This window comes from Lactuca serriola, chromosome 2 (assembly GCF_051521515.1).
Source record: "Lactuca serriola cultivar US96UC23 chromosome 2, Lser_US96UC23_V15, whole genome shotgun sequence".
In the NCBI taxonomy this organism is placed as follows: Eukaryota; Viridiplantae; Streptophyta; class Magnoliopsida; order Asterales; family Asteraceae; genus Lactuca; species Lactuca serriola.
In genome coordinates this window covers 188,243,272-188,315,360 of record NC_136409.1, presented here as the reverse complement: position 1 = coordinate 188,315,360, position 72,089 = coordinate 188,243,272, and the positions used below count along the sequence as shown (strand labels likewise).

The window sequence follows — 72,089 nt, the reverse complement described above, 5'->3', positions numbered from 1 at the left end:
TACTCTACTCAGCATAAGCGAAAAGGGGGAAAAACTCGGGGACTCGCGGCTCGACTCGCCGAGTCTACCACATGCAAATACTATACACTCGATCTTGCTCGAATCCAGTTCATGCCATTTACAAATCTGGGTTCTTAGGGCAGGATTTTCGCGTAAAGTTTCCAACTTTACGTGTAGAAATGCATAGAATGGGGATTAAAGGCGAAATAAGGGCTAAGAAGGTAGATCTAGGACATTTAAGCAATTTACTCCCATAAAGGTTATAGATCTGAGCTTCTGGAGCTCAAACATGACTAGATCTAGTGGATAATCAACCTATTACAAATTCTACTGCATGCACAAGCTTGGAAAAGGTTCAAGAAGAGCTCAAAAGGTGCTCTAATGGGGTTTTAAGCATACAAACATAATGGAGAAGAGGTATACCTTAAAGAACTCTGAAATAGCACCAAGATATCTGGTCTCCTTCTTCTCTTCTTGATCCACTCTCCTTCTTCTCCCAAAATCTTCAAGAAGCCACTCTAATCACTTCAATCTCACAAGAAACGAGTTAGGGTTTGATGTAGGGTGCTCTGAGGGTGAAAGGGGGCGAGCTTGGGCCGCACAAGCTAGCTTAAATAGGGGGCAAACCCTTGGGATTAGGGTTTCATCAGACAGTGGGGACTCGCCGAGTCGCCAACTTAAACATGCTCCGGATCCCGTCCCTACTCGGCGAGTCGGACCTACAACTCGCCGAGTCCAAGGCTAAAAATGAAAAAATGCTAAGATAAATTTTACGTACCAGGAACCAGGTGCTACAAATCTCCCCCACTTATTTTAGACTTCATCCTCGAAGTCTGCTGCTCGATCCTGAAACAGCTCGGGGTAATACTCCATCATTTCTTCCATCGGCTCCCAAGTCCACTGGGACCCCTTTCGGTGCTGCCACTGCACCTTCACTAACTCCACCCTCTTGTTCCTTAGATCCTTCGTCTTCCGGTCGAGGATTGTGACTGGGCGCTCAATGTAATTCAGGCTGTCATCAACCTGTATATCTCTAACAGCACCACCGCTGAATCATCCACAAGACACTTCCGCAGCTGGGAGACATGGAAGGTGTTGTGAATCTGGCTGAGGTCGGCTGGCAGATCCAGCCTATATGCCACCTTGCTCACCCGGGCTACAACCCTGAACGGTCCAATGTTCCTCGGGCCCAACTTGCCCCGCTTCCTGTATCAGATGACGCCTTTCCAAGGCGACACTTTCAGGAGAACCATATCCCCGACCTGGAACTCCAGGTCTGATCGACGCTTGTCAGCATAACTTTTCTGTCGACTCTGCGCAGTCTGAAGCCTGCTCTAAACCTGCTGGATTCTCTCGGTTGTCTTGAGCACCACCTCGGTGCTCCCCATGACCCTCTGGCCAACTTCACCCCAACATATCGGGGTCCTGCACCTCCGACCGTACAACATCTCGAATGGAGGACGGTCAATACTCGCGTGGTAGCTGTTGTTGTACGAGAACTCAGCCAAGGGAAGATAAGTATCCCAACTACCACCAAAGTCTAGCACGCAAACCCGCAACATATCCTCCAAAGTCTGGATGGTCCGCTCACTCTGACCATCCGTCTGCGGGTGAAAGGCGGTGCTAAAGTGCAGACGAGTGCCCAACTCATCATGAAACTTCTTCCAAAACTTGGAAGTGATCCGTACATCTCGATCTGATATCACTGACACTGGCACCCCGTGCCGCGCCACTATCTCCCTGATGTAGATATCGGCCAACTTTTCGGCCGAGATACTTTCCTGAATCGGAATAAAATGGGCGCTCTTGGTCAATCGATCCACGATGACCCAAATCAAATCCACTCCTCGCGCCGTCCGGGGAAGCTTTGTGATAAAATCCATCGTAATATCCTCCCATTTCCATAACGGGATGTCCAACGGTTGCATCTTGCCATGCGGTCTCTGATGGTCGGCCTTGACCTTCCTGCAGTTCAAACACCGCTCGACGTACCACGCCACATCCCGCTTCATACAGGGCCACCAATAGTCTATACGAAGATCCCTATACATCTTCGTCGCCCCTGGATGAATAGAGAATCAGGATTTGTGCGCCTCCTCCATCAAGATCTGGCGCACGCCTCCATGATACGGCACCCACACCCTACGGTGTAGTGTCAATAACCCCCGGCTATCATAATCGAAGGAGGTGACTTGATCCAATATTCGCTCACTCTTCCGATGTTCCTCCTTCATAGCCTCCTGTTGAGCCTCCCGAATCTGCTCCAACAGGGGAGTCACCACAGTCATCCTCATATAAATATCCCTGATCGGCGCCGCCTTGCGGCTAAGCACATCGGCCACTACATTGGCCTTCCCCGGGTGGTAAAGGATCTCGCAATCATAATCCTTCACCACTTCCAACCACCGACGCTGCCTCATGTTCAGATTCGGCTGATCCATGAGGTACCTCAAACTCTTGTGGTCCGTGTAAATGATACATCGAACCCCGTAGAGGTAATGCCGCTTGAGGGCGAAAACCACCGCCCCCAACTCCAAATCATGCATCGGGTAGTTCGCCTCGTATGGCTTCAGCTGCCTCGAAGCATAAGCAATGACATGCCCCCTCTGCATCAATACTGCGCCCAAACCTGAGATCGATGCATCACAGTATACCACCAAATCCTCTACGCCCTCGGGCAGGGCTAAGATCGGCGCCTCGCACAATCTCTACCTCAGAATCTCAAACACTGCCTACTGCTTAGGCCCCCATCGAAAGACCATGACTTTCCTATTCAACCGTATCAAGGGTACGGCTATCTTGGAGAAATCCCGAATGAATCTCCGATAGTAGCCTGCCAATCGTAGGAAACTCCAAATCTCGGATGGAGACTTAGGAACCTCCCACCTCATCACAGCCTCCACCTTGGCGGGGTCTACTGAAATCCCATTCTGGTTGACGAGGTGCCCAAGAAACTGCACCTCGTGCAACCAAAACTCACATTTGGAGAACTTGGCGTACAAGCTCTCCCTCCTCAGGGTCTCCGAAACCTCTCTTTGATGCTCCTCATGTTCCTCCTATGTCTTGGAATAAACCAAGATGTCATCAATGAAAACTATCACAGACCGATCCAACATCGGTCTACACACGCGGTTCATGAGGTCCATGAACACGGCAAGAGCATTGGTGAGCCCGAACGGTATCACCACGAACTTATAATGGCCATAGCGCGTCCGAAACACGGTCTTCTACACATCCTCTTCTCTGACCCTCATCTGATGATAACCTGAACGCAAATCGATCTTGGAGAACCAAGATGCTCCCTGCAGCTGATCAAAGAGGTCATCAATCCTCGGGAGTGGGTAATGGTTCTTCACCGTTACCTTACTCAGCTCCCGGTAATCTATATACATCCAATGTGACCCGTCCTTCTTCTTCACAAACAGGATCGGGGCTCCCCAAGTTGAACTGCTCGGTCTAATGAATCCCTTATCCAACAGCTCCTACAGCTGCGTAGACAACTCCTGCATCTCAGGAGGGGCCAACCGATACGGTGCCTTGGCTATCGGAGCCGCACCAGGGACGAGGTCAATCCTGAACTCCACCTGTCGCTCTAGAGGTATTCCAGGAAGCTCCTCCGGGAACACATCAGCGTAGTCTCGCACCACTGGAACCTCACTCACCGTCGCTTTACCCGTCTCCCGGGTATCCATAACATACGCAACATATCCCGCGCAACCCTACTGAAGGTAGCGCCTAGCTCTAGCTGCTGAACATACTGCAGGTCCACATTGTGGCCTCTCGCCATGAATCACCAACTCTCCTCCTCCTGGGGTCTTGACTCGCACTAGCTGCTGCGCGAAATCTATCACCGCCCCATTAGGGTTCAACCAATCTATGCCTATAATCACCTTGTTCCCCCGCAACGGGATGGGAACCAAATCCACCAAATAGTGCTCCTCAAACAACCTCAGAACACAATCCCTGAGCACTGTTGATGCTCGTACCGATCGATCATCGGCAATCTCTACCTCTAAAGGGCAGTCCAACATGCCCGAAGACTCAGTAAACCTCTTGCTAAGCGCAAGGGAAACAAATGATCGGGTGAGCACATATCAATATCATAACATCACAAAAATAAAGTAGAGGGAAAGAATCATACTAGTCACCACATCGGGTGCGGCGCGTGCCTCCTCTGCCGTCAGCTGGAACGCCCGGCTCCTCACCACTGGAGCCTCTGCCTTGCCCTGCCGGCCATCTGTAATCCGCAGGGTAGCTGGAGCCGGCGCCTTAACCGGCGCTGATGTTGTCAAGTGGGGGCAATTGGCCTTCTTGTGGCCCCTCTGGTTGCAGTGAAAACACAGCAACTCTGATGTCTGAATCACAGGTGCAGGGGCGGTACAATCCCTGCTGAAGTGCCCCAACTTGCCGCACTTGTAGCAGCCTGACGATCCTAACTTGCACGCTCCCTCGTGCGTCTTGCCGCATTTCCTGTAGCGGCCCCGCCCCTGTTGGCCTTTCGGCCCCGCATCTGATCCCTTGGGCTTCTTCCCCGAAGCCCCCATAACATGCCCCTCCTCAGCCTTCCTCTTCCGGATGTGCTCCAGATCTATCTCCCTCCCCCTTTCCCTGGAAATCATGGAGTCCAGGGTAGGGCAAGATGAAAAACTGACATGCTCCCGAATATCATCTCGTAGCATATCATGATAGCGGGTCCTCCTCATATCCTTGTCACCCGCGTACTGGGGCACCAACAACGCCTTCTCCCGGAACTTGGCAATGATCTCCGCCACAGTCTCTGTCGTCTGTCTCATATTTAGGAACTCCTTGGCCAGCTGCTGAAGCTCGACAGCCGGCGCTAACTCTGCCCTGACCCTGGTCATGAAGTCCGACCAGGTCATAGCCTCGACAGCCAAGGCCCCCAACGAGTCACCAACGGACTCCCACCAATCCCTAGCTCGATCTCCCAAACATCCTGCTGCATATTTCACCTTCGACCCCTCAGGACAGAAGCTAGTCAACTGCGGAGACTTAATGTCTGCAATCCATCGTCTAGCAGCTATGGGGTCCTTCACCCCGTGAAAATCCGGCGCACCACTGCCCTGAAAGTCCTTGAAGGACAGCGTGCGAGATCCTGACTGGCCAGATGCCATGTCGCTCCTTAATGCCCGGAGGCGATCCTCCATCATCTCCAATATCCCTTCCTTGATCGACCCGAAGATAATGGGGGTCGACTCAAGGATGCCTCTGGTGATCTCAAATGCGATGAACTCGCGTAGCCCCTCATCTACTAGCTTGGAACCTGATCCCGAAACTGATCCCTCTCCTATACTGCCAACTACGGGCCTCGAACGTAGTACCACCATTCTGAAATACAAAAGAAATAACAATAGTTAGTGATACTGATACCTCTAGAGGGATCACACCTACTACAAGTTCCCTGGTCTTATCTTGGCCTCCATCGATTCGGGTACAAATCCTCTGCTTTCAGTAGTACGGGCCCATACTACCTTCCACATTTATCTGTACCTTCTCCAAGGACTGCCTTGACTCCACCAGGTTCCTTTCACTACCACTGATCTCTGTTACTCTTATCCTAGGCTTACCCTAGGGAACCTCTGACTCCAACCAACCCAGTCCTCAGATGCTGAAGGTCTCTTGGTGATGCCAATTAGCTATTACCTGAATACAATCACATGCGACGAGGCTCGGATAATCCTTCGAGTAAGGGACTCATCCCTACAACGGTTAGGACTCAAACAAGAGCTACGCAATAGGGTCAAATCCAACACTTTGAGATTATTCAACCCTGATCACATGTGACCTTAACGTATTCACCTAACAGCTAACTCCCATCACTCAAAACCCACATAGCACAAAGCAAACAACATTTGGACGAAAAGGAAACAATCTCAAGCAACTCTATCCTTGTAGAGAAAAACTGAACTAGCATACAATGCTAAACTTGTACTATCAGGCATAACCTAAACAGGCCATCCTACTGTTGTCTACTCAGTTCTAGCATGCAACTTTTCATACACTGAAGCACATAAGCAGGTACATAAGGCATCACTCCTAGATCCTTAGTCCTATTCTAGCATGATGTTCTACTGAAACTGATAAACATAACATAAGCTTGTATGGGTACTTTGGGGAATACTTACATGAGCTCGGCCGGTCGCGCACATCACACACTTCGTTCTTTCTTAAAACCCTTTACTTAGTCTTTTAGAAAACATTTTCTTTTTCCATAATCTTTTAATCCCTCGATTTGAGTTCAAACACCCCCGAAGGTGTGTCCGAATCCCTCAAACCAGGGCTCTGATACCAACTTGTAACATCCCAAAAATACGAGCCAAAAATTTTATTTTTAAAACATGTACTTAGCAAGGAATTAGGTCCAAAACGTTCAACGATCATATCATTTCATAAAAGATACTGTATGTTCGGAAAACATTTTTATAAAATATAAAAGTGTCAGAGTACAAATCCCCAGGTGATATCATAATGCGAAATATAAAGCATTTGTGTGATGTACCGCTACCGCACCGGCTCCTTCCCCTTCGAAGAAGAGGTACCTGAAACCAAAACTGAAAACTTCAAGCATCAAGCTTAGTGAGTTCCCCCAACATACCACATACCATACAATCACATAACATACATATATTGTTAGGCATATCTGGGTGCCCGACCTACCCCTTCGGTCCTCTCGACCGGATACTGTCTAGTACGTCTGGGAGCTGTCCTCCCCTTCGGTCCTCTCGACCGGATACTGACCAGTATATCTAGGAGCCTGCCTCCCCTTCGGTCCTCTCGACCGGATACTGACTAGCATATCTGGGTGATGGACTCCCCTTTGGTCCTCTCGATCGGCTCTGGTGACTATTTCACCCCCTACTACTACCACATAACACGTATATCAGATAATCTATCTAGCATGGCTAGGCATGTCCGCCCCTTCGGCCCTATCGACCGGTAATCTGGGGCTATCTCCCCCCTACTATCACTAACACATAGCATCATATCATACTAGCACAATAACATATCATAGGTAGTAGCAACCCCAGATGAATATCACAGAGACAATCATCTATCATACAATTCCTACTGGTGGGCCGACATTGTGGCCGTAGGCCCACCGCTACTGGAAGGTAACTCACCTCAAAGTAGCTACTGATAGGTGTGGGAATTGACTGTCTGCTGCTGCTGCCGCTCCGGAACTCCTCCGGCTATAATTCCCACAAAAATACTCAGTCAAACACCGCTAATTGACCCTTGGGGTAAAATGACCATTTTACCCCTGATCAAATCAAAAGTCAAAGTGAGAGTCAACTTCCAGTTGACCCGACTCGCCGAGTTGGCTCGCCAACTCGTCGAGTCCAACCCATTCGATTGTCCTTAATCCCGTCTTTACTCGTCGAGCTAGGCATTGGCTCGACGAGTTTGCCTTCTAAACTGATATCCAAGTCCTTCATCCTACTCGCCGAATTGTATGAACAACTCGCCGAGTTCATCTTCATCCGATGAACACTTTATGTTGTGACTCGCCAAGTTGTATGAACAACTCGTCGAGTATGTTTTTGATCTAAGAAGGTTGCCTTGAACTTACTGAGTCAGGGAATTGACTCGTCGAGTTCCTTCATGGATGAGTTCAGCTTCCAACTCACCGAGTCCCCTCAGGACTCACTGCTCTACTCGGCATAAGCGAAAAGGGGGAAAAACTCGGGGACTCGCGGCTCGACTCGTCGAGTCCGATGAGCGACTCGCCGAGTCTGCCACATGCAAATACTATACACTCGATCCTTCTCGAATCCAGTTCATGCCATTTACATATTTGGGTTCTTACGGCATGATTTTCACGTAAAGTTTCCAACTTTACGTGTAGAAATGCATAGAATGGGGATTAAAGGCGAAATAAGGGCTAAGAAGGTAGATCTAGGACATTGAAGCAATTTACTCCCATAAAGGTTATAGATATGAGCTTCTGGAGCTCAAACATGACTAGATCTAGTGGATAATCAACCTATTACGAATTCTACCTCATGCACAAGCTTGGAAAAGGTTCAAAAAGAGCTCAAAAGGTGCTCTAATGGGGTTTTAAGGATACAAACATAATGGAGCAAAGATATACCTCAGAGAACTCTGAAATAGCACCAAGATATCTGGTCTCCTTCTTCTCTTCTTGATCCACTCTCCTTCTTCTCCCAAAATCTTCAAGAAGCCACTCTAATCACTTCAATCTCACAAGAAACGAGTTAGGGTTTGATGTAGGGTGCTCTGAGGGTGAAAGGGGGCGAGCTTGGGCCGCACAAGCTAGCTTAAATAGGGGGCAAACCCTTGGGATTAGGGTTTCATCAGACAACGGGGACTCGCCGAGTCCGGAATATGGACTCGCCGAGTCGCCAACTTAAACATGCTCCGGATCCCGTCCTACTCGGCGAGTCGGACCTACAACTCGCCGAGTCCAAGGCTAAAAATGAAAAACATGCTAAGATAAATTTTACGTACCAGGAACTAGGTGCTACAGGCACACCCGACAATTCCTCGGGAAAACATCCGGGAACTCGCACACTATCGGAACCTCATCAGTCGAACCTGGCCTCCCAGCGGCCACTCGCGTTTCCATCACATAGGCTACGAATCCACTGCAGCCCTGCTGCAAACTCTGTCTCGCCCTGCTGCAAACTCTGTCTCGCCCTGCTGCAAACTCTGTCTCGCCCTGGCAGCCGCAGCCACCTCATCGTGGATCATCTGACGAAGCTCCTCGTCACTCACACCGCTCGCGTCAGGTCTGTGGCGTGTCCCAACCATGATGTATCTGAAATATAACATAATAATATCAAAGACTCATTCGAGCATGCTCGCACTCGATAACTCGACCCTACTTGCTCCTTAGTATCCAAAGGATTCTTAGTTAGAGTGCGCACTGCTCCAGTGTCTCCGGTAGTACGGACCCTTATACTACCGCCTACACTGCATCAATATTCACCCTAAGTCCTCATCCTTGGATCCCAGATCCCAAGTACTCTATATCTCACTGGCATAGGCTACCTTTCGGTAGACCTCTTATCAACCCCTCACTACTACCTAGTCGCTCTCAAGCATCACATAGCAGCATAATCCTTCCTAGGCTAAGGCATCACAAAATCAGGCTACTCTAGTCCTAATATGAATACCTAGCCAGCTCTAGCATGCATAATATAACATATCATATCTCATAACACATAACGTAAGGGCATTTTGGGGATTCACCATTCAGGTGTTGGCTGACCGAATCAAGGATAACATACATATCGCATAAAAAACAGGCAACTCATAGCGTACAATGCATATATCTCATAGCATACCAGACCTTCCGATCACACATAGGTACCCTTCCAGGTACAGTATATTGAGAAGACTCACCTCGTATAATGTCTAGTATCTCACGTGCTCAATATCTCTGAATCTCGAAACAACGACCTAGCCTCGCCTAATCACAACAAGTAATCATTCCGAATCATTAACGGCTCTCAAGGCTATACTACATCCCTTTCTACAATTCCACAGAAGGGTAAAAGACCATTTTACCCCTCCCTGACTCAAAAGTCCACATGTTGACCAAAACCCTAAAAGTCAACAATATTCAACAACAAGCAGTACGCGGGGCGTACCAACTCCTGTACGCGGGGCGTACCAACTCCTGTACGCGGGGCATACCCTTGCACTCCAGAATCGGGGAACGCGGCCCCCTACGCGACGTGTACTAGGATTACGCCCAACGTAAATCCCAGTTTCTTACTTTCTTCATTTTAGGTCTTAAACAGTTAAGACATAATCTCACATTCCAAATCTGGCCATTCTAATACCTCTTAATCCATAAAGTCGAAACCTTTAAGCCTTTGCATGGCTATAAAGGTTCCCACACCTTCTAACACCTTTCCTTTCTCCTCCAAAAGTCTAGATCTCATGCATGGTTCAACATTTACGTCCAATATTGCATTTTTATGAACATGCAACTCATATAGTCCTGGAATATGATAGATCTAGGCCAATGGAGACTATTTGCTCCTAAAGTCTCCATATTGGGACCAAAAACCCTAGAATTTGGTCCAAGAAGCACACAACACAAATAACAAGACAAGTTCTGAACTTTATACCTCAGGGAGAAGCTCCAACCTCTGTAGACCTCATATCTACTCTTGTCCACCAACTTCTAGCTCCTACAATGGCCTCCTCTTCTCTTTCACCACCTTGAAATGGCACTTTGAAGCTTAGAACACTCACACACAAGCTAAGGACGAAGGGAATACTCTCTTAGGGTTTCTTTCTGTGAGATGGTGGCTGAGAGACAAGACCATCTCATTACTTTTATAGCCCTCAAGTCATATTAGGGTTTTGCATCTGGGCTGGTTACGCCCGGCATAACCTTGGGTACGCCCATCGTACTCCTTAGTACGCCCAACGTACTCATAAGCCTAGCATTTACATAAAGGGACCTAACATGAAAACTTTGGAAAAGAAGAAGGGTTAAATGGTTGAACCTGAATTTCGGGATGTTACAGTTACCTAGTCCAATTTACAAAACAATTACGGGTTCTGCAATCAGATAACTTGAATGACCTAATCCTAATTAAAATGACCAATAAGAATCACAACTAAATCAAACATTCAATTGAAATAAAACCAAATTCACTAGATAGAAATCAAAACAAACATCAAGTCACATGATTGAAATCACTCCCAAATATCAAGCCATAAAGTTGGAGAGTCTAGGGTTCTAGCCACACATGACTAGAACAAGAATACAAATCTAGAAAATGGAGTTAAAGTTCTTACAAGATGAAATCCAAATAAAATCCAAGTGTTAATTGAATCCAAATCCTCCAGAAAATTGCCCACAAATCTCCCAAAATAGACAGAACCCAGTGTGAAATCGGTTACACCTTTTAAAAGAGAAGAAAAATTGCTTTTTAACTCACAACCACGTTTACACGACCCGTGTAAATTAACACTACCGTTTACACGACCCTTGTAATTGCAAAAGTAGACTTCTTAGTTTGGCTAGGCCTTCAAAGTGTGTTGCTGAAGAATCTTTGTTTACACGACCCGTGTAAACTCAAGGTTATAGATTACACAGCCATGTAGTTTCCTGCATTGCCCAAATCTTCAATTCTTCAATATCTTCATCCCCGGTGCTCCACAAGTTTTGAAATTTTGTTTACATCTCTTATTTATCTCCCCAAACAAGATCCTACCCCCAAAAGTCCCTGAAATATCACAAAAGTGTGTGAGTGAAATAATGTCGTGGAAAATCCCGAAAAACATGTAAAAATGCATGAGTTTAGCTTAATGCAATGCACTTTTTATGAAGTAAAACTACAAAATTGGTGCAAGAAATGCACCTAACACCCCGCGTACAAGGCTATATGCCCCACATACGCATTCAGAACCCCGACCAAGCCTTCGCATGAGTACGCTAAACGTACCACTTGGTACGCCCCGCGTACTCGCTTTACAGTTTGTACACTAAGCGTACCTTGTGGTACGCCCCGCATACAACATAAGGACCAAATTGCAAATTAATAAATACACAAGGGCCATAAATAACATACTAGGAATTCCAATGTTACAATTTGCCCATAAAACATGTACACAGTATAAATATATTTTATATAATTTATAAATTCTTAAAACGTCTAGTACAAATTCACGGATGTTACAGTGACTTAGAATGAAGAGAAAAAAAAAAAAAACTTTAGTAACCAAATAAAATAAACTTAAAAATCGATTGGACTATAATGACATTAACCTTTTTAAATTTATGTGATTGATAGCTATTAATATTTTTGGTAACTAACCAAAAACCATCAAACATACTTTTATTGGTCAAAAAAATTATTATTATAAAAAACAACTTAGGTTAGTTTTTTTATTTAGCATTTTCATTTAGGTTTTATAATTAATATTATATATTGATAAATTCACGTTAATTTGACAATTTTAAAATTATATTTCATTAACAAAGTAAATATATTATATTTTAGCATTAAAAATATAATTCTTTACATCTAGTTCAAATAAATAAATTAAGTATTATACTTTTAATATTTAAGCTTTAATATGGAAAGTAGAATAATAAATGAGAATGTATTAATGAAAAAATAACTTGAAAGGTTTTGCAGAGTTTCCGATATATAAATGTATATCGTTAAAGCAAAATGATATGAATAACCCTTTAGACTATGTTTGGTGTCAAAATAATTGATAATTTAACTTAGTTCTTTTAAGTTTCTATGTTTGGAAAGACAAATATATTTATAATCTAGCTACTTAAACTAGTTTCTTAGAACATTTTTAACGGTTTTCAAAATGTATCCCTAATTTATTATAAAAAAACATATTCTTTTGGATGCCATTTATGTCATTTTATATTTTAGTTAGCTTATCAGCTAGTTTTACTAAACATCATTTTTCATCAGATAGTATGTCAAACGAAACGAATATTCGTGCATTACGCATAATTAGACCTGATAATCCGTGTCTGTGTGTCGTTTATTCATGTCAGACACGAATTTACACTACACGAATTTGGTAAACACGAACATGAGACGAATTATAAAACGTGTTTAGGGTATCAAACACGAACACGACACGTAAAAAATTCGTGTGACACTTGACATGATACGAATAGACACGTTTTTTAGCTGTGTTACACGAAAACATGAAAAAACACGAATAGACACGTTTTTAATGGTTTTTTTAAGCTAGGGCTATAAACTATTTATTGACTTTTATGAAATTGGTCCCTAATATATTATAAATACAAAATTTAACCCTAAAGTATATATGTGTATATATGTGTTTGTACGTGTCACGTGTCAACACGAATTTGTATCGTGTCTTATACATGTCTAAACAAGTAAATTCGTGTTTGACACATGTAAAACATGAACAAGAATTTAAAATACGTGCAAACACGAATAAACACGAAACACGAATTTCTAAAACACATACACGGAAAACTTGTATCATGTTTGTGTCGTATTAATTGTGTCGTGTATCAAATTGTCAGGTTTATGCATAATAAAATAATATGGTTAAATCATTTGTATATACATATTGAAAATAATAAAACATTAACTATAAAACAAGATCTAATACAGTAATTAGATATATAACTTTGTAATCATTTTGAACCATATTATAAAATATACATTTATCAAAATTATATCATTGAATAGCATTTACCTTAAATATGTGTTTAAATTAAACTAACTATGGTTTTCCATTTAGTATTATAATTTATCATTATGTTTGATTAGTTTAGAATTTAGTTATTTGTTGATTTTTCTTTTTAATTTCGATCATAATTATAAAGTGATATATGAACAATTGTTTGGAAACTATAGCAATGTAATTTTTTCAATTAGTTAATTAAAAATTATTTATTTGAAAAAAAATGTATTATAATAAAAAAAATAGGCGTTTGTTATATATATATATATATATATATATATATATATATATATATATATATATATATATATATATATATATATATATATATATATATAATTTGACTTGTTTTTCTATATTTACATTATTTAAATCTTTTTAACTATTTTGAAAAATAGTATTTGTATATATTTTTCAAGTTTATTTAATATTTTGATTTATGTTTCGGATTTTACAAAATATTTAAATTAAAAAATAAATGTATTATAATAATCATTTTAAAACATTATCAATAATAAATATTTTACATTTAATAATAAGTTTTAAATTAACAAATTAATTATATTAAGTTGAAAATTGAAAAGTCATGGTGATTTCGAATACATAATATGATGAAAAACATCTCATAATATAGTATGATGATAAGATTGGTGTCGTTAGTCTTATTAATTATCACAAGTTAAAAAAGCTCTCAAGTAATTGTTGTTAATTAAAGAAAAATGAAGAGTCACGATGTGTTCTAAACTAGAGATAGAAAAAATAGACGAAAGGTAGGTTTAGCATTAGAAGGAGGAACCAAATCTTTTTTTTTTTTTTTGGATGTATGATCGAAGAAACAGAAAAAGACTCATGTATTGGTCAATGAGCACTCTTTAAAAAAAATAGGTATTCTGATATACCTGAAATCCAATACGTATACCTTATACTTGAACTAAAATAATATTGGTTACCCGAATACCTGGATTTTTAAACCCTAAACATATTAAACTCAACCCAATCTACCCAAAATCATATCGGGTCGGTCTGTTGATATTGATTAATTTCGATAGACCTAATGTACACAATCTAATCTCATATCATTCTTTCTAGATAATATCTCACTTAATAGGATACATACTCGTCATCTAAGAATATCAATAGCAGCATCAAAGTAATATATCATTTGAGATTTAAACACTTTAAATTGAAGTTGACTATGATTTGAATTTTACATGCTTCAAATTTAGAGTTGCCAACCGTTAAAAATACCTACACAAGTCAATTACACTGCACATTTCGAAGTGACTTTTTATTTTTACACTCTACCCTATAAAACTCTACTCTATTTTGACTTATATTAGTTAATTTTTATTATTCCCTTTTTAAGTTTTGGTAATTAGTTGTCGGTGAGTTAAATTATGGCATCTTCCCGATAAATATTATCTATTTTATTTATTTACTGTAGGCATCTTTTTGTTTTATTTATGATATATATATATATATATATATATATATATATATATATATATATATATATATATATATATATATATATATATATAAACATTCTTAGATTTTTTTTCATATTCTTTAGCAATAATGATTAAACTTATATGTTACTATTTTATTTTGTTTCTCTCTCTCTCTCTCTCTCTCTCTCTCTCTCTCTCTCTCTATATATATATATATATATATATATATATATATATATATATATATATATATATATTTTGTTATAAAATATTATATTTGCAATAAAATTATAATGTTTTTATTATATTAAAACGATATGTAGGCATATATTTTTTAAATCAGAATAAAGTTTTATATAATATAATAGAAATATAATTATTGTTTATGTAAAAGAATAGAAAAAGTTTATATGATTAATGAATATGAATAATTTATTTAATAATAACTTTATTATAAAATATTAATATTTTCTTTTGAAAACAATATATTCAGATTTTATTTTTATTTTTATTTTTATTTTTATTTTTATTTTTTTTTGCAAATATGTCTCATAAATTTGTTTTTATAAGATTTTTATTAATATATGCATTTATTAACATTATAATTTTGGGCTTCTAAAAATACAATAATTTTTTCTTAAAAACATTAAAAACAAACAATATGTTTTTTTTATTTAATATTGTGGTGATGTTCCTTATGAATCCTTTGCATGGTTTGTCATTAAAAAAATTACTTTTTGTTTAGTTTTAAAAAAAAACAAACTTTTTTCAAAACATACTTACTTTTTAATGTTTTTTTTTTCAAATTTTGGTATTTATAATCATTTATCTTGTAAAAACATTTAGGAGAAAATTTAGAAAATAATAAAGTAAGTAAAAATTTAATTGAATATAACAAATTAATAATAAAGTTTGAAAAAATTTAATAATCTGTAGAGTAAATTACATGAATGGTCCCTATGGTATGGGGTAATTTGCATGTTTGGTCCCTAACTTATTTTTTTTAATTCGGAAGGTCCTTACAATTTGTTTTTGTTGCACGCTTGGTCTATTTCTTACCTAAAAAGACTATTTTGCCATTGATTTTTTAATTTAGTTAAATAAAATGGTATATGTAAGGTAAGATAAGGTGAGGTGGAAGTGGGGTTAGAGGTGTGTTTATTTAAATAAATTAAAAAATAAATGGCCAGATAGTCTTTTTAGGTAGAACAGATACCAAAGTGTAACAAAAACAAATAGTAAGGACCTTCCAAATTAAAAAATAATAATAATAATAAGTTAGGGACCAAATGTGCAAATTATCACAAACCATTGGGACCATTCGTGTAATTTATTATAGTTTGTAATGATAAAATAATAAAATTAATAACGTTAGTATAATGATTGGAAAATGTAATGATGAAGTAATAAGGTTAGAAGAGAAAAAAAACTTTTCGGAAAACAATAACTAGTATATTAGAGTAGGTGTAGAATGAAGTGTCCATAACACCACCATTTCAAAGATGATAAGCCAAAGAATTTGAACCAACTTATTCACTTTATAATAAGCGAATATAAAAAGCATCGCTAAAAATGTATCTATTAAGTGTCTCAAGTTATTTAATCTGAATATGTGACTAATTACAAAATTCAAGTTATTCGATATATATTACAAACCACTAGCAATTAATTTCTTATCCACAAAAAATCAGATACCTTAGTAATCTGAGACTAAATCCTCGGATTCAGAAATATTTAAAGAGTTTTATGACCACCTTCACATTGTACTATTGATATATGTACTAGTACTTGTATCAAGGTGTTTTTTCGTGATTTCCTATGATAAATATATACAAATGAAAAAGCATAAAGTTTGTAGGTATTTGAGTCTTTTGATGCATGATTAGTTTAAGAAATCGTGTTCATCTCCAATAAGGAGGTAGTGCCTCAAAAGCTCTCCTTAAACTACTTAAAAGTGTCATTATGGTCTAAACCAAATCTGTGGGCTTATTCATGTGCCACTTGTTCAAACTTAATTCGTTAACGTGATGCGTAAAACAACAAACAATAAAAAGCTTTTAGTTATTACTTATTAGATCCATTTTCGCTACCAGAATGGAAGTTTAACAATTGTTTTAGAACAGATAGACACAAAATCTAATAATAAATTAACAACACTTGAGTACTATTTAGATATTCTTTGCTTATTAAATTGTTTTTTAGCGTTAAGGACACCCTTAGGTTTAAAGATTTATTTGGGTTCCTTGAACTCCCTCAAATATTTGGGACCCTTTAAAAACAAGTGTATCATGTTTAGATATTATTAACAATAATATGTATCACAAGTTAAATAAATGTTCGAACATAATGGACTATCAAAAGCAATTATAACCATTTTATCCTTGCTTTTTGTTATAGATGCCGATTATTTTGTTGTATTCGCTACTATCTATATGTTTACCTAAAAATGAATATATTTTTATTTAATAACAAAAATTTATTGCCACCAAAAACAAACAATGTTGGGAAGATGCTAGATGTCTATACCTGATTAACCCGGAAGTCAAAAAATAATAATCAAACAACACCCTTAGTGTACAACTGTACATAATAAAATATTATACATTGAAACTTTGATACCCAACTTCACTCCCCCCCCCCCCCCCTCACCACTACGGTAAGGGTGCGGTAGGAGGTGCCTTGCGGCCGTAGAAGAGAGCACTCATTGAGTGATTGTGATTGGATGACTTTCTTACCATTTGGAACACAACCATTTTTTTATTTATTATTAAAAAAAAGAAAAAAAAAACTCAAGTGTGGCACCACTCCTTGGGTGTGGTATGAAACCACACTTTTGTGGTAAAATGTGAGGTGGCGCTTACATGACAGTGAAGGAAGTGCAACTTTTGTGGCACCACTCCCTTTAGCTTTAGTATTTTAGACAACTAAAATACATGTATTTTTATAGCCCATATTTTATATTTAGTCCAATCTAAAATAAGTAGTCCAATACAACTTAAATTAAAAAAAAAATAATAATAGCCGTGTCCAAGCCCCAGAGTTACCGAGTGATCACCATTAGGCATCACTCATCAGCCCACCGACAATGTCAATTGCCAATCGACATCACTTGTAGGTGTGCCCGTGCCACAGTCGGCAGCCACCGTCCGCTCCGCCGTCATTACTAATGATACAATTGTAAAAATATATCAAGATATAAAATCTTGTCAGATACAGTTGTAAGAGTTTTAAATATTTTTTTGGCTTATAAGACTCGACCCGATTCGAACCCGCAACTAATATTGTTTGATTTTTTTAATTTTCCATCGGTTTCATTTAAATATTGAACCATGTGATTTTACGTTTTATACTCGCTACTGGTAGAGTGTACTAATTAACCCTCAAAAAGTTTGGCGTATTGAAATCATTTTGAGAAATTTTTCGACATAACGTAATTTTTCCGACTTACTATAAAATCATATGTACTACCCCTCACGACCTATGCTATGCTTGACTAGAGAAAAGTTTTAATCAATATATTTGGATTTTATTGAGTTATCGTCTATTTTATGCTCATGCGATGTATTACCAATTTATAAAGAATTAATCAACCATAATTAATGTATGCGGTACCATGTTAATTGTTACTATTTGTTTTTGTTAATGTATTTGGAAAAAGAAAGTAGTTTACTGTATAACTGAAAGAATCTTTTTGATTTTCAATCAAATGCAGTTAAATATCTGTTATACGCTAATTGAGTAAACAGCACAAAGACCAAGACACTTGACTTATGCTTCCACCTATGTGTCGCGAACATGCATATATAAAGTATTTCTACAACAATTTTTCTATGGTTTCACAATCTTTTTTAGATATGTTTTTTTCAATTAAACCACTGACTTATATATACTACAAAGGTCAACATTATCTTAAATAAGATTATTAGTGATTATATTTTGTATTTATATTGGTGTACAACTGTACATCTCTTGTTTATAAAAATTCATTATATTTATATTTGGCATGTGGAATGGAAAAGGGCAAATGATTATAACAATCTTAATGTTATAGAGTCCTAATATCGGCTCCTCATGTTATCATTTTAATTAGGGATGTCAACGGAAGCAAACGGGACGGGGAGTGCATTCCCCGCCCCTGTCCCCGAAATTTCCATGTTCCTCGGTTCCCGCCCCACCTCCGAAATATTCAGCCTTACTACCCCCGCCCCCACCCCCGAATCCCCTTTATTACCCCGCCCCCGCCCCCATTTCTCCATCCCGATTGATTTTGGGCTGTCTTTTTTTGGGCTAAAAGAAGTTATTATTTAGGCTAAAAAAATTATTTTTTGGATAACATATAATTATTTATAGCAGAATTTTATATTTTAAAAATAAAAAAATTATGGTATCTTAAAATCAATATACTAACAACTTAAAATCATTTTTTTAATGAATTTTGGAAGCTCAAAATCATGTTATTGTTTATTATATTTATATAATTAATATATGTAAATATATGTATAATTTATTAACAGGGTCCCATGAGGGTTTTGGAACGAGATTGGCTACCCCGCCCCCGCCCCGAAATTAAAACGGGGGTTAACCTTGCCCCCGCCCCCATCCCCACCCTCAATTTTTTTTTTTAAAAAAAATTCCCTAAATGGTACGGGCCCCCTACGGGACTTTTTGACATCTATAATCTTAACTTGCTCCTCCCCCTTCTTCGTTGTCTGCCTCCGATCATCTTCTCTTTCCACAGTCGATCACCACGCTATAGCACCTAACGAAAACCCAGACGCCAACAAGGCTTCTTTCCACCTTGCCTTGAGGTCAGCAACATAAAAAACATCATTCCCTTTCTCCTAAATCAACACAACAACCATTTTGCCTCATGGCTAGAACCTTTCCACATTCATGTTTGAAAATGTGTTTTACGTGTGCCTTAGTCAACATTTTCACGACATACAAGTTATGTGTACCTTAGTCAACATTTTCATGACAAACAAGTTATATTTGGGCCGTATCGTTCGATTATGGTTTTTCATGTTTTGAATTGTATCATTCGGGTTCAATTTACATTTTTTTTGGAAATGGCAAACGAATTAAGTGGAAGCCTACTCGTAATATTTCAGCGAACACCTCGAGTTTGAGCTCGTTTACACGGCAAACCAAGCTCCCATAGAGATTTTTAGGAAAAAATTATCCACATATGACACCACAAAAGATAGTTTAAGAGAATCAAACTCTCAATCGCACGCCTCACATATATATAAAACCCGATGCAACAACCCAACTAACTTATAGTATTATATTTTCTAACATTTGTTTTAGAATATGAGTATACTAAAAGGCAAAAGTAAAACTTATGGTGACGAGCATCTCAAATTGTGGTTTTTTACAAACTTTATTATCATTTAAATAAACTTTAATGTGATCCAAACCACTTAATAAACATTAAATTTTTCGTTTTTCTAGAAAAATATTATACATTTTTCGCCCTAAATTTAATTTTATATATATATATATATATATATATATATATATATATATATATATATATATATATATATATATATATATATACTAGTCGTTACCCGCGCAAAGCGGCGGCGGCGAATACTTTGTGCGTTCCTTATGGTCATTCAAAAACATGTTATATTTCAAGGAACCCAAATTTCTTTTCGACAAATCATTTGTGTTGGGTGTTTATTTGTCATTCGAAAATGTCCATTTAAAAGTATGTTGTTATTTTGGATTAAATTTGTTTCTTATAGCCTCAACCGAAAACCGGTCTTTAAAACACCGATTTACCTGGACGACCGGTTATGCTTTCCAATGCAAAGAAAACGGCCAAAACCGATCTAATATTATCTACTTTCTGCGTTAATGCTTAATAAGATTATTAATATTATCATGGCTAGATTTTACGAGACAAAATGATGACATGTTCTATACTTTTATTATAAAGTACATCAAAAGTCCATATATAATTTTCAAAATCTAGAGTTACCTCATATTAAATGAGGAAGTTTTAAGAACATTTTAAATAGATGAAGATCAATAAGTTAAATTCATAGAAAAAAAATTATTGAAAAAGCTTAACCATAGAAGACTCATTTAATTAGAATTTAAATGTATTAGATAATGAGTTGACAAATGTATTAAATGATATGGTAGTTACCATTGGGGATGCTTTTAGTGTGATAAAGTTGACGCGGTAAAAGAAAATTATAGATGCTTTTAAAGAATTATCGACATAATATTTGTATGAAAATTTTCTTTTAATGTGAGATTAACTTTATAAATTCTCTTTAAGTTCCATTTCCGATTACCGGGGGTATAAGTTAATCATAATAGACATTAACCTACAATCATAAATGTCACACACACACAACATACAAAAACAACACGCATATACAATATACAAACACAAAAAATTATAACAAATTCTTACTACTTTATGAGCTTCAAAATGGTCATAAAACATGTGACCTTTCAATCTTCCCACAAAAATAATAATTGCAAGTCTAGCTTCAAAATAGTCATAAAACGTGTGACCTTTCAATCTTCCCACAAAAGTAATAATTGCAAGTCTAGTATCTGAGATTTAGCAAACATCAAAGTTAAGTGATCTTTTTTTTTCTAAAGGCTAGAAAATTTTATACAAAAGAAACAACTTTAATGTATTGAAAAAATCACATGAAGGATAAAAACCAACATATTTTATAAATGTAAACAAACAACCATTAACATTTTTATTGCTTTGTTTGTTACCTTTTATTTTTATTAAATAAGTTTAAATTTATAGAATAGCAACACATTTTAATTTTTTCAAGAAGTTACATCCAAATCTACACCTTTTATCCACTGATTCCTTTGTTATTGTATTACATTTTATGTTTTTTTTTTAAAAACTTTTTATTATATTAATGTGTTAAAACAAATTAATATATTTTTTACAATATATCCAAAGAAAGTATCAAACACTCGTACTTACACGGAAATGACAAAAACATGAAAGCAAAATCATCATTTTTAATGGGTACTATCATTGCTCATTTATATTTGAATCATAAAATAACCTTTTTATGATTAATTTCTATGTCTATATAAATAGAAATTTTAGTATTTTTGAGTTTTAAAATCGTGGCATCTTCATACATATTTTGCATCAGTACACGCTTGCAAGAAAGAAAATATGTAAGTAACTAACTCCCATCTTATTCAAAGTATAAGAGTATTTCATTACAAAACACATAAAAGTAAATGGTAGCATTAGAATTAGGTAGCAAAAAAAATGCAAAACCCCAAATTTACTAAAGTTATCTCCAACCTAGATACAGGAAGAACAAAATCCATTAGTTTGACAAAATAAAACAAAACTTTGGCCTTTTGACATTAAACAAATTTGGCCTCTTGGCAGCTAATAGCCCAAAAAAATAAAAAATAAAGCAACATACTTCCATTTCTTTGTGCTTTATAGCATCCTACTATCATTTCTTTGTGCTTTATAGCAATAAAAAATAAACCTACATACATGTGACCTAAAACTATGATAACTAAATAATAGATTAAATAAATGCAATGATTACAATGGTTAAAACGGACTTGAGAATCAAAAGTTATTCATTTTATTATTTATAATTTAGAACTAAATAAAACAAAATTATAGTACCTGAATCCAAAACAAAATTATTGCTGCAAACAGTTCTGGAACCAATTTTGGTGGGTAATTAGCAGTTTGCTAATTCGGGTAATCAGCAATTTGCTAATTCGGCAAGGCCTACATCACAAAATCAGCAAAAGTAAAAAAACGTATGCACAATTTCCAACAAAGCCAACACAAATCCACTTTACCTACAATCAACAATGACACCAAAATGGATAATATTAGACAAATATAGCATGCTCTAGAAGTTGTAATTTCAAACTTCTCAAAGTACATAATAAGAAAAAACTTTACAGATTGGCTTATAGAAATAATATGAAATTACTATACCATAATTGGGTAAAATTTTCATATTATGGAAATTAAGAAGACAGCAAGTGATTAGACTTAGTTTTTGAAACTTGGAGCAGCCGGTGAAATTCATTTTCCTGTAACAACAAAAAAAAAACTATCCTTATAATTTGAAGAATGAACAATATATAGCAAATTAAAATTAAAATTAACAAAAACATCAAAAGATAGATAAATCAAGATCTCGACCATATCCTCTGAATTTTTTTTGACAATATCCATGGTTAACTAAACAAACGAAATTCAACATAATAAAACATGAAATTAAAGATATTTCATAAACATATTTGTTTGAAGAAATGAAATCGCCTAGGGTTTGCGATTGGCTCCCTTCCTGTAAATTTTTTTCACTGGAATATAACTGAACTCCAACATCGTATTATTGGGACTAAGACTCTACCACCATAGTAGAAAGGGAAAAAAATAGGAGCAAACCTCCATCAACTGAAACTCGATTTCGAGTTAGGAGGAGGCGTAACTGGATTTTCAAAAATAGAAAACAAAAAAAACAGAAGAGTGGTTCCTGATGGCATGGTGCGATGTGTGGTTGTTGATGGTGATGGCACGGGGAGTGGTAGCTTAAACGATTAAACCTTCAAGGGTACAGAGATTTCAACCTGTATTGAGCGAGAGTGGTGAGTGTGTGTAGAGATTTTCCGATCTTCAACACCTCTCTGTATATGGCAGTATAAAATGACAAGGTGGATGCGTGTTAGGGCTTCTTATGGGGAGAGAGGAAGGAAAGATTGAAGTAGGATATGTTTTCAGGGATTTCAAATTTTGAACGATGTGATAACAACTGTAAAATGTACGCCTAAGATTTCGCCATGAAACGTTTATCTCTTGAATACAGGGTCAACTTTTACCGAACTGGTTAGGTTTAGGTATTTAAGGTATAAAAATCAATTTACGTCCGCATATGTTTGATAATCGGATTTGGTACGTGGATAATTGTTTGTACATTCAGCTTAAAGGTTTGGACGTCTTAAATCTATTTCTAGAAACAATAAGGTTTGTATAATAATATAGTAAGATAATATATATATATATATATATATATATATATATATATATATATATATATATATATATATTATATGGCTAGGTTAATTTGCTTCTCATATTTATTGTAATTGGAATTTAATAAAATAAAATAATTATTTAATAAAATAAATATAAATATTAAATGATTTCCGTAATTATATGTATATTAAATGATATCCATAATTATAATTTTTTTTATGGAAACTAATTAAATTCGTCATTAATGTCAGCAGTAACATTTTTTCAAAATGAATTCGTATCTAGGTTTTATGTTAGCAATAACGTTTTTTCAATACTCACTCACTTAAAATACAACAAAGTTGTATGGAATATGAAGAATGAGAGTGTATTCTAGTAGAATATATGCTCGTTCTACTAGAATACACTCTTATTCTTCTACATACGAATTCATTATGAAAGAATATTATTGTTGATATTAATAACGAATTTAATTAGTTTCCATAAAAAAGAATTATAAGTATGGATATCATTTAATATACATTTAATGTTACTAAATTCTTATTGGTGCATTCTACCAGACAATAGATATGAGAAACATCTGAACCTACATCTCTCTCTCTCTCTCTCTCTCTCTCTCTCTCTCTCTATATATATATATATATATATATATATATATATATATATATATATATATATATATATATATATATATATATATATGAAACATTTATTATTTATTGGAAACTTATTAGTTAATACACTTAAATCAAAATTAAAAAAATAAAAATAAATACATTTTATAGAAATTTATTTCATTAAATAGTATTTATCAAGATTTTAATAATGACAAAAGTATCAGAGATAAAAAAAAAACATTGTTGTCATATAACATATATTCAATTATCAATGTCAAGATATGAAAGTGCATTTTGATATGACGGTTCGACAAAAAACAGTTTTTGAGTGTTTACAATAAACATATGTTCAAGATTTTTCTTCTAGCTATCCTTATAAATAGGTTTGGCTAACATATGTCTTTTGTGGAATATTGCACTATCCTTAAATATCGGATCATGATCCCAGTATTTCCAGTTAACGAGATATACCAGGTGTGTCGTAAGTCATGTTTGGACTCTTTTGGTGAGCATGTGGTTCATTGTAGAAAACTATTGGGGTTCAAATATCGACATGATATGGTATAAGATGTTTTGTTGGACATATTTAAGTGTGTCGGGGTTTCCGCCAAAAAAGAGATACATGTGAATTTCTTGATTGACCCGACAGAAAGAAGGTCAACCCTTAGATCGGTTGGCGTTTTGGTTTTTTGATGGGTTGGAAGGAAACACGCATGGGTGGACCTTACAGGGGTATTCCCTCTCGTGGGCTTGAGGGTTGGGGGTTTCAAAATAAGGCAGATGGCTTTAAAAGCTGTTACATGCAAAGTCACAAAACATGAGAAATCGTGGATGGAAAATCAACAAGTATTCATATCATTTGCATTTGATACGTTTGGTTTCCTCATGTTGGTTGCGGTGGAACTTCTTAATAGAATACAACATATCATGCATAACAATGTTATATCCCCTAGATCTATGGATGTAGTCTTTAAAAAATTGACTTTATTATTTAAAAAGGTTTAAAGACGCAGTTTATTGTTTGTTTGCCTTCTTACTCATTGTATTGTGACACTAATTAACTACGAATGAAGAAGAATTGATCAATTATTGATTTAGAAAAATAAATTGGTTTTACATTCCAAAAAAAAAGTGTCAATTAATGTTATTTTTTCGAAAATAAAATGTATACTTAAAAATAATGAGGTGGTGGAATGAGTTTGTAAAAATAGGTTTCGTTAAATAAATTCATTATACTATATATTAAAATTGTCAATCCTTAGCTACAGTAAACTGCTAAGGATTTGACAGTTTTGGTCCTTTGATTATGGATGGGATTGCAGTTGTGTGTGCTTTCTTTTATGGGGCATTTTTTGTCGTTTTTTATTTGCTTCTTCTAATTCATTTATTAATTTTTTTCCCTATTGTGTTTCTGGAAACTGTGTATTCCACCACCTCCAAGCTTCTGACACAACAGATACGTGGCTTCTTCCCTTTTCTTTTCTTCTGCATCTCCTTGCTTACTCACCCTCAATTGTATCTCTTCCCACCGTCATTGTTTCGTAGAGCTTCCACCGCTTCTTTTTCCTTCTGCATCCCTTCAATGCAATTCTTACCCTTTTCGTTTTAATTTTGTAAATCATCTGTCGATGTACTCCACCGCCTGGCTACATAACTAATTGTTTTGGGCCAACCCGCTATTATATGACCATTTTGTTAGTGAAGATCTTCATATTGCCCCCACGTATCTTCCGCCGCCTCAACCGCCACCTCTTCACCTCTTCTTGTATCTATTTCAGCTCCATCCTGCCACTTTTCTAAACCGATTGAATGATAATCTCCTTTCGCTCTAAGGTTTATTACCCCTCTATTGTTAACAATTGTCGTTCCAATCCACCTTCACTTATCGTCTTCTTCACCATCCTTCTTCACCTTCTACTCTGCCATCACAACATCCACAAGGACTCGACCAACAGGTAATTTTTTCCGAACCTTGCTCCACCATTTGGGTTTCATCCACCAACACAACACGCCCCTTTCTCATATTCTCTCATACATTGCAATCGGCAGGGTTTAACTCATCGGGCTTGGTTTATTCTACTACCTCGACGACTGAAGTATCAGAGTACAAAGCGAGAGGGCGATTCGTTGGAAAGGAAGGTCGACTAAGAGGAACTGATGCCTTTTTTGGGTGATGTAACGTGCTTCCGGACTTCACATTCATTTTCTATCGAGCTAAGTGTTCTTTGGATTACAAATCTACATTTTTATTTGATTTTAGGGCTTTTTTTAGTTCTACTACTAAAAGAAAAGAGGCGAAGCCATTCACTAAATCAATTCATCACATGTTTCTTTTCCAATCTGTATGAAGCTCTAATTGAAATACATGTGCTTTTGTAGGTGATTTATGTTTTGATTTCTAATTTCACAGTTAGTAATCCCATTTGATTCGTCTTTCATCCACATATACGCAATTTTCACCAATTCATTAATTGGTCAAACATGATACAGTTTCACTTCAAATTTGATCATTTTTCTGTATGTATCAGACACTAATAGTTAACCAAGTACCAAAATAGTTCAATTCATAATGGTTAGTGCCTTCAACTCATTTTAATTGCATTGTAGAAGCAGGTGTTCCTGTCATTCGTTTGGCTACTGGAGAATCTGATTTTCACACCCCGCCTATTATCGCTGACGTACCTGCTGATTTCAAGAGTTATTTCCTCAATTCAATCCATTCTTTTCATTGCTATAGATAATAGTTGTTCGAACCTTGATTAATATATATTTTTTTGTTAAAAATAGGCTACAAAAAATGCAATTCCTGAAGGTTACACAAGGTATACATCTAATGCAGGTACCCATGAACTACAAACAGCAATATGCAAGAAATTGAAGGGTAAGATCAAATGAAATTTTAATCCTTTTGAGTTTTCGGATATAAATGTTAATGATGATTTCTTAAATATTTTTCTTTTATTTCTTCTAGAGGAGAATCATATTCCTTATACACCTTATGAAATTGTGGTTAGTCATGGGGCAAGACAGAGTTTACTACAAGCATTTCTTGCTATTTGTTCCCTAGGAGACGAGGTCCGAGTATAGATGTGTTTCATTTTTTTATGATTTCTGTAAGAAAAAATTAATATTTATTGGTTTTTAGGTTATAATTCCAGCTCCATTTTTGGTAAGTTACCCTAAATTCCAAGCCAAATAAGGCTTAAATCTATTAGTGAAAGTCCATGAGTGACCAGACTCGCCTTTTTCTTACAAATGTCATGATTTTAGTTGTTGTTTGCACCAGGTGATCTACAAAAGACTTCTATTGCTATGAGAGATTATGCTCATTAAGCCAGCATGGTATCGTCTGCTTTTGAATCACATTCCTCTCACTTTTGAGTGTGGTTCCATGCTTGAAGAGGTATAATACATTCTGATATGATATAAATATAGGAATATAATAAAGCAAACATGAGTTTCATATGAATCAATAGTGAATTATGTAAGTTGCAAGCTTTTATGGGGCTAAAAAATTTTGGATTATCAAACTCATTTTTTGTCCCTAATATTAGTGATTGTATCCTTAAGATAAATTATTATAATATTGTTTTGGTAAGATATAAGGACATGCAAGATGCATGAAAGTGTATTGAGTTTATTAGAGGAAGATTGTAATTTTTTATTTTTATTTTGAATTCTATAAATAATGAATGTATTTGGTTTTGAGTTTGTTTATTACTTTCATTTCCTTTATAGGCATTATACTTTCAAAATGATTACTATTATAGCATTGTACTTTTATTTGGCATGCTTTGGTTAATTTATATAGCTTTAATGTTCACTTTATATGATTTTGCAGAAGTTGAAAAGTGAGAACAAAGCTATCAAGGATTTTGGTATTTTGATCATTTGGAATTTTAGATGTCGAGTGGGGGATAACAGGTGCTAATTAGGAGAAATGTACATGAGACTGTTGTCCATTAAAGGAGGACTATTGTTAGGAATAGTAAACTTGGGCTCTTTTTTTATAGGAATGGTCCATTGTTTTTGGGTGTATTTTTATGTTTTGGTTCTTTTTCTATTCTCGGTAGCATTTTTGTTTCTTTAAAACTTTTATTCCACGTGTTTGCCTGTTATTCTGCTCACCATCATGCTAGCCAATTTTCTTTAAATTAGTGTCCTTATTATTTTATATTTATTTTTTATACTTTTTAACCATTCCTTATCCTCTGCTCCCTACCCACTGTCTCCATTTACGTCTACACCACCGATTCCATATCAATAACTAGGAGAAGAAGCCGCCTCCACCACTTTCGGGACTTCTTTAGCTGTGTGTTCCCGATCCTTCCACCACCGATCAGTTTTTTTCTGTGTTCTCTTCTCAACTTAGTCGGAGCAAACCGACAAAACCCTCAGCCAATTTACCATCGGCGTCACCATCTTCTCTATTATCTACAACTGTATCATTAGGGCTTCCGCCCCTATCACTGTAATGTCCGTGTTTTTGGGCTAGGCATTAATGTTGATGTAATAGTACAGGTTAACCTGTGTAACTTATTTTGAAATAATAAGAATGTATTATTTGAGCATTATGTGTTTTATGCTTAATTGTGTGGCTTAAATGAATTAAGAATAAAAATAAGCATAAAAATAAAATGTTAGATAAAACCGATATCGATGCATGAAGACGTAGTGGTCGTGGCAAGGATTTCGAAAATATAAAGAATGCCGAAATCCGAGTTATAAGGAAGGAGTTATGACCTGTCGAAGTTTCGCGACAGAACCGACACGACATTGTGCGATGTAAATAGTAATTTACGATAGAGCGATATTTAGCCTTAGTGGTTTAAACGAAAGTCGTAGAATACGTTAAACCGAGAGCGTCCATATAAAGAACGTCTAAATCTGACTTCGTATGAGGAAGTTATTATTTTTCGAAGTTTCGACTTAGCAGTATGCAACCCAAAGTTCGAATATGAGATCAAGTGATTTCTAGCCGAAACAATCTAAACGAGAATCGAAGATCTCGTCGATAGTAATGCAATGGTAAAATGACAGACGAAAATGGACGTCAGATTGTGACATCCCCAGTTTCACGGCTAGAAAAAGACCGATTTGTTTATGCTTTGTATTAAAATCAGGGTAATCTTTTAAAGAAAACAGTTGTGGAATTTGTTCCCAAACAAAAAATGATAAAACTTTATCAAAACATTTCTAAAAGAGAATGTACTTTTCATTAACTAATAAAACTTCGGTATGTCATGTTCCGATACAAACCAAAAAGCATAAACAGTACAATTTAACCTTACAACAATTATTTACAACTACTGGTCTATAATCCAAAATCTCTCGTCAAGTCAACCAACTTATACTTTTGTGTCATTACTTGTAATGCAAAGAAAACTGAGTGGGTAAGACTTGGGAGCCTGGTGAGCATATAGGGTTTTCGACCCACAATAATATAATTACTATATTCAATCATCAATTAATCAATCAATTAATCCAAATTACTCATCCCCATTATCTCCTTTTGAAACGACCCAAAAATTTCATTTTTCAATATAACCAAAAACCATAATCTGAGTGTCATATCATAAAACCATACGTGATGTATCCCAAACATAATAAAAACACTGTGCGGAAAACTGTATCATAACTATGTCATATCAAATCAAAAACTAAATCAACTCCCAGGATAAAAGCTGAAGCTGTGGTGTGTGCGATGCCATCATCCCGAGCTCTTCCCTCTACTTGAGGAAGTACCTGAAACCAAAACTGAAACTGTAAGCACGAAGCTAAGTGAGCTCCCCCAAACTACCACATACCATACAATAACATATCAAGCACATACTGGGGCCTTGCCCACTCCATCGAACCGAAGTCCGAAGTTGACTGACTGGGACCTTGTCCCCTACATCGGCCCGAAGCCCGAAGCTAACTGACTGGGGCCTTGCCCCCTCCATCGGACCGAAGTCCGAAGCTGACATCGGACCGAAATCCGAAGCTGACTGGGACCTTGTCCCCTACATCGAACCGAAGTCTGAAGCGGACATCGGACCGAAGTCCGAAGCTGACATCGGACCGAAGTCCGAAGCTGACTGAACATAGCATAAACATATCACTAGCATGATCACACATAACTCCTGTCTGAGCCACGAAGGCATCAAACATGCTAACTACTGCATCAGATCAAAATCCAGATACTACTACTAGCTAAACGGGTCGGCATTGTGGCCTTAGACCCATTCCTACTGGAAGGAAACTCACCTCGTGAACTGGCTGCTGTGTGTATGGCTCTGGAAGCTAACTGCTGCTGCTGCTCCGGTATCTCCCCGGCTACAAGTCCATAAACACACTCAATCAAATACTAAACACTTCACTGGGTAAAATGACTCTTTTACCCTTGGTCAAAGTCAACTCTAGGTCAAGGTCAACTCAGGTCAAGGTCAACCCACAGTTGACCTGACTCGCCGAGTTGGGCCGCCAACTCGCCGAGTCTCAAATCTCACTTCTCAATCCTACTCGTGGCTACTCGTCGAGTATGACATCGACTCGACGAGTACCCTCTCGATCCAAAAACTCAGACAATCTTCATCTGACTCGCAGAGTCATATGAACAACTCGACGAGTTGTTCTTGAGCTTAAGAAGATTGCCTTAGACTCGCCGAGTTGTATGAACAACTCGCCGAGTCCCTCCATCACTGAGTCTACCCTCAAACTCGCTGAGTCCACTCCACTACTCACTGGACCCACTCGACACCGCTCAAAAGGAAGAAATCGGGGACTCGCGACTCGACTCGCCGAGTCGTTCTTCCGACTCGCCGAGTCACTGCCATGCAACTATTCTACACTCGATTTTGCTCGAATCCAATACATACACAAGATAGATCTGAGTCCAATAAGCTGATTTACCACGTAAAGTTTCCAACTTTACGTGTACAAATGCATGAACAAGGGAATAAAGGCTAAAAGATGCTTAAAAGGGGTAGATCTAGGGTTAATATGCAAAATATCTCCATAAAGACAATAGATCTGGGTGCTACAACTCCTAAATAAACAAGTCTAGGGATATCTCGGCATAATAGGGTTTCCATATCAACATAAGGCTTGAGAAAAGCATCAACTAGATCTAGAGGGGGGTTTTAAAGCATAAAAGGGAAGGAAATCTGAAGAATACCTCAAAGAGCTCTTGCTTTCCCTTGAATCCCTGCTCCACAATCCTTCTCCTTGCTCCTTTCTTCTTCTCCTTCTTCAAGCCTTCACAATTGCACACAAAATCACTTAGAATCACTCAAGAACGAATTAGGGTTTTCTTACAGCTTCTGAGGGTGAAGGAGGCGAGAATGGAGGCCATAAGGGGGCTTAAATAGTGGGCAACCCGGGGATTTAGGGTTTCTCCCAGACGGACAGACTCGCCGAGTCGCCAGCTAACACGTGCTCGAAATCCCGTCCCTACTCGGCGAGTCAGGCTATGAACTCGCCGAGTCCCTCTTGCAAAACTTCAAAATAAAAACCAAGGAATCATCATACCGGAGACGGGTCGTTACAATTCTCCCCCACTTATCTCAGACTTCGTCCCCGAAGTCTGCTACGGCTGAATCTGCAAATATCTCTGGGTAGTGCTCTCTCATCTCTTCCTCAGCCTCCCACGTCCATTCCGATCTCTTTCGGTGCTGCCACTGCACCTTCACTAACTGAATTTCCTTGTTCCTCAAGTTCTTGGTCTTCCGGTCCAGAATCGCGACCGGCCTCTCAATATAATTCAGGCTGCTATCAACCTGAATATCCTCTAGGGGAACGACTGCCGACTCATCTACCAAACACTTCCTCAACTGAGACACATGGAAAGTGTTGTGGATCTGACTAAGCTCCTCAGGAAGGTCTATCCGATAAGCAACCCGACCCACCCGGGCCAAAACCCTGAAAGGACCAATAAATATGGGGCCCAACTTGCCCCTCTTTCGGAATCTGATGACACCCTTCCAAGGTGAGACCTTCAGGAGGACCATATCCTCCACCTGGAACTCCAAGTCCGAACGCCTCCTGTCGGCGTAGCTCTTCTGCCGACTCTGCACAGTCTGCAATCTATACGGACCTGCTGGATCAACTCGGTCGTCTTGAGCACCACCTCTGTGCTCCCGATGAACCACTGACCGACCTCGCCCCAACAAATCGGGGTCCTACACTTCCTCCCATACAGCATCTCAAAGGGAGGTCGATCAATGCTCGCATGATAACTGTTGTTATACAAAAATTCCGCCAACGGAAGATACGTATCCCAACTGCCACCGAAATCTAGAACACATGCCCTAAGCATGTCCTCGAGAGTCTGAATCGTCCTCTCGCTCTGCCCGTCCGTCTGAGGGTGGAAAGCGGTGCTGAAATGGAGACGAGTACCCATCTCGTCGTGGAACCGCTTCCAGAATCTGGATGTGAAACGGACATCTCGGTCTGACACAACCGATACCGGCACTCCATGACGTGCCACAATCTCTCGCACATAGATATCGGCTAACTTCTCTGCTGATATACTCTCCTGGATCGGGATAAAATGGGCACTCTTCGTCAACCGATCCACTACTACCCATATCGAATCCACTCCTCGTGAGGTCCTGGGAAGCTTGGTGACAAAATCCATGGTGATATCCTCCCATTTCCGCACAGGAATGTCTAACGGTTGCATCTTGCCGTGAGGTCTCTGGTGCTCCGCCTTGACCTTCCGGCAGGTCAGGCATCTCTCAACATACCAGGCGACGTCCCGCTTCATGCAGGGCCACCAATAATCAGGTCGAAGATCTTGATACATCTCCGTCGCCCCTGGGTGGATAGAAAATCGAGACTTATGAGCCTCGTCCATCAACACTTGCCGTACTCCACCCCAGTACGGTACCCACACCCTCCCGTGAAGCGTCATCAATCCCCGACTATCATAATCAAATGAGGCTACTCGGCCCACGATCCTCTCACACTTCTGTCTCTCCTCCTTGAGGCCCTCCACCTGAGCCTCCTTGATCCGCTCCAACAACGGAGTGATCACTTTCATCCTCAAACACAGATCTCTGATAGGGGCCACCGACACTTTGCGGCTTAGGGCGTCGGCCACCACGTTGGCCTTCCCTGGATGGTAAAGAATCTCACAATCATAATCCTTTAGCACATCCAACCACCTCCTCTGCCTCATGTTCAGACTCGGCTGATCCATAAGGTACCTCAAACTCTTGGGATCCGTGTAAATAGTACAACGGACCCCATAAAGGTAATGCCTCCAAATCTTGAGGGCAAACACAACTGCTCCCAGCTCCAAATCATGGGTAGGATAATTAGCCTCGTGAGGCTTCAACTGTCTCGAGGCACAAGCTATCACATGGCCTCGCTGCATCAATACTGCTCCCATACCTGTGATCGAGGCATCACAGTAGACTACGAAGTCCTCTACTCCCTCTGGCAAGGTAAGAATCGGGGCCTCGCACAATCTCTGTCTGAGGGTCTCGAACGCTGCCTGCTGTTCAGGCCCCCAACGAAATACCACCGACTTCTTGGTCAGTCGGGTGAGTGGCACTGTTATCTTGGAGAAGTCCTGAATAAATCTTCGATAATACCCTGCCAACCCTAGGAAGCTCCGAATCTCAGATGGAGACTTCGGGACCTCCCACTGCATCACGGCCTCTATCTTGGCCGGATCTACCAAAATACCCTTCTGGTTGACGAGGTGACCAAGAAACTGCACCTCGCGCAACCAGAACTCACATTTGGAGAACTTTGCGAAAAGTCTCTCCCTCCTCAAAGCCTCCAGCACCTCCCGCAGGTGCTCCTCGTGCTGCTCCTGCGTCTTGGAATATACCAAGATATCATCTATGAATACTATCACTGACCGATCCAGCATCGGCCTGCACACACGGTTCATGAGATCCATGAACGCGGCTGGAGCATTGGTGAGCCCAAATGGCATCACCACAAACTCATAATGACCATACCTGGTCCTGAAAGCAGTCTTCTGTACATCCTCATCTCTAACCCGCATCTGATGATAACCGGAGCGTAGATCGATCTTGGAGAACCAAGACGCTCCCTGAAGCTGATCAAAAAAATCATCTATCCTCGGAAGTGGGTAACGGTTCTTCACCGTTACCTTATTCAACTCCCGATAATCAATACACATACGATGCGACCCATCCTTCTTCCTCACAAACAGGATCGGCGCTCCCCAAGGTGAACTGCTCGGCCGAATGAAACCCTTGTCTAACAGCTCCTGCAGCTGTGTAGACAACTCCTGCATCTCAGGGGGAGCTAGTCGATACGGTGCTTTGGCTATCGGAGCCGCACCAGGAATTAGGTCGATCCTGAACTCAACCTGTCTCTCAGGAGGTATCCCCGGCAAATCCTCGGGAAACACATCCGGGTAGTCTCGTACAATAGGAACATCATCAACTGCCGTCTTGCCCTTCTCCCGGGCATCCAAGACGTAAGCTACAAAACCGACGCAACCCTGCTGAACATAGCGCCTCGCCCTTGCGGCGGAACAAAAGGTCGGTCCTCGTTGTGGCCTCTTGCCCTGAATCACTAACTCTCCCCCACTGGGAGTGCGAACCCTCACTAGCTGAAGCTCACAATCAATCACCGCCCCATTGGGGCTTAGCCAATCCATGCCCACAATAACCTTATTCCCTCGCAGGGGAATAGGTACCAGGTCCACTGAAAACTGCTCATCAAACAACTGAAGGGAACACCCTCTGTGCACTCTGCCGACCCTCACGGTCCTATCATCTGCTATCTCAACCTCTAATGTACAATCCAGCTCCCCAGGAGCTCTACTAAATCTCTTGCTAAGCGCAAGCGATACGAATGATCGGGTAGCCCCCGAATCGAACAATACCATAGCAGAAATGTCGTTCACAGAGAACGACCCTAAATAAAACATACAATCATAAGCAATATTCAAACGATAATAATAATAATAAAGAGATGAAGGGAAGATACATACCCGTCACCACATCAGGAGTCGCTCGTGCCTCCTCTGCTGTCATCTGAAACGCCCTACTCTTCGCCACTGGCGCATCAGCTCGGCCCTGCCGGCCATCTGTAATCCTCAAGGTAGTAGGGGCAGGTGCAACCACCTTCCCTGCTGCGGCTAAGCTCGGACACTGGGACTTTTTATGTCCCCTCTGATTGCACTGAAAGCAAATCAGATCTGATGCTGCAACGGCAGTAGCAGGAGCCGTACAATCCCTACTCAAATGTCCAATCCGACCGCACTTGTAGCAGCCGGAACTCCCTGCCTTGCACGCCCCCTCGTGCATCTTCCCACACCTACCACATCGACCGTGGCTCGGCTGTCCCCTGGACCTGTGATCTGAAACCCGGGGCTTTATGCCCGAACCGCCTGAACCCGAAACCGCCTCCGGTTTCCTCTTCTTCTCCATCTCGAGATCAATCTCCCTTTCCCGAGCCCTAGCAATCATATCTTCCAGCGTTTTACAGCTGGACCGGCTCACAAACTGGCGGATATCGCTCCGCAACATCTCATGATAATGGGCCTTCTTCATTTCCTCATCAGCCACGTACTGAGGAACGAGAAGAGCCCTCTCCCTGAACTTGGCGGTGATCTCCGCCACTGTCTCTGTAGTCTGGGTGAGGTCCTGAAACTCCTTAGCCAACTGTTGCACCTCAATGACCGGTGCAAACTCCGCCCTGAACCTGGTAGAGAAATCAGCCCAGGTCATGGCGTCCAATGCTGCATCATCCCCAATGGCATGTCCGACCTCCTCCCACCAATCCCGTGCCCTGTCCTTCAGAAGACAGGACGCCAATCTGACCTTGTCCCCCTCGGGACACCTGCTAGAGCGGAAAGCGTTGGCCACATCCGCCAACCATCTGGAACTCGCTATGGGGTCCCGCTCCCCATGATAGTCCGGAGCTCCACATGCCCTGAACTCCCTGAAAGTAAGGGTGCGCGACCCCATCATGGCCGCTACCTCGGCACGGAAGGTGCCCAATCTCTCATCCATCAGCTCCAGAATCCCCTCCTTGATTGAACCGAAGATCACAGGAGTCTGCTCTAAAATGATGCGCGTAATCTCTGAAGAAAGAAACTCTCGGGTCTGCTCATCCATGCGCTCGTCCCCCGAGCCTGAACCTGATCCCTCCCCGTCACCTCCGTTGCCGGCTGCTGGTCTGGAACGCAAAACCACCATTCTGAAACACATCACAACTACATCAGAAAACGGAAATATCCCAAGGGATCATTGATACTACAACTAGCTCCCTGGTCTTGTCTCAGCCTTTCTTGATTCGAGTACGGATCCTCTGCTTTCAGTAGTACGGGCCCATACTACCTTCCACATCTATCCGTACTTTCTTCAAGAACTGCCTTGACTCCACCAAGTCACTTCTACTACTACTGATCTCTGCTACTCTTATCCTAGGCTTGCCCTAGGAAACCTCAGACTCATCTCGACTAGTCCTCAGCTGCTGAAGGTCTCCTTATAATACTAATTAGCCACCACCTGAACACCATCACATGTGACGAGGATCAGATAATCCTTCTAGTAAAAGACTCATCCCTATAACGGTTGGACTCAAACAAGAGCTGCGCAATAGGGCCAATTCCGGCACTCTGGGATTATTCAACCTTGATCACATGTGGTGTGACGTGTTCACCTAATGGCCAACTCCCATTACTCAGAACCCATAAAGCACGAAGCAAGCAGCATTCGGATAAAGGAAACATACTCAGGCAAAACTATTCTCATAACGAGAAACTGTACTATCATACAATGCTAAGCTCATACTATCAGGCATAACCTAAACAGGCTATCCTACTGCTGTCTACTCAATACTAGCATGCAATACTCATAAAGTTGTAACACATAAAGCGGGCACATAAGGCATCCTCCTAGATCCTTAGTCCTATACTAGCATGCTGTTCTACTGAAACTGAAACTGAACAAATAACTTGTATGGGTAATTTGGGAATACTTACTTGAGCTCGGCTGATCGCATGCACCACACCCTTATCTCGTTTAAAAAATTTCTTTCTTTCTAAGTGCTTTCAAAATTCTTTTAGAAAACATTTTCCTTTTAAAAATCTTTTTATTTCCCCTTAGTTTGAGTTCAGATACACCCGGAAGTGTATCCGAATCCCTCAAACCAGGGCTCTGATACCAACTTGAAACGACCCAAAATTTTCATTTTTCAATATAACCAAAAACCATAATCTGAGTGTCATATCATAAAACCATACGTGATGTATCCCAAACATAATAAAAACACTGTGTGGAAAACTGTATCATAACTATGTCATATTAAATCAAAAACTAAATCAACTCCCAGGATAAAAGCTGAAGCTGTGGTGTGTGCGATGCCATCATCCCGAGCTCTTCCCTCTGCTTGCGGAAGTACCTAAAACCAAAACTGAAACTGTAAGCACGAAGCTTAGTGAGCTCCCCCAAACTACCACATACCATACAATAACATATCAAGCACATACTGGGGCCTTGCCCCCTCCATCGAACCGAAGTCCGAAGCTGACTGACTGGGACCTTGTCCCCTACATCGGACCGAAGCCCGAAGCTAACTGACTGGGGCCTTGCCCCCTCCATTGGACCGAAGTCCGAAGCTGACATCGGACCGAAATCTGAAGCTGACTGGGACCTTGTCCCCTACATCGAACCGAAGTCCGAAGCTGACATCGGACCGAAGTTCGAAGCTGACTGAACATAGCATAAACATATCACTAGCATGATCACACATAACTCCTGTCTGAGCCACGAAGGCATCAAACATGCTAACTACTGCATCGGATCAAAATCCGGATACTACTACTAGCTAAACGGGTCGGTATTGTGGCCTTAGACCCATTCCTACTGGAAGGAAACTCACCTCGTGAACTGGCTGCTGTGTGTATGGCTCTGGAAGCTAACTGCTGCTGCTGCTCCGGTATCTCCCCGGCTACAAGTCCATAAACACACTCAATCAAATACTAAACACTTCACTGGGTAAAATGACTCTTTTACCCTTGGTCAAAGTCAACTCTAGGTCAAGGTCAACTCTTGGTCAAAGTCAACTCTAGGTCAAGGTCAACTTAGGTCAAGGTCAACCCACAGTTGACCTGACTCGCCGAGTTGGGCCGCCAACTCGCCGAGTCTCAAATCTCACTTCTCAATCCTACTCGTGGCTACTCGTCGAGTATGACATCGACTCGACGAGTACCCTCTCGATCCAAAAACTCAGACAATCTTCATCTGACTCGCAGAGTCATATGAACAACTCGACGAGTTGTTCTTGAGCTTAAGAAGATTGCCTTGGACTCGCCGAGTTGTATGAACAACTCGCTGAGTCCCTCCATCACTGAGTCTACCCTCAAACTCGCTGAGTCCACTCCACTACTCACTGGACCCACTCGACACCGCTCAAAAGGAAGAAATCGGGGACTCGCAACTCGACTCGCCGAGTCACTGCCAAGCAACTATTCTACACTCGATTCTGCTTGAATCCAATACATACACAAGATAGATCTGAGTCCAATAAGCTGATTTACCACGTAAAGTTTCCAACTTTACGTGTACAAATGCATGAACAAGGGAATAAAGGCTAAAAGATGCTTAAAAGGAGTAGAACTAGGGTTAATATGCAAAATATCTCCATAAAGGCAATAGATCTGGGTGCTACAACTCCTAAATAAACAGATCTAGGGATATCTCGGCATAATAGGGTTTCCATATCAACATAAGGCTTGAGAAAAGCATCAACTAGATCTAGAGGGGGGTTTTAAAGCATAAAAGAGAAGGAAATCTGAAGAATACCTCAAAGAGCTCTTGCTTTCCCTTGAATCCCTGCTCCACAATCCTTCTCCTTGCTCCTTTCTTCTTCTCCTTCTTCAAGCCTTCACAATTGCACACAAAATCACTTAGAATCACTCAAGAACGAATTAGGGTTTTCTCACAGCTTCTGAGGGTGAAGGAGGCGAGAATGGAGGCCATAAGGGGGCTTAAATAGTGGGCAACCCGGGGATTTAGGGTTTCTCCCAGACAGACAGACTCGCCGAGTCCAGAATATGGACTCACCGAGTCGCCAGCTAACACGTGCTCGAAATCCCGTCCCTACTCGGCGAGTCAGGCTATGAACTCGCCGAGTCCCTCTTGCAAAACTTCAAAATAAAAACCAAGGAATCATCATACCGGAGACGGGTCGTTACACCTTTATTTCTTAAGGATTTACCCTAATAATCAACTATCCTTTATTCATTTATTCCTAAGGATTGACCTAAGGAATTGACACAAAGTCCACCACATTGCTGCCAGACGATGGATTGACTTAAGGACTTCAGGGGCAGTGGTGCGTCGGATTTCCATGGGGCGAAGGACCCCATTGCTGCCATACGATGGATCGCGGACATTGAGTCCGCACAGCCGACCAGCTTTTGCCCCGAGGGGTCGAAGGTGAGATATGCAGCAGGTTGTTTGAGAGACAGAGCTAGAGACTCATGGGAGTCTGTTGGTGACTCATTGGGAGCCTCGGTTTTTGAGGCTATGACATGGTCGGATTTTGTGACCCGGTTCCGAGCAGAGTTTGCGCCAGCAGTATAGCTTCAGCAACTGGACAGAGAGTTTTTGGACATGAGACAGACTACGAAGACTGTGGCGGAGATCACCGTCAAGTTCCGGGAGAGGGCAGTGTTGGTACCCTAAGTATGCGGGAGATGAGGATATGAGGAGGACCCGTTATCATGACATGCTACGAGCGGACATTCGAGAGCATGTTAGTTTTTTGGCTCACCCTACCCTGGATTCCATGATTGCCAGGGTTGGGGAGAGGGAGATTGATTTGGAGCATATTGAAAAGAGGAAGTCGAATCAGATGTATACTTTGGAGGGTCCCGGGAAGAGACCCAAGACTTCAGATCAGCGGATAACAGACCGGCAGGGCTGGAGTCAGTGCGACACGTTCGGGAAACGGCACAAGGGAGTTTGTCGTTCCAGGGGTTCAGGCTGCTACAAGTGTGGCAGTGATGGTCACGTTAGCAGGGACTGCCCACAAGGGGAAAGCCCATTATGTTTTCACTGCAATCAGGTGGGCCACAAGAAGGCCGACTGCCCGACGATGAGGGGAGAAGCGGAAGTGCGTCTGCCCCGACAACTTTGAGGTTTACGGATGGGTGAGAGGGTAGGGCCTTGCAGTGGCATATGAGGGAGATCTGGATTAAAGCAGGGAATATTGCAGGTATGTATTTATGGCTATTTTCGATTCTATGCATATTAGGGTTGTTCTTACCCCAAACTCTGGTAATAGTATGTATGAGTTGTCTCTCTGCTTGTATTCGGATTGTACTTTCAAAATTGTCTTATGCCAATTGCATACCAGGAACTATTAGTAGCTAGTGTAGGGTCATCTCTCACTTCGGGTTCAAAGTGTCCAGTATTACCCCGATTTTGACCAAAAGCGGCTCAGGAGCGTTGCGTGGAGAACGATGGGCAGGGTACGGGGAGTAGCCATCCACCATTATCAGGGTTTGGTGGCTCTGGTCTTGTTACTTGGGAAATCTTTGGGAAGCATCAAGGGAAGTGATCTATCACTGATGGAGTTGCTCTGAGCATTAGTGATTCGGACATTAAGGGCATGAGATGGAGCCCAGGGGATTATCAGTATCGGGATGCAGGAGGTCTTCATCTAGTATTCGATAATTGTGCGGTATTTGGAATAGGCTAGTGGTAAATCGCTAGCGACATCAAGGTGATGGTAGTTATCATGCCTATTGTGCAAGGGAGGAAGGAATGGAAATCCTCGGGCTTTTCGCGTGCAGTAAAGACTTAGCCGAAGCTAAGTGGGGGAGAAGCAATCATGTTATGGGAGCAGCAACAGTTTTAGAACCGGGATAAGTTTTGCTCTCCTATCGGGAAGGAAGAAGGCCAGGTGGCTGTGTGAATCAGGAAAGTGTGAGCTGGAAGTTCGGAAAACCTGCAAATTGTGAGATCGCATTCTCGGGTTGCCCGATAACCGATTGCAGAAGAATCGGTTAGGAGTTTCAGATAGGTCATGCGTACAGCTCGGTGGTACTAGATTGTGCTGATATGCTCGACCATGGGTTAGTCGTAGCATCCACTGGTAGCCAGTCGGTGTGGAAATGTGTTGTCAGACTACCGGATGGTCGTAGCATTCACCAGTGGTCAGATAGTAAGAGGAGTGTAGTAAAATTGCGGTGTGACCTGTAGCATTAGTTTAGTAAGACTGCGGTTTTAGTAAGACTACGGTGTGGCCCGTAGCACTGGTATAGTAAGACAGCGGTGTGGCCAGTAACACTAGTTTAGTAAGACTGCGGTGTAGCTCGTAGCACTAGTTTAGTAAGACTGCGGTGTGGCCCGTAGCACTAGTATAGCAGACTGCAGGGTGGCCCGTAGCTTTAGATGGCTGGCATCGCCGAAGTTTTGTAAGACTATGTGGGTGGCTCGTAGCATTCCTCGGTCCCTATTCGCTGGTGCGAATATATCTTGTGTGTGATTCATTGGCTAGGTTTCTCAGATAGTTAAGTTCAGGGCGGGGCAGCCGCCCGGATGTTAGTGGGCCACATTACGTTTGGGTCCGGGAGGCGGTAGGTCATTGAAGACCAGGAGTGGCGTAAGACTGCGGGTAGCCGTAGATTTCATTGGTAGCTTGGTTCGCGGAGAGTGGGCGAGGGGCCCGTATCTTCGAGGTAGCATGGAGGAAACCGGTATTCTGGGTAATGGTAGATCAGACGGGATTGGGGCGGCCTCGGTTCATTCGGTAGGCGGATAGGAGTCAACAGGACTTCAGGCAGGAATGATGGTAAGGATTCGGTGTGAAAAGCCGTGAACTGATCGGATGATGCTAAGCTGCTCATCACGGGATCAAATGATCTCAGAGTAAAGGATTTGGCTTGGTGGTGCCGTTCTCGTCAAAGCCTTAAGCATAGCACAGAGGGATCTGCTACCCGAAGGATTGTCTGAATTATCACAATAGGGTGGAGCCTTCAGTATTGGGGTTATTATGTGAGTATTGGTATGATGGCCGACACTGGGAGTGGCCGGAATTACGGTTTCAACAAAAGATCGGTCCTCAGAGGAAATTGGGAAGGTTGTTGCTTGTGGAAAATACCTTAGAAGGGTAAACCCCTTGCGAATCAAGGGTAAGTTTAACAGGAGTATCAATATCTTTTCAGGTTGGATAAAGGTGTTGTACTCAAGGGTAATAAGGAAACGGGTTATTCTGAAGATGACATCTTCAAGTTTTGAATCGGATGGGCGGAGGGTGTACCTGGCGGTTAAGTGGTGATTAGATGGTAAGGTAATTGGCCATGACAGACTTCGAGGATGAAGTTTAGTTTAAGTGGGGGAGAGTTGTAACAACCATAATTAGAAAGACCAAGGAAGGAAGGAAAACCCTAAGTCAAGGGGTTTAACTCATCGAGTCCAAGGAGGAACTCGACGAGTCGGAGCGTGATCCGTGTCGCGGCTTAAGTGACCGACTCGGCGAGTCGGGAAGACTGACTCAACGAGTCTGGTCTGGGTTGGGAAAACCCTAGTTCTGGGACTTGTACCCTATTTAAGCATCTCATTCCTCTTCTATCAGCCTCATTTGTATCCCCCATTGTCCAGAAGTTATCCCACGAAACCCAAGTGCTCTCTTTGAGTGTGTGAGCCAATATTGAAGGATTTTTAGTGTTCTTGAAGCCTAGAAGGAGAAGAAGGAGTTGAGGGGTCAAGAGGAAGGTTGTGGATCCAGAAGATTCATCTCTTTTGCTGCTCATTTTGGTAACCAAGTTTCCTCCATGTCTTGTTATTGTTAGATCTCTTCATGTCCCTCTTTATGAGATTTTGGACCAAGTATGATGCATTTCGGGATTTGGACGTCCTCAAGATGGATCCCTTCAGCTCTAGGTGTGTCTTGGCCTAGAGACCCATAAAGTATTAGTTTTTGGTGTGTTGGTAAAGCAACTTTGCCCCAAGCCCTAGCCTTAGAGTGTTTTAAGCCCATATCTCTTTGGTTTCACGTAAAGTTTGCAACTTTACATGAGGAATAGGCTTGGGAAGAGTGGATCTACAGTTTGGAGCCCCCAGCATGGCTCAAAAAGCCACTGTATGGATTAAGAACTGAAGCGACTCGGCGAGTCCTTCGAGTGGACTCGGCGAGTAGTATGAAGATGGGGATGAACTCGACGAGTTGGATGAACAGCTCAGCGAGTCTGTTGAAGATGGACTTGGAATCAACGAGTTTGTTCTTGGACTCGGCGAGTCAAGCCGCGAAACCCCAAACCCTTCGAGTTAAGACTCGGATCAGTGAGTTGAGTGGGGACTTAATGAGTTGGACAGTACAGGACTCGCAAATCGGTAGACTCGGCGAGTCAGGGGCCGACTCGACAAGTCGAGTCGCGAATGAAAGGATTCTGAGCGTATGAACTCGGCGAGTCAGTAGGCAAACTCGACGAGTAGGGTTGACCTGGAAGGTTGACTTTGACTAGGACTTTGAATTTGACCAGAGCTGACTTAGTTTGGCTCCTAGGGTTCAGTTTGGAACTAAGTGTATGTTGATATTAGTAGCTGCTGGAGCTAGTGGAGCAGCGGCTCAGAGAGTTGTCGGTCAGCAGCCAGAGGATCATCAGCAAAGTTCAGCAGTGCGAGGTGAGTCTCCTCACTGTTTGTATGGGTCTAAGGCACCAATGCCGGCCCATTTAGTTTATGTATGCTAAGAAGACCCGGGGGTTAGCCCTAGGAATTATGCATGAAAGACTAGGAGGCGGCTCCTGGCATACTTTATGTTATTACGTATAATAGGAAGACCCGGGGGTTAGCCCTAGGCATATGTATGAAAGTTCATGAGGTGGCTCCTGGCGCACTGTATGCCATTGTGTATGAAAGACCAAGAGGTGGCTCCTAGCACACTATATGCGGAGTAGCCTAGTAGAGTAGTATGTATAGTTGTCTTTGTGATACTTGCATGAAAGACCAGGGGGTGGCCCTTGGCACCTGTCTGTAAGACCCAGGGAGTGGCCCCAGGCTTGACCAGGAAGACCACGTGCGGCCCATGGCATAACCACAAGACTATATTTGGCACATAGCACCTTAGTAAGACTATGTTTGGCACATAGCACCATAGCAAGACTATGTTTGGCACATAGCACCTTACTTGATTTTGGGTATGTTGGTTATGTATGGCTCTTGGCTATGTACGGCATGTATGGATCAGTTGGGTTGTATGGTATGTGGTATCTGGGGAACTCACTAAGCTTCGTGCTTACAGTTTTCAGTTTTGGTTTCAGGTATTTTGTTTTCAAGGAAAGGATTCGGCTCGATCGCAGCGCATCACACTATGTTTTCTGCACACGAGATCTTCGGGATTACACTCTGATATGGTTTTATGATAATATGTTTTGATTATCGACACTTTGGTTTGTCATGAGATATTATAATGAATGTTTTTATACTGATGGTTTTATGTAATAACTTATTTAAAAATGAAATTTTTGGCTTGAAATTTTGGGATGTTACAAAAAGCATAAATGAAACTCGTCATTTCTGGCCGTGATTTTGGGGATGTCACAATCACCGCCATCGATTGGTGGAGCCTAGACGGCATCATTACGACTTGTGAAGGTGCAGCATTCGGAGACCAGTGGTTGGTTGGTGGTGGTTTAGATCAGGTCGCCGATGGCGGCGACGTGTGAGGAGAAGGAAATAAAGGTCGGCGATCGTTGTTGGTGCCTTTGACGATCAATGTTGTTATGATTCGCTTCATAGGAGAAAATGGTATCCCCGAGGTGCTTCGTCGGCGTTGAAGACGACTGGTTTTGGCGAAGGCGGTCTGTCGAACTGGTCGGCGGAGCTATCTCCTGGCTGACAAAGACCAGGAGTCGGGGTTCTTCTACCGGTGTATCACCACCAGTGCGCCAGCGTCCGTGCCATCTCCACTGGCTACTCAAATATGGCGGTGGTGAAATTGTCAAGGTATCCCTTTTCTCTCATTTTCACTTGGGTAGAATAACCAAAACCAAGTTTTTGATTTCGCCTTCTTCGTTTGGTTTGGAGGTGGTCGGCTGGTACGCTTAGCGTAGTTGAGTCTGTTTGCATCAAATAAGACCTATTTTCATGTTTGAAATCCCTTTAATCAAATGTTTTTGCTGTAAGATTTGCAATTTCAGGTAAAGATTTCCACAGTAGAAAACGATTCATGGTTTTATTGAAGAGATTATCAGGATTGGAGGAAGCCATGAGAATACGAAGGGAATATGAGCGACAGTGGGTATATATTTTGAATTTTGATTTAGGGTTCCATTTATGTGATTTCTTTTCAGAGTAGGTAACACGTGATTGATGAATGGGTATCCTGCTAACTTTTTTTGTTTTTCTTTTCGAATTAGTGCTTACAGATGTACATCACTTCCTATTACCATCACTACAGTTAAGTTTCACATACTGCTCTCTCTGTTTTTCTACGTGATTTCTGATTCCTATTGAGAATATAACTTTTTTCTTCCTTCTCTCTGGCTCACTTACAGGGAATTAATAATACCGCCTTCACCTCCGTCCAATGGAATTACCAGCACCGACCACTCACCTGTCTATGTGACATACGCCATTATCGACACGTTCCTTGGTGGATGGGTTAGGGTTCCAATCGTTCCTTATGTTTTTTACATATATTTTAATTTCATTTCCTGATACTAGGTTTGATTGTTCATATACCCATACGGATGAGGTTAGTGTGAAATGGAGCTTTTATGGTTTAGGTTCATAAAGCGAATCGTTATTTTATGTTTGGGTTTTGTAGGAAGAAAAGAATGAACAATGGGGATCTGGTGGATCAAATACTTCTAGGCGGCCTCAACAGGTAATGTTAAGTCAACAAGTTCAATTGTTGATGAAATTGTTAAATCATTTTGATTGAAGTTTCCTGTTCATATCCGTTCAAGTTATTGAAATCACATATAGGAAAACAAACAAAGTATCCACTCGAATCAGATTTCATTAGTTGTAACATAATGTTAGAAATGTCTGAATTGCAGGCTGCGAATGATTATAATCAAAGGCAATCTCATCACAAGGTAGTTTTCATTGAAGAGATATGTATAACTGCACCAATTACATACCTTTTTAAGTATCTTTCTTCAAATGGTGTTGTATCCCAAGATTATGTTTTAGGTTCAACAAACATTTTATCATTTCGGTTCCACTACTCTTCTTTCGGATTTCATGTGTGTAACACCCATAAAATTCAAACCAAATTAAACTTTTAAAAACATTTCAAATGCTAATAGTTATTACAAATAGGTTTCCAAAATAGTTTCATATAAGAGTATCCCAGAAAATCCAAAACAAGTTATGAGGAAGTGTACGGTCACGCCTTTGCCTTCCCGCGGTCATCCGCTGTACCTGAAACAATAATCGATAAACGTAAGCTCGAAGGCTTAGTGATTTACCCCAAAATACCAATCTCATACAATCCATAATCATATCATATAACAAACATTGAACAGTCATGCATCTCGAGTCTACAATGTGATTGGTCCGCCCTCCTCGGGCCTTCAATCCACCTGGTCCACTCTCTGAGTCTACAGTATGATTGGACTGCTCGCACCGGGCCTTCGGTCTATTTATCCCACTCTACGAGCCTCGGCACGTCTGGACCGCCCTCTCGGAGCCTTCAGCCTATCCGGACCGCTCTTTGGGCCTTCGGCCTGACTGTATGCCCTCTTGGGCCTGCAATCTATCCGGTCCGCCCTGGGTATGTTTGCCTATAACACGAAGCAGGACCCGCCTCAATCCAACCCCCATACCAATCAATCATATGCACATAAATATCATACGCTCTATCTATAACAGATAATCATAGTGAATTAACAGATTAGTAACATAGCAACCATCCTAACAAGGATACCGACCTAACTGGTCACTAACATAACATCATCCCATATACCAAGATACCGACCTAAACCAGGTCACTAAATGTAATACCATCCTAACTACCAGGATGCAGATCTAGCAGACCAATAAACATATCAAGCAAATACCTGAACACAAATCAGATAAAGGGTCGACCTTGGTGCCTTAGACCCTATTGGTATGGTGAGGATAACTCACCTTCTGAACCACGAAATCATGCTCCCGAAACACTGCCCTAAACTCCAACTCCGATAACCACCAATGACCCAATACATAAATACCGATTTACCAAATACCCTCAAAAGTCAAACATGGTTAACCCTGGTCAAAGTCCAAGTCAACAACTAAGGTCAACATTCCATGTTGACCCAACTCGTCGAGTCCGACTACTAACTCGTCGAGTTCCTCCAAAACTCAGAAAACCGCGAAATCCCTGAGTCAACTCGCCGAGTTTCCCCATCAACTCGGCAAGTCTACGCGTGTCTAAATGTCTGGAAGAACCTTAACAGACTCGTCGAGTCTTCTTACTGACTCGCTGAGTCCATGCAAACCAATAAGGGCAATCTTCAACCGACTCGTTGAGTCAACCATGCAACTCGTCGAGCCTCATTTAGTCCATCACTCATTCAGACGACTTTAAGCTGCTCCAAAGCTCTAAACAGTATATCTATGCTCCTAGGGTGTTGTTATCACGTAAAGTTGCTAACTTTACGTGCATGCAAGGTTCTATGAAGCTAAAACACCCGTAACTAGCATTATGAAAAGGTTTTGAACATGAAGGAGGGCTAGGGCTTCATAAAGCTTGAGGCTTTATGTCCATAAGGCCTTGGGAAGTCAAGATTTGAAACTATGCCCTTGTGACAAGCTCAAATCCGAGAGTGACCCCATCAGAAATGACAATTCTTATACCAAAAAGGGAGATCTAAGCAACAAAATGTAAAGGTGGTAGCTTTATATCTCAATCTTGTTGTCACAACACTGGAAAGGCTACATCTACAAGCTCTTCCGTGATCCAAGCTCTTAACTCCTGAAGAAATGCTCCAATACACTCTCTTTTGGTCTCACACACTCAAGAATAGAGAGTAGCTAGCTATTAGAGTTTCCCTGGACGTGAAGGTAGCAACGGAGACTGAGGAGGAAAGTTAAGGACCTTTAAATAGGGTACAAACCCTAAAATTAGGGTTTTCACTTTCCAGCACCTACTCGTCGAGTAGGGTCTAAAATCCACGCGACTGATTTGGTCACTGCTCGACGAGTTGGCCTATCTACTCGTCGAGTCACCTTTGAAACATGACTCTTAGAGCTTTAAACTGATATCGGGAAATCGGGATGTTACAGTGTGGGTACTGCTTTCTTACTACAATTCATCATGTCTGTGACCGTGAATGCTAATAATTTTGTTCATTTTTTATCAAGTTGATTGTTGAGGCGACCTCATTGGGTAAATGATCCGTTATTCATACAAACACCTTCTTTACTTGAATACGTACTACATTTTCATATTCTTAAATAAGACTTCTACATTGTTGTCATTCTATATTGCCTTCCAAAAAGTTTTATTTATTTGTTGGATTAAATTTCGTTATAGTTTTTTTTTTAATTTATTTCAATTTGTTTTTTTTTGCCCCATTTTATGATGTTTGCTGTTATTGATTGTTTCAGGTTAAAAAGAACACAGAAAACCTAACACATCAACATGTAGATGCTCGGTCAAAGGCCAGGTGTAAAAAAGTGTCATAGTTAACGATTTTAAATTTTATATTATGAACTTTAATGGTGTTTTTTTGAATTTTGATTTGTTTTCAAGTTTGATGGTGTTGCAACTGAGCCCAAATAGGGAATAAGAAGTGCTTATGTACCTGGGAGCAACTGCATTCCTTTTGCTCAGGTAACCATAAATTGTCTGTAAATGAGAGTATATACTTGATGTATGTGATGTTTTCTTTTTTATTTGTTAAAATTAGATTGATTATAAATGATACTTATTTTGTATTAATAATGATGATGTATTTGCCATTATGTAATTATGTTTGTAGCTAAACAGTAAAACAAAGTTGACATGAAACCAACCCTGCTTTGGAAATTTTGGTCCATGAATTGTTAATCAAATCTACCCAGCTGTTAATAGCTTTAAATTGACCATTTTTCCAAGTGATACACTATATCTTCGAGTTTTGTTCCAAGAGCAGAATGGTCTTTTAGGGATTAAGGGACCAAAATCATTATGAAACATTAACTAAAATTGCTAAGTGATTCCTTTAGAAAAAAAAAACGAAAAAAATTACTAATATAGTTGATTTTTTTTTTCATTTCTAGTCCTTAAAAAATTTTCTTTGTCTTTTTGGTCCCAAAAGTTTGTCTTTTGAAATTCTGGTCCTCATTTGAAGTTTTTGTAAATTCTTTTTTTTTTGTTATCTTCTAAGTAAAATGACGATATTACCCCCTTTTTTTAATATTTGTTATTTAATTACCTGGATTTCAATTAATAATAGAACTACATGATAAATAATAAAAATAATATAAAAAAGTTAAATAAAGGGTGATATAGTCATTTGCACATGGAAGAAGGACAAACATTATTATGATTCTCCAAAATAAGGAGCATATAGCAATATATGTTACAAAACCATTAATTTTGATGTGTTTGCATGTTTGTGTTATTATAGGCTTACTAGCCTACTAATTCAACCATTCGGGGCTTTTAGGTTAGTTTGGTCAAATATGAGCTTACTTCAATTTAATTTATTAATTATATTGATGATTTTTTTTTGTTAGGTTTGGATCACATAATTAGAAAACCGGTAAAATATCTTCAACACCAAGGAGTGAGTGAAAAGTCATACCATGCTAAATAGAAAACTATGTTGTGTAAATGAACAAAGTAAATGCATAGTAACAAAGTAGGTTTCCAAAGTCAATTTGTAACATAATATTTTTATGCAGTATAAAACAATGTACTTTCACCTTTCATTTTTTTCCCGTTTTTTGTATTTACTTTTTTTTCAAATAACTAACTTCATTATCATTTGGCGCATCACCCATTCTTAGGAGTTACATACACTAAATAACAACATAGTTTGAATTTACATCTACTTTTTCCTTTTTTTGCAATTTCTTTTTGGATGTCTTAAATTTGGTATTTCATCATGTTCCAGAACTTTTGTTTGAAGGCTAAAGAAACATCAATAGACAAGTATTGAATGGACTTTTATACTATAAATTCTAATTATGTTAAGTGTCCAGTATTGTTTCTCTGGTATGCGAAGAAGACAATGAAGTTGAATGGACTCACTTTCCGACTCAAATCATAAGCTCTCGATCATATCTATTTAGCTCCATCCCCGCAACGCGGGGCTCCCCATCTAGTTTTAATGGAAATGTGATGCCGTAAACTAATAAGTCTTTTGGAGGTTAATTATTGCATATTGCCTAAGTTTATGCTATACAATATCATTTAAGAGAGTTTGCTTATTTAAAAGTGTATTGCTTATTATGATTTATACCACTAACAAGTGAGATTGAATGTTTTGATTGCCTAAAATAGCTTCTTAGGCTAACCCCATGGGGGGGGGGGGGGGGAGAGGTTAGGCAATCCGTTCACCAATTTTTTAAATAAAGAAAATGAAAATTAAATGATTAATGATCAACTAGGCCACCACCACAAGTCCGCAACCCCAACTCACACTTGCTCACTCCATTTCTTTTCTTTTTTCTTTTATATGACCTTCTATTTTTTTTATTGATTTGTAATTTATACATTAAATATTATCTCAATAAAATTAGCAAAAAATACTAAATTTTATAAAAAAAAAAAAGTTCTCTTTAGATAGAGTATAATATCGATATATTTTCTATTTAATTTTAATTTTTTATTTGTAATAAATAGTTGGTTTAGGTTGGGTTGCTAATGAGATGAAAATTTTATTGAATTGGGTTTCATAGGTGGAAGGAAGAAAAATTAATTTTTAATAGAAAATTTGGGTTGGTTGGATTGCTGATTGGAATAGTCTTATTTCCGTTTGATATAGGGATGAGCGTGGGACGGAACCGGTACCGACCCGTACCGTTCCCGATTTCCTAAAAACCGAATGTGATCAAAAATCAATCCCGAGTACCGAACCGAATTAACATCGCCGGTACCGGTACCGAGAATGGTACCAGTTTTCGGTATTAGTACCGGTACCGGCGGTACCGATTTCCGAATTTCATGTATTTTGAGTACCAAGTACCGTCCTATATTTTTAATTCGGTACCGATTCCGATACGCCGGTACGGGATCAGGATTTGGGAAAAACTGTTCATCCCTAGTGTGATACAACTAATACATTTTCGCTTATTAGTTCATTTTGATTTAGTAATGCTAGTAAGCACTCAATTGGATTGTACACAATAGCTTCTCTTAAAAATAATATATACATGTTTATTGTGTTTTCATGACGTATAAACTAATTTCTTCAAATGTGTTTATGGTACCACATAAACTTATACACCCATTTAAAAAAATGTAGCTATTAAATGAAGCAAACTGAACTGAAAGATATACATTTTGTTGTAACTATGTCCTTTGTTTAGTTATAAACTTATTCTTAAATTTTGGGTTTTAAAAATAAAGTTTATAAAATGGAAACTAAATAAAACTAAAGTTTATAAATATGACCAGCGTTTTTATATGTTTTTATCCAATTTGAATAAAATTTTGGTTTAGGCTTGTACAATACCAAATGGGCTAAACACAAAGCCCATATGTTAATGTGAACAACCGAGTCAACTCACTTTATCCATTCCGATTCGGGGTTGGGCTTATCATCCTGCTGTTGAGACAGAGAGATAAGAGGGGTCACTCGTCTCATCTGTGAGCTCGATTTTTGCATCAATGGCTTCTTCAGCTTTAGCGAATTTCCTATCTATTTTCACACCATTAAAAGCTCCAACACAACCGTCCAAAGCTCTACCGTCGCACCTCTCTCTCTCCAACGATTCCTCATCGAAGCACAAAGATGCGTTTGCCCCATTGGTTGCTTCTTCTTCATCATCATCTTCTTCTTGCTCCAATGATTTGATGTCTGTGGTTTGCCCATCTCTGGCATACGCCAACACTCTGTACTTCAATTCGGCATATAACGTTCAGGTCATCGTGGAGGACAACGAGCCGGAGGAGAAGCTACTAGGACGATTCCGTAGAGAGGTTATGAAGGCTGGCGTCATCCAGGAATGTAAGCGTCGCAGGTACTTCGAGAACAAACAAGAAGAGAAAAAACGCAAGACTCGCGAGGCTGCAAAGCGCAATCGGCGCAGGTAATTCCAATTTCGATATGAATCCGTTTATTTAACTTGAATCTCTCTGCGAATTCGAGAATTACTGCCATTAGTTTAGAATAGCTAGAGCTGTAGCTGCAACCACTAAAACCATATGCATTTTGGTGCGATTTAGCATCACATGGGATTCAATTGCATTCCTGTATTGATAAATTTTGAAAATATTTTTAGGGCAAAATCTCCAAAACAAGGCAGTATTTGTTTATCTTTTTAGAGTAAAAACTGAAATGAGTTCATCTCCATCATTATCATTGATATGGCTAACACAGGTTTTTGTTTTGGTGAATAAAACAGACGCACGCCTTTTAGAAACCCGAACGATGATAAGGTGGAAAGTGTGAACAAGAAGAGGGAAGATGACGATGATAACTGGGACATGCCTAGTGATAGCCCTCTAAATTAAGTTGCTCCTATAATGTTATGTATGTAACTTGTACGGCATATATATTTGTGTAGAAATTGATGTTCATGGATCGTGTTCTTTTTGATTTAGCGTGTATGAGAGAAAATGCTAAACACATGTTTTGTTAAATCTTACAAGAGACTAATCATATCTATTTTATACATGTTGTATCGACAAATTTGATTTGTTGTATTAAAATTTAAAGGTATGATGTTGGTAGAATGATATCATTGCTACTTTAGAATGAGGGATGATAAACTGTGGTTGTGATCTGTTTCAGGCCTTCAGGGTAAAAAAATGGTTAAGTGAGTTCAATTTGTTTCAATCTTGTATGTGTATTGCCAAACTTTTCTTAGATGTTGATCTCATGATCTCATCCTTTTTGTAATAATTGGGATAGTTGGTGGAGTTTTGGGAAGCCCTTATAAGTTATAACTACCTCCTTCACAAGGTCTTTAGATTCTATGGGATAATTAACAAGTAAAGTTAAAGAGGCTTAACTTTCTGTTGAAAAAAAAAACAAAACAAAAACAAAAACTATAACCATGTCTAAGATGATCTTTCTTTTTGACTTCACTGATTCTTTTATAAAACATTAGAAAAAAAAAGATAAGACAAAAATGCATTGTTTAGTCGATCATACACATACATAATAAGTTTATATCTAATGATAATGAAATGAATTAATGTTTACAAGGAAACGGAGGGTTTATTTTTCTTCTTCTTCTTCTTCCCAGATTTCTTTTTCTTCAGACTTGCTCCAGCTCCTCGTTTAAATACAGCCAAAATTTCAATGCTGCATACACCAATTTTTTGCACAGGTACATCAACACTCAGCAAAATATAATCCAACATCAGAAAATTTACAAGTCTATATCCATTACACAAAATAACTAGACCACATGAACTACAAATATACATATTATTAACCACGGCTATAAGGATTAAGTGCAAGGAGCAGCAACTTACTTTCATTTCTTCCTATTATAGCATTGCACTTTGAAAAAAAAAAAAAAAAAAAAAAAAGCTACCCAAATATGGCATAGCAATATCATTCAAATAAAAAACAATTTTCAATATGCTATAATAAAAAAAAAAGACATACCTCTGGGTACCAGGGAAGAAATTGAAACCATGGGCTTTACTCAAATGCCAGGCCTTACTTGACAATAACGCCATGCAATTCTGTAATCCAATTAATGCAATGAAATTAAATTGATAAATAAAGTCAAAAATAATATTCAAGTAACCATTTTGAAAAAAAATGAGATCTAGAAGTACATCTTTGAAGCTTTCCCAACCACAGCTTATGTATATAAGCGTTTGAGGCAAAGACCGACTTTCTTCTTGTGTGGTTCTACTTGGAATTTCAATTGAATCTTCTCTTGCTCTTAAAATCCAAGGTCTTTTTTCATCTTTTGCCTTGAATGTTGGACTAGAAAAACAAACCACATTGTAACATTAGATTTTTCACTTATCAAAAAAGTCAACAACTAACTTCTTGACTATTTCTACCTTTCAAGTGTCATGGCTTTACGTTCTGCTGATCTAATCGCCTGTAAAGCACTAATCAAAGATGGGTCAAGTCCCTTTCTAGGAGGGTCAACCACAAGAACTTCTGATCCCACAAGCCAAGAAAGTGGTTCCTGAAAGATATTGTACATGACCAAATTACAAAAATGCCCCCCATGAGTATTGCTGTTTTTTTGCAATTTTGGTATTTCTTTTGTAGTTTCCTATCAGCTTTGGTCCCTTTTCACATGGCGTTAGAGTAAGAGGGCAAATTGGTCTTTTTCCCATAAAGTAAACAAATAATAAGAATATGGAGAAGAAGAGTCGGAGACTAACAACAGAAGTATCAGCAAGATGCCAGCTAATGCTGCTGTCAATGGAGCTTGGTAATCGGTCGATGGTCTTCTCAAAAGCTAGCTTGGATTCCTTATTGATCTCCACACATCTAACTGATCTGAAAATGTTAAGATTGAAAATTTTAGTTGATGAAATGAATGAAACTTTCAAAACAATCAGAGCAACATATGAACACTTCTTTCCTGCATTTTCTTGCAGAAGCCAGTGACAATCCAATGACTCCAGCTCCAGCATATAGGTCAGTAACAGATGCACCAACAGGGACATATTTATGTAGTTTTTGAAGCAAAGAATCAAAAGCCTGAAAAAAAAAAAAAAACAATCACAATTACAAGAAACAGAAGATAAGGATAGTAAGATAACCACTCTGTTTTTACGGTTTTACCCTTGTATTTGCTTGGCCAAAGCTCGATGGAGCCAAATAGACATCAATTCCTCCAACATGCTCCCAGAAATCTCTTTCTCCTAATAGATGCCTCCATCTATTTCCAAAAATTACCTGCGTCACAGAAAAAAAAATTGTAATTTGAATTTTGTAAAGCAATTATTTCACAAAAGTATTACTTGAAAAACAAAAGTAAACCACTCACATTGTTGGTGGATGTTTGGAAGTTTGCCCAAACAGAATGAATTAAATGAACTTTGCTGTTTGGCCCCCCATTTCTCCACATGAACTACAAGACAAACCACAAACAAAGTATATCAAAAAAAAAAAACTTTTTAAGTTTTAAAATATTTAAAGGAGAGGTTAAAAACGGTTACAGTAGCTAAGTCATTCAACTTTTCAAAACTTGCTGAAGTTTCACTACGTGAGTTCCAAACAATAGAAACTTGTACTCTACCTGGAAATTTAGAAACAAATATTTCAATTTTGACCTCCAACATATTTTTAAATAGTCCAACATGTGATTTAAATACCCAATGAAGAACTAACCACTTCTATATCTCTCAGAAGCAGGGAGAGATGTGTTGTATGTAGTGACAGCCATCTACAAATAACTATTAAATTAGCATATAGACATACTACTTACTCAAAACTAATTATTAAGCTTTATTTAGATTGAAAACATGTTGCACCTGAACATATCTCAAATAACCGGTTCTTTCATCTTCATCATAAGGATCGATGTTCAGAATCTTTATACCTGAACAAAAAGTCAGAAGACCAAAGATAGATTTTTCAACTTTTGTCTACTAAGATTTATACACATTCCAGAACATAATTTGAGTTCAGAACTTAAAAACAAACCTTTTCTCAGAAGCTCCACAGCAGCATTTATGCTTGGATGATGGGCTGCACAGACAAAAGGTGAAAAACTGCACAATTAGCTCAAAATGAATTCAAATGGTAATCTTATGACATTTTTTAAAGCCTGAGCTAGTGATAACACCCATAAGTATAAAAGGAACTAACAAAGTTACAGAAACATGTGAAATATACAAAATATAGGTGAATTAATTAATCACTTTTATCTTGTCATTAATGTTAACATAATACTACAAAAGGTTGTGATACATTGACACAAGTTCAGACCTTTGCAATCAGGAATATCCACTACGTTGTGTGTGCCCTCTTGATAGAGACCAATCAGAGGATCAGACCATGAACCCCGTATGGCAAGTTTAGCACGACACCTCCATCCCCACTGCAATTGAAAGCATGTTTACTTTATAGACATACATATCCATTAATTTAGAAGTAAATTCCATGATGATGGAGAGGCTAAAACAAAGCTATATATGTATATATATTCAATTGTGAACTCATGAGCTTTGTTTCCAATATACTTTCTGTTCCCAGGAAATGAAAGAGGCACATTTCCATTTTGAACTCTAAATTACTTCACATTAATTCTACTCAGGCTTATAGGAGATGTACCAGCCTACAAGTATCAAAAGTGAAATCGGATACACCAAGTTTCTTGAAGAAGGTAGTAGCTTCTTCTAAAATAACAGGACGATGGAGATTATCCTCGTGAGTACAGCCTGAACACCTGTAAAATGAAACCATAATTGAAGATGAGGTTGGAGTAACGTACGAATAGAAGTGACAAAATTTTATAAACACTACTGGTTGAGTGACGTACGATTCGAAGTGAGGACAGTTGAGAGAACATCCTGACGATGAGATTGGAGTGGTTTGGGGGTTTGAAAGCAAAGAATTTGAAGATAATCGACCAGATAATGTCGGTGGAGGTGGCTGCGAGAGTGGTAACGGGAGGATTTGAACAGAGGAAGAGGAGGTGACGGTTGTGGTAGAGCGGGATGTTATGAGGGAAGCGGATATCGAAGGTGGAGCAGAGAGGAAGAAGACGGACATATTTGGTCCGCGGTGGCCGTAAAGTGCGTACTGGTGGCGCGCGAATGGATAAATGTATCAGACACAACTCAAAAGTATCTTCTCCGTCCGTTGAGGCAAAAACGTAATATGGCATGGCTGTAATTTTTACTGTAAAAAGACAAATAAGGGCGTTTTTTTTTTTTAACTTTATAAAGAAAATGAGTGGAAAGAAAAAAAAACTAAAAGAAATCATGTTCTTGAATTTCAGTAAATAAAGAAAATAAGAAATGAAATGATAATTTTTCTTTTTATCTGGCAGGATTTAGAGGGTGTTTGAGAATACTTTTTAAATGACTTTTGTCTTTTAATTTTTCTAAAAAGTTATAAAGATGTTTGGAAGATATAAAAGTTCTTTTCAAAATATTTTTTTATAAAAAAAGAAAATAATAGGTTTTCAAAAGTCAAGAAAGTATGATTTTTTCTAATTTTTGGACTTTTAAAGCTAAATCACACACAAAAGTAAAAAAATACTATCCAAACACTTTTTAAAACCCACTTTTGTCTTTTGTTTCCTTAAAAAAACTTTTACAAAAAAAAATTTTTAGGCTTAAAAAATAATCCCAAACACCCCCTTAGAGAAAGAACAAAATATATATAATTTTTTTTTCACTTCTTTCCAACTAGGAAATGCAAAAACAATTTTTTCGTTTTTTCTTTCTTTTACTTTTTTTTTTCTTTGCTTTGCTAAACTCAGAAATTAGGTTTAAACATTTAGTTTAAACAAAATTTTTTGTTTGGAAGTATGAGATTTTTAGCTTTTAGTGTATACGAAATGTTTTAAATCGAAAAGTTACTTTCACGTAGCATGTAGCGTTTAAGAAAAAAAAAACGTTTTCGAGTTTTTTAATCAATTTCTAGAATTGCTTTTTTTTTTATTTGTTATGCTTCATATTTAGTGTATTTATTTAACCACATGTCAAGAAATAACAAACAACTACTTTTATCAAACACACATTTAATGTATTTATTTAACCACATGTCAAGAAATAACTAAAATATTAAGAAATGACCAAAATAGTCAATGAAACCGGAGATGGGCCTTGATGGGCTACGATTTCAACATTATTTCAAGATTCGGACTATAGTTTCCTCAGAAGTATAATTTCTTTTTTTCTTTATTTTTACCATTTTTTGCATGACAAAATCAAATTCCATTTCAAAAATCTTATATGTGATTGTGCTGACAAAATTGATGTCACAAAAATCTTATATGAGATTATGCTGAAAAAATTGATGTCATCTACAACTTCGTGTCATGCAAAAATAACAAAGATCTAAATATTTTTTTTATACTTTTAAAAATATTTCAGTCCATTAAGCGAAAGCAGAGCCCACGAGAGCCCACCTACGATTCCATAGGCTATTTAGGTATTTTCTTATTTTTTTTTTCTTTGCAAATGGTTTAAAGATTAGAAGCAAATTTGTCTTTTCGTCTGTTTAGTGAAAATGACCAAGGAATTCAATAATTAATAACATTATCAATTTTTTATTTTTGTATACCATTATACATTATTTTAAATATACATAAAACTAAGATGTGCAATTGGTAGATTATTCAAAAATAAACATCTTCATCCCTCATCGCAATTCACTTGTCATAAATTATATATTCATGTTAGAAAAAATATTTCTTAAATACCAAGTTTTGTTGTTGAATGTTTTTGATGGGTAACATGCATGCACGTAAACCAAACAACAAATACGATTATTAGTCTTAGATGCTCCAACGACACGACAGGACACAACTAATTGGAAAGACAACGCATAATATAATGTCCTCTACTCAAAATAAAACAAAACAAAGGAACATGATGATGATGAAGATGAAGATGTCCATATTTGATTTGAACTTCCTAAAAGATCAATTCTGGTCTGGGCCCCCAAAAAAGCGTGTGTAAAATCCATGCCCTGTGGCGTTAATATTTACAAGCAAATACACCCAATGACCACCCACCAAAACACACGAGGGTACCACTTACAAGTACAGAATGAAACTTCTTCCATTGCAAAACCCACCCGTCCTTTAAGGTTGGTTGCTGCTCAGGAGAAAAGAAATTTTTTTTTAAAAAAGAAACCTCATGACAGCTGGTTACACCCAATCAATCATCAGTGCCAAAGTAACGGTCACCAAACTCCCCAAGACCAGGTATGACACGATACTCGTCATTCAAAGCAACATCAATCTCTGATGTAACTATCTTCACTGCTGGAAACCTTTTTGAAACACAATGGATTCCCTCTGGAGCCTACACAATAAATACCACACCGCATCACATCACCATTACAATATAAAGTATAAAACCACACAACTAATTCCAAATCACGCCAAACTCACTGAGATGAGGTTGAGGAATATTATGTATGATTCCGGTACTCCTTTCTGTATCAGCAGTTCAATTGCCTGGTTAGCCGAATTACCTGCAGTGTTCCCCATGACAATAAAATCATGTTTCTTTTTTGCTTAATCGACTTAATCTGCTAAACTATATATGGGTTGGGTGTTTCCTTTTTTTTACTAAACAGAGAAACTAACTAACCTGTAGCAAGAACTGGATCAAGGAGAAGCACGTGTCTTTCAGAAATGTCATTTGGAAGCTTTTCATAGATAAGCTGCATGTGTTATGGAAGATAATTTGTTTTATTTATTTATGATTGTGGAAAATGTGCAACATCACATATGATACTAGAGGAATGAATGATATATTATTTACCTGCTTCCCATTGTCACCATCACGGTGGATAAGGATTTTTCCAATTTTTATACCTTTGCAACATGCACGCAATGCATTCTCCATACTCTCACCACTGTAAAACAAACAAATAATAGAAATTCAAAGCTTATGCAACATAAAAAAACTAAAAACCATATCACTCACCTTCGAACAATAGAGACACCACACAGTTTTTTGCAAAAGTCAACTCCACTATATACTGATCCTGCAACAAATATAAACAGGGGCATTCGTGAGAATATACATACTTTAATCTCCAGCAACATAAATAACTTCATGAGAAAAAAACAAACCACCTGTTGGTGTGACTACTTGCATCTCAGTAAACGGTAAATGACCAAGCCCATGCTCCACAACCTGACACCAATATCATGTATTCAGTAATAAAAACTCAAAATTACAGAAATTCAAATGGGGTAAAGAGTCAAGTACCAGTCGGATTAATCGATCTGAGTAAAACACAAAATCATGCTTTGAAATATCCTTATCTCGAATCAGTGTGTGCATTCCTCGAATCTGTAACACGGATCTTGAATCAATGTAATGCCTTCTTATATTACAATACAAACAGATGAATGTTGTGTATCCATATTAGCTACTTTGTAAGGCTTTATTTCAACTCTTTGGTTGGTCATATTTCCATATGCATAATTACACTTTTAGTCCCTGTGATATAGTGAATTTTTCTGGAGCTGGTCCAAAAAGGAATCTTGTTTCCTTTTTGGTCCCTGTTTCCTATCGCTTTTAGCCCCCACAACTAAAGCTATAGGGGAGGGGTAGAGGGGTCGCCCATGTAAAATGACCATTATGCCCTTTTACTTTAGGTAAAATGGTAACGGAATACCTGGAATGTTGACTGAATCACATATACGTTTGGATATATTTTGCAAAGGTCGTGTTGGCCAAGCTTTGTGCGTATATGCTGCACAATCAAATCTATTGCAACATGATTATCGCCACCTCGTGGTATGATGACATCAGCATACTTTTTGGATGGAAGAACAAAATCATCAAAAGCAGGTTTTACAAACTTAGCATACTGCACAACAGACAAAAAATAAGGTGTTTATTTATTGTATAGTTTCATATGGTTAATGACAATAAGTACTAAACCATCAGTCAAAAAGTAATGGTGCTTACCTGCTCAAGGACAGAATTGACATCCCTACCCCTCTCAACTGTGTCTCGCCTTATTCTACGTGCAAGCCTCACATCCGCATCTAGCATAAGTATGTGTCATTTGTCAATGAATAATGTAAGTTCCATAAAATTCATGGTAACAAGTATGGGTAATGAATAAACACCTGTGTCAACAAATATCTTCATGTTCATTAAGTCACGAACCCTTTGGTCATGAAATACCAGTATCCCCTCCAAGATGATTACATCAGATGCATTCACCTGACAAGCACACAAAGAGCAAGTTTAAAAGGTCACATGGCATTAATTTTATGGTCAGATGAAGCAATTCCACAATATTTTCAATTGTGCCACTGAAGAGTGAAGACAACATGTTCAGAAGTGAATACCTGGCGGAAGGATTCAGAGCACCTGCGGTGGTTTTTAAAGTCATATATTGGAAGATGTACTGAGTTTCCTTGTTTGAGCTTTTCAACACACTCTAGCATTTGCTCTGTGTCAAAAGCATCTACAACAACAGAGCTTTTTTTATTTAAAACTTAAAAGTATGAGCAAGTTGAACACTGGCACAACCTAAATTAATAGAACATTACCAGGGTGATCAAAATTATACTCATGGGCACGTTCAGATTCTTCAGCAGTCAAACCACGATAAAATGAATCCTAAACAAAGAAAGGAATATTAGAAACTTCGAGGATACTATTAATTCAGATTTAGAAGTTTGACATTTGGAACAGTGGAAGAATAATAAAGCAAGAGTTATATATTACAAAGTACCTAGAGACCAGTAATCTCATATCTAGCATGTATCTGTAATTAATGATAAGTTAAATCTAACATCAACCATGTCATATCAATTCATTAAATAAGCAAAATCTGGACCCATTCTCACATGGATTAAGAAAATTGGGGTCAAAAATACTTAGTTGAGTGCTAAACTTCTAACTCAACTTGATTGATGGTTCGTTACAACACAAGAACTCTATTCTAACATCAGGTAATGATAGGGGCACTCTTTCCTAACATCAGTATCACGATAAATGCTGTGACCTTCTAAAGCTTTTAGGCATCACACCATGAAGTTTTTTGCACAATAGACAGTATATGAATGGTCAACCATTCACATTCATTATTATTGTTTTCAAGCATCAATAGACTATAATTACAAGTTGATTGGGCCCTGCCTGAAATGCATAAAAGTTACAGTAAGACCAAGTGACAGGGCCAGCGCTAGAAATGCTGACCCCTCCTCCCTACGCATCGAACAGAACCTTAATTTATAATCATACACCTTTGATAATGGGGCCAGTATTACTTGTAAACTCTATCAATTGTTTTTACTATTGCACTGGAAACGGCATATAATAGCATACAAACCTGATTGACGAGAACAACACGATGATCATGAAGCTGTTGAATAATCATGTCACAAACCGTCGTCTTACCGGAAGCAGTACCTCCGGAAACCCCTACAAAAAAGTCAACAGAAACAATTGAGTGGCATATCAGAAAACCTAAACTCGTACAGGAGTGATCGATTTAAAGAAAGCAGTTTATGATGAAAATACCTATGACGAAAGGCTGTTTGATTGAGTCGGCAAGTAGGGAGGAAGAAAGAGATCTTGGGGAAGAAAGGAATTGGGCATCAAGATGTAAGCCGGAGAAATGAGGACCGGAGGCGGCCTCCATTACGTAATCTATGGACGTCGTCTCTTCCGGCATCGTAGACTGGAAATCTGAATTGGAGCACAAGTGGAGTCGTTGGAAAATATACAGAAAAGGAATGGGGTTTTCTGCGTCACTTTTAAGCTCCTTTTTTTCGCCGGTTCAGTCTTTTTCAACAATAAAATGGCATATTCCGGGATCCGTTAGGAACGAACCAAATACTCCTACTTCTTTTAAGTTTAGTTTTCGAGTTTTAGAAAATAAATTAAATAAGAGAGAAAATAAGAGGAAAATATATATATATATATATATATATATATATATATATATATATATATATATATATATATATATATATATATATATTATGTTTCTAAATTTAAAAAAAAAAATGGAACTCTTTTTTTTTTTAAATCCTCCAAGTTATGATTTTATTTCTTTTTCCTTTTTTTTAATGAAGCACACGAATTTCAAATTTTTTTTTTTATTTTCTCTTGCTTTAATCATTTTTTTTTTGTTAAGTTGAATTCAAAAAACATAGGAGCATGGTGTAAAAGATCGAAGATTCAAATCAGAATATATTCAGTAGGTCTTTGTTTTTCGTTTTTAAAGTCGAGGAACCAAACATAATATATGGTAGATATGCTAACAACGTGGATTTTTTTATTGATTAATTGTTAGTTGGATAAAAATTATTTGGATAAGTAATATTATTTTACGCCAAGTTGTAGTATAAACAAATAAATGAGTTCTTGATTAAACAATATGAATGATTAAGATAAGATCAGTCTAGCACGTGTTTCTTGTATTAAATAAAAAATGTTTACAATAAAAAAATAGTATTCATTAGTTGTTATTAAACAAAAAATAAAAATAACTTGTAGTAATATTATTCATTAGTTGTTAAATTAAAGATTATTTGGATAAAAATGTTTATAGTAAAAAAAACAACTAAACAAGTTGTACATTATGGATGATCTATGTTTTGTTTACAATTAAAATAATAGGTTACTAGTCACCAATTATGGTTCCCACTTTGCGGAGTATAGGTAAAGAGAGTTTGCTTTTTTGAATAATATGTTAACAACTTTTATGGTGTTTGAGATTTTATTTTGAACTTCAATATGATTTTCAGACGAAATGACTTATTGATTTATGATGGTGAGCAAAAAACAATTAACAAGTGTTTAAACTAGCTTTTATAATAGAAAAAGTTAATAAGTTTGTATTTTTTTAAAATAATTGTCTCATATATATGTTTTGATGGGTATTAAATTTTTACAATAAAAATAGTTATAAGAGTTGAAAAATTAAAAATTCTAACTTATTAAAATCTCTTTTTCAAAAAAGTTATGAAAATTTATTTTAAAAGACTTTTTCATATTGTTAAATACTTATTTTTTAAGTTATTGACTTTTTAAAAAGTCAATAAATTAATAAGTTATTTTAAAATAAAATCATAAACACCTCTCATACCAAATCATAAGTTGTCGGTGTTTACAGTAAGAGTAGTATAAACTCTTTGATATATTTAATTTGTAATGTTTCATTTCTATTTAGTTGTTTGGTAAAAATAATAGGTTAAAAACTATTTAAACTAAAACGTCAAACGGAACCTTCATGTCTTGACAGTTGATAAAATTTTTATCATTTAAAAAATAGTAAGTATAATATAAATAAAGAAATCTCCTCCTTAATAAATGAAAGTTTTTTTTGTCACATGTCATCTTCTCTTTCATTTGGACACATGATATTTTCTAGAATTTTTGAATTTTCTATTTTTCACTTGTCATTTTATTATAATTTTTATTTTATTAAATTAAAATTTCACATTTAATTTGTAAGGTAATATATATGTAAGGTATTTATTAGAAATGATTTATATATGTAATGTATTAAATGTATTAAAGTCTCATTAATTTTAATAATTTAAAAAAAAAATATTTTTCTTATAAATTCAAACTTCTCAAATTGTTAAAATTTCATATTTAATTTTTTTTTAAATAAACTCATGTAATACATGGTCTCACACCTAGTATGTTAATTAAGCAATACGAATGTTTTTATAAAATGATGTATAAAAATAGAGTAAATTAAATGTTTCATCCCAAAAATTTCTTCAAAATTACACATTTAGTCCAAAGTTGGTGATTGTTCCAAGAGTGGTCTTTATTTCAAACTAAATTTGTAATTTTGGTCCCTTACATTAACTTATGTTTTCCATTAACTTCCCTTGTGTGCAACTCACGTGAGGACATGTCATTTTACCCATCTCTATTACTCATAACTGTTTTTTATTGTCATTTAGTTTAGGACCAAAAATCACGAAGATTTGTCAAGAACCACTTCACACAATCTTGCAACAACATAATTGTTATTTATGATCGTAAGCTTATTTGAAAGTGAGACTCTAAACTCATGGACATCAGGACATGGTTCTTAGAGTATGTGGATGATGATCTCGATCTTCAGGTAAACCCAAATTTCATATTTGTCATAGACATACAAAAGGTACCAAACACACTTTCATGTTTTAGTTGCACTTAATTTAACATATGTAACTTAATATTAATAGATTGTCTTATTTGTAACAGGGGTGTAATTCCAACAATAGAGATTTGTCCCCTTGTGGTGAGCACAGATAACTCCTTAAGGCACCATACATAAGAATATGAAGCTTAAATGGAAGAGCCAATTTACCAAAACTTGTGTAATTGTGCAACAACATGCACTATCCCATATTTTAAATATGTTATGGTTGAACTTAGAAAGTAGAATATGCACGCATGTGATGATTAAACAAATTTCACCATAACAATTGGCAAGTCACATTTGATAGGAAGCGTACGTATTAGTGTGCTTTTTGAACATGTGTGAAGTGTTGTTCATCAGCAAATTGGTGGATTGAAACAAATCAATAATCATTTGTTTGAAATACATTAGAAAATAGGGAAAATGACTCTTGAGGGTAATTAACTTTTGCGTTTGTACTCATTTGGTCACTTTTCTTTTTTTTGTATTCAATATACCATCGAACTTGTTGTTGGTGTTTACCATAGCCCTTTTGACCGGCTTTTGACCTGTGATAGCCGGTCAAAGGGTTATGGTGAACACAAACAACAAGTTCGATGGTATATTGAGTACAAAAAAAAGGAAAGGGACCAAATGAGAACAAACGCAACAGTTGGTTACCCTCCTGATTCATTTTCCCTTTACTCATTTACAACAAATCCCACATCATCTCCTACTGATATTAATGACTTTATGAGATTCATTCTTGCTTATCTTCAAAACATAACCTACGAAAGGACATTATTCATACATGTACAACTTTGTAATGCACTTGAATATTTATTATGGGAATCTTGACTAAGCAGACGCATTTCATGACTACATTTACATTTCCAATAAAATGATTTATCGTATCATGGATTATAGACAAAGTCTACAAACGAGTGGAATCACAAGTGCTATGATTTTTGAGTTTACTTAGCTTTAAGATCGAACTCATGGGATAAGATACAACATCAATATGTACAATATGATGGTGATGTGTCTACAAAAGCAACATGATATTGTACATATTGATGTTGTATCTTATCCCATGAGTTCGATCTTAAAGTTAAGTAAACTTAAAAATCACAGCACTTGTGATTCCAATCGTTTGTAGACTTTGTCTAGAATCCATGATACGATAAATCATTTTATTGGAAATGTAAATGTAGTCATGAAATGCGTCTGCTTAGTCAAGATTCCCATAATAAATATTCAAGTGCATTACAAAGTTGTACATGTATGAATAATGTCCTTTCGTAGGTTATGTTTTGAAGATAAGCAAGAATGAATCTCATAAAGTCATTAATATCAGTAGGAGATGATGTGGGATTTGTTGTAAATGAGTAAAGGGAAAATGAATCAGGAGGGTAACCAACTGTTGCGTTTGTTCTCATTTGGTCCCTTTCCTTTTTTTTGTACTCAATATACCATCGAACTTGTTGTTTGTGTTCACCATAACCCTTTGACCGGCTATCACAGGTCAAAAGCCGGTCAAAAGGGCTATGGTAAACACCAACAACAAGTTCGATGGTATATTGAATACAAAAAAAAGAAAAGGGACCAAATGAATACAAACGCAAAAGTTAATTACCCTCAAGAGTCATTTTCCCTAGAAAATACAAGAAGAAACGTTTGGCATATATATATATATATATATATATATATATATATATATATATATATATATATATATATATATATATATATATATATATATATAAGGTATTTGACAGGTCCAAAGGGCTTTTTACATCAAAAATACATTTCTTAAAAAAAAAAAAAAAAAAAAAAAAAAAAAAAAAAAGTAAATTTCGGATTTCGGACTAAACCTTGAGGACAAAGTATTTGAAAATTTCAATAACATGTCCCAAATCCAAATAAATAAATCCGAAATTTCAAGAAAATGTTTTTTCAATGAAATCTAACAAAAAAAGTTCAAAATACAAACCCAAAACAAAGTAAGATTACGGTACTATGGCTTAAAATGAAGTTATTTACTTGAAAAACTAGTGATAGTAAATATTTTGTATTCCGAAATTTCAAAAAAAAAAATCAAAAATAAATCCAAAATTACAAAAAAAAATCCCAACTTTTTTACTAAAATCTAACAAAAGAAAATACATAATGCCAAAAGTCAAGTTTATTCTGATATAGAGGTATAAAAATATGTCATTTGGTTGAAAAAACAACAATAGTAAAGATTTTAAATTTAAGGGGCGAAAAGGAATTTTTTGAAAGTGTTTGATGTAAGCAAAATAAAATAAAAAAAACCCAAGTCTTTTGTTTCCTAGATCCCAAAACATCCCATTTCAGACCTGATGGTCAACATAATTCATCTGTACCATACCATTAACATAAGCATATTTATACTGAGAAAATTTATAAAATACGTGTATCACAGTCTGGTACACGCCTTTTTCATAACTATACATTCAACGAAATTGGAGTCACAGGAGTGATCCAATAAACGGGTTCATTTTCTTCTTACTTGTGCTTGTTGAGTATCAGTAGTAGTAGTTACGGGCCTACAACTGGAAAGCAAGCCAGGTAAGCAGCTGTTCACCTGCACAGCCTCCACCCACCTCTCTCTCTTGGCTTTTAACCCTCCACCATTTACTGCCGCCATCTTTTCATTGCCTTCTTTCTCATCAACTTCATGCTTCTCTATTAAGCCTTCTTCGAAAAGCTCAGAAAGTCTCTTTTTCTTCTTTGGAGTAATACAAGATTCATGGTCACTAATGGAAGGTGCTCCGCCCTTCATTGGTGGTGCTCCGGCGGTGAAGTTATGGTGCACTGGAGTATTGCCTCTTGATGGTGTAAATTCTGTCAAAATAGCATCTCGGTAAACCACCAATTTGAAATTGTAACATTAGGTTTGTTACACAGGACTAGACCGGATGAAATTGATCAAACTTTCTAAGTCTATTTTCGATGGTATATAATCATCGAGTTCCAGACAACTTATTTTATCTTGTCACGTCACACAGTTACTGAGTACAACTTGTTTTGCCTTTTAACATCTTAACACAGATGTCGTTTTGGCCTAAAATCCTAAATCATATATATATATATATATATATATATATATATATATATATATATATATATATATATATATATATATATATATATATATATATATGACAAGAGATATTTTACCTCCATTAACACTCATAAAATCATCTTCACAGTCGGATTCCAACCACGGTTGCGAATCATAAAACGTCTCCTCTTTACTACCTGCAACGTGAAACAGAACACATATCAAAAAGCCGAGCAAAAGTCTTTTGAACAGTCGAGAGCTACCGTTGTTAAAAACACGAAACGATGCCTAATAATCATCAAGTTAAACAATTTTTAAATCGGCTAAAATCATGTAAGAATTCAGATATGGTAAAAACAAATCAACAGAAAGTCAGAAGGTAATCAAACAAAGAAGCCATAGAAATGACCGATGAAATCAACAATTCAGCACCGGCCAACCACAACCAGAAAACCCACTAGTTAAAAGTTTGAAGCTACGAATTAAACGAAAATTAACGATCCACAACTAATTTTAGAACTAGATTAAAAGTAAACAAAATGGGAACCCTAAAAATAATAATAATAATGTAATAATCTAGATTATAGGAACAAAATCATACCAAAATCGCGAGGCTTAGCGGTGGAATGGAGAGGAGGCCACTGAGGTTTAACAGCAACATTGTCATTGATTATCTGAGGACTTTCCTTAACAGGGGAAGGAGGGATCACGAGGTGTTTGTCTGGTTTACGATTACACCCAAATGATAAGCGTACCTTCATTGCAGAAGGTTTGTGTAGCGATGAAACGCAAGCACCCATCACTTCTATGACTAGAAATGCAACGATTTACAGATTGTTTCTTCTAACCAACTATCACCTACCTACTCAGCTTTTGATATTGTCATCTGTGACGGTAAAAGAGTGGGAAGTGGATGGCGTCAATTGGGATTTGGGCTATGGCGAATCTAAAGCAAAAAGGGGATAATTATTGAAGGATTGGGGGGCCTGTTAATTGATTGATTGGAAAGTGTTTTGTGCTGTTATCGGCCCGATTTCGCAGTATCAGTTTGAAAAGTTTATCTATTTTGTCGGCTTTTGTTGCGAAGCAAATAGTCCAAAAAAGAATAGAAGGAGATTGGAATTCTGATTCGAAAAAAAAAATGCAATATTTGATATAAACATTGACTTTATAACGAAATTTAAATATCTAAGATATTTTCAAATAAAACAAGAAACTTTGTAGACTACAAGTTATAATTATGTTAAGACATTTCTATCAGACAAATTGATAGATTCAATACTAAAAGGTATTTATAAAAAGGTACGTGTAACTACACGGATGGTCCCTATAATTTAGGGTAATTTCTGCGTGTGTTAGATCTCTAAAAACTTTTTTAACATGGAACATCCATGTTTTATATTTTTGTTACATATTTGGTTCCTAACAAACATAAAATGACTCTTATATCCTTATGTATTTTGTATTTTTATTTTATTTTTATTGGTGTTTTAATTTTTTAATAATATTAATTAAAACGGGACCAACATAACTCACCCCTACACTAATGGCCTTTATCACTAATGGCCTTTATCATTATGTTCTCTCACATGTTACATCTTTCCTTCTTGCCTAATCTCATCGGCAGCATACTCACATCCGGCAGCCAATCATCGCTGACACCCTGTCATCTCCCTCTACACGAACATATTGGTATTTCTCCCTCTTCGGCTACCAACCATTTGTCTTCGGACACCGAACTTCCCTTCCTCCTCCTATCTGAAATCCCAACCCATTTGTATTTCTGCCAACACCCTCTCTTGTTTCCGGCTATGCCACATCTTCTTGTCAGTCATCGCAGCACCACCATCACAATACCTACAAAACCAATCGCAAATGTCAATTTCAAATCACATGACCTGGAAAAAAAAAAAAAGTCGCCATCTCAAGACCTAGAAAGTTAGATCAGTGATTATTTCATGGATTTGAAGCAAGTATTTAGATATGGATTCAATTTTTTTTATGGATTTGCTATGGATTCGATTTTTTGGAACAACGACTACTTCTGGAACACAAATTACAAATGTGGTGTTGATTATTTTTTTACAGGATTTAAGGTTTGTTCATTGGTGGAATAGAGACGCAAGTAAGATGAAGAACAATGTTTTCCGGATAGAGCGAACGAGAGGTGTTGGATTGTAACACCCGAATTCCCAGGTATGATATTTTGTTCCTTTATTTTTGGGTTTTGTGGGGGAACTCGGCGAGTTAGCGTCTAGACTCGCCGAGTATGGTAGCGGATTTGTACGTGAGTTCACAGCTGAACTCGGCGAGTTCATGAGTGGACTCGGCGAGTCCACGTTGTTTAATGAAACCCTAATTTCTAGGGTTTGAGACCTATTTAAAGGGCCTTATGGCCGTCATTTGCGGCCACCAACCCCAGAGAGAAACCCTAAAGAGATCTAGAGCGTTTGTGAGGAAGGAGAGGCTAATCTTGAACTTTGGTGGGTGTTTTTGCAAGAAGGAAGTGTTTAAGGCAAGATGAGGCTGAAGGAGGTGCGCTTTTTGGTGGTTTTGAGCTCATAGAGATTGCATTGAGGTATTATTCTCGGACCTTCTTCAGTTTTGGTGTTGATTCTTAGTGTTAGGGTTTTCCTAACCCTTTTAGAGATTGATTAAGTGGTGTATTTGGTCCCTTCTCGAGTTTGTGTTCTGGATCTAGACCGAAAGAGGTCCAGAGATCTTAACCCTTGAAGCTTTATGAGTCATTTTGGAAGTCATGAGCTTGGAATGTCATTTTTGGGGCTAAATCACCATTTTGGACCATTTCTATGTTATTTGTGTGTCAAGGTCCGAACTTTACGTGATTATCATGCTTGGGGAGGCCATATCTATGATTGTATGGAACAGATCTGACCTCAGAAGTCGTTTTGAGTTTGTGCATGACATGAACTCGCCGAGTCCCAAGAACAGACTCCGCGAGTAGTATGAAGGTTGCATGTTAATCACCCAGTGAGTGGACTTGCCGAGTTGGGGGAATGACTCGGTGAGTCAGGGAGAGTCAAGAGTCTGAGTTCACGTTGGAACTCGCCGAGTTGTTCTTGGGACTCGGTGAGTTGAGTCGGGGTAGCCCCGCGATTCATGCCAGGTGGAACTCGTCGATTCCAGAGAAGTGCTCGACGTGCCAAGAGAGGGTCTAAGAGAGTCAGTGGACACGTGTAGACTCGCCGAGTCGCCCTTGTGCACTCGCCGAGTCGGGTCAAGTTTGACCATTGACCTTGTTGACTTTTAGGGTTGAGTACAGTTGTATTTATGAGAGTATTACTTTATGTGATTAGCCGGAGGCTAGATCATACTTCTTCCGAGTCAGATATTTTCCGAGACATCGAGGTGGGTCTTCTCACTATACGTTACCTAGAGTGGTACTATGTGATGACCAGAGGGTCTTATGTGTTATGTATGAGATTATGTGCTATGTGATATTTGTATGTTGTATGATGATATAGACTGGACCGGAGGGTACAACAAGCTATGACCGGACCTAAGGGTCCAACGAGCTACGGGACTGGAGGGTCCCGTTGAGACACATTGACCGGAGGGTCGTATTATAGCCTTGAGTGGCGTATGTGATGTATGTGGTATTTTGGGGAACTTACTAAGCATTTATGCTTACAGTTGTTGTGTTATGTGTTTCAGGTACTAGTGATGAGCGCGGGAAGGCGCCGGCATGCTTCGTACACACACGTATTGGAGTTTTTGTAGAGATTCTGGGGAAATGTTTTGTGATAATAACATTTGATACAATGTGTTTGACATTATTTATGAATGAATGAATGTTTTTTAAAAATTGAAAAATTATTTTGAAAATTTACGTTGTTACAAGTTG

At 38.3% G+C, this 72,089-nt stretch overlaps 3 protein-coding genes, 1 long non-coding RNA gene and 1 pseudogene across 7 annotated transcripts; 1 reads left to right on the top strand and 4 right to left on the bottom strand.

Annotated features, from left to right (window-relative positions):
- Positions 1–20,932: 20,932 nt before the first annotated feature.
- On the bottom strand, positions 20,933–23,507 carry LOC145087806 (uncharacterized). 3 transcript variants are annotated; one of them, XR_013700884.1, is made up of 4 exons: positions 23,083–23,507; positions 22,627–22,724; positions 22,303–22,484; positions 20,933–21,227 (listed from the first exon to the last, which is right to left on the bottom strand). It is a non-coding gene; the product is annotated as an uncharacterized LOC145087806 (long non-coding RNA). The 3 variants fall into 3 exon arrangements; XR_013700885.1 differs by lacking the exon at positions 20,933–21,227 and adding an exon at positions 21,829–21,960; XR_013700883.1 differs by lacking the exon at positions 20,933–21,227 and having other exon boundaries at positions 21,829–22,484.
- A 28,466-nt stretch (positions 23,508–51,973) lies between these two features.
- LOC145087805 (small ribosomal subunit protein bS21c-like) lies at positions 51,974–53,055 on the top strand. Its single transcript, XM_079025881.1, has 2 exons — positions 51,974–52,453; positions 52,769–53,055. Exons 1-2 carry the CDS (start codon positions 52,032–52,034, stop codon positions 52,875–52,877), a joined length of 531 nt encoding a protein of 176 aa, XP_078882007.1. The 5' UTR covers positions 51,974–52,031; the 3' UTR covers positions 52,878–53,055.
- Positions 53,056–53,423: 368 nt separating this feature from the next.
- On the bottom strand, positions 53,424–57,181 carry LOC145089871 (uncharacterized; annotated as a pseudogene). Its single transcript, XR_013701414.1, has 15 exons — positions 56,834–57,181; positions 56,626–56,740; positions 56,281–56,392; positions 55,996–56,040; positions 55,824–55,891; positions 55,681–55,735; positions 55,509–55,588; positions 55,337–55,420; positions 55,132–55,245; positions 54,920–55,047; positions 54,726–54,843; positions 54,393–54,523; positions 54,159–54,312; positions 53,983–54,062; positions 53,424–53,673 (listed from the first exon to the last, which is right to left on the bottom strand). The product of XR_013701414.1 is annotated as an uncharacterized LOC145089871 (transcript).
- Positions 57,182–58,905: 1,724 nt separating this feature from the next.
- LOC145087804 (uridine/cytidine kinase UKL1, chloroplastic) lies at positions 58,906–62,843 on the bottom strand. The gene is made up of 14 exons (XM_079025880.1): positions 62,529–62,843; positions 62,338–62,429; positions 61,553–61,622; positions 61,349–61,467; positions 61,124–61,220; positions 60,960–61,039; positions 60,664–60,858; positions 60,252–60,335; positions 60,116–60,176; positions 59,964–60,024; positions 59,799–59,892; positions 59,625–59,697; positions 59,423–59,505; positions 58,906–59,333 (listed from the first exon to the last, which is right to left on the bottom strand). The coding sequence occupies exons 1-14, from the start codon at positions 62,680–62,682 to the stop codon at positions 59,187–59,189; spliced, it is 1,410 nt and encodes a 469-aa protein (XP_078882006.1). The 5' UTR covers positions 62,683–62,843; the 3' UTR covers positions 58,906–59,186.
- Positions 62,844–67,503: 4,660 nt separating this feature from the next.
- LOC145087803 (uncharacterized protein At3g27210-like) lies at positions 67,504–69,171 on the bottom strand. Its single transcript, XM_079025879.1, has 3 exons — positions 68,826–69,171; positions 68,341–68,421; positions 67,504–68,004 (listed from the first exon to the last, which is right to left on the bottom strand). Exons 1-3 carry the CDS (start codon positions 69,022–69,024, stop codon positions 67,655–67,657), a joined length of 630 nt encoding a protein of 209 aa, XP_078882005.1. The 5' UTR covers positions 69,025–69,171; the 3' UTR covers positions 67,504–67,654.
- Positions 69,172–72,089: the final 2,918 nt, after the last annotated feature.

Excerpts from the sequence above, each read along its gene's own strand:
- LOC145087804 (XM_079025880.1), bottom strand. The coding sequence starts at position 62,682 with ATGCCGGAAGAGACGACGTCCATAGATTACGTAATGGAGGCCGCCTCC. Across the intron at positions 60,336-60,663 it reads TGATTCAGTCAACATTCCAG|ATTCGAGGAATGCACACACT; the intron begins GTATTCCGTTAC and ends TCCGTGTTACAG. Across the intron at positions 59,893-59,963 it reads GGTGTCTCTATTGTTCGAAG|TGGTGAGAGTATGGAGAATG; the intron begins GTGAGTGATATG and ends TTTGTTTTACAG.
- LOC145087803 (XM_079025879.1), bottom strand. The coding sequence starts at position 69,024 with ATGGGTGCTTGCGTTTCATCGCTACACAAACCTTCTGCAATGAAGGTA. Across the intron at positions 68,422-68,825 it reads CGCTAAGCCTCGCGATTTTG|GTAGTAAAGAGGAGACGTTT; the intron begins GTATGATTTTGT and ends TTCACGTTGCAG. Across the intron at positions 68,005-68,340 it reads TTTTATGAGTGTTAATGGAG|AATTTACACCATCAAGAGGC; the intron begins GTAAAATATCTC and ends CTATTTTGACAG.
- LOC145087805 (XM_079025881.1), top strand. The coding sequence starts at position 52,032 with ATGGCTTCTTCAGCTTTAGCGAATTTCCTATCTATTTTCACACCATTA. Across the intron at positions 52,454-52,768 it reads GCAAAGCGCAATCGGCGCAG|ACGCACGCCTTTTAGAAACC; the intron begins GTAATTCCAATT and ends TGAATAAAACAG.